This window comes from Solanum dulcamara, chromosome 10 (genome assembly GCF_947179165.1).
Source record: "Solanum dulcamara chromosome 10, daSolDulc1.2, whole genome shotgun sequence".
Lineage (NCBI taxonomy): Eukaryota > Viridiplantae > Streptophyta > Magnoliopsida > Solanales > Solanaceae > Solanum > Solanum dulcamara.
The window spans coordinates 7922771-7994859 of record NC_077246.1 but is presented as its reverse complement, the minus strand read 5'-3'; the positions used below and the strand labels follow the sequence as shown (position 1 = coordinate 7994859).

The following is a 72089-nucleotide window of genomic DNA, read 5'->3' as shown; positions in this document are numbered from 1 at the left end:
GCATTGAATTGAAGAGTTTTTCCATAAATCCTCCTATTTTGATCTCTAGGGTTTATGATGTAAATTATGAGTATTTTGAATTATACTTCCAAAGGATATTATCTATATGAATTATGTATGGGATGATATAAAGTTTATGATCATGCATGTTTTCAAGTAAATTACATGATTTTCAAAGTCAATTGATTATGCAATTGAGTTTTACTCTAAGTTCAAGGTATGAATTTCATGCAAGTTATGAAGTAAGGTAACTTAGGGCCTTATGTGGTTACCTAAGGCCTAAAAGGTGACTTAGGGCCCTATGTGGTGACCTAAGGCCTAAAAGGTGACTTAGGGTCCTATGTGGTGACCTAATGCCTAAAAGGTTACTTAGGGTCCTATGTGGTGACCTAAGGCCTAATGATATGAGTTATGCAAATATGATTGTAATGATGAAAGGACAATTCTCACATTACAAGTATGTTATGAAAATGAGCTACTCTATGATTTCAAACCTATAATAATGACTATGATATATGTAATTATGATTTCTATGCTATGCATGTATTCCATGGGATTTGACTTAGCACCGAGTGGACATGAGGTGGGGGACCTACAAAAAGCCTTAGTAGTAGCCTTAGTCCCATAAACTACTTGCCACCATATGTTGCCTTCATGGCTTAGCTATTGGATCCATATATAGCGTATGTATGACTCTTCTAGCGGGGTAGAGTACACCTTGGCAAGTAGTGTAACACCCTCCAAAATTTTTCCCTAAGATTCAGACCTTTCTTATATTTGGGTAGGGTCGAACTCTATTATCGTGAAGTATATGCTTATATTAAGATGAGTCCCTGTGTAATTGAAGAGTGTTGGAGGTGATGTGGGGTCACAAAGGACCCCTAGGACCAAGCTAAGTCCAAAAGGTTCGTTGTGGCTAAGTTTTAGGATGAGTTCATTTAAGGGGTCGACTTCTAATGACCCTATCTTTTGAAAGACGACAATCTGGTGGCCCACGACCTACCAAATTAAAGTATGTCGAGTCTTCTTTCCAATGCCACCAAGAATGTAATTTTTGGAGTTCGGAGTCAAAATATATGACGATCCTAAGACGAACTAGCATGACAGGAATTTTAGGCCTGTGTTGCAACTGCTGGGAATCTGGGCTTGGCGCCGCAGTGGTGCGATGCGCCACTATCGCGCCAAGAACATGCCTCAGTAGTTTGGTCCCTGGCGTTGTGCGCCACTACGAGATGTGCAGGGTTTTCAAGCCTATTTTCTAGAACCCAGAAAATATGGCCTTCGCGCTGTAAGGGCGCGATGCGCCACTATCGCGCCAAGAACATGCCTCAGTAGTTTGGCCCTTGGCGCGGCGCGCCACTAACATATGTGCAGGTTTTAGGCCTAATCAACCTGGCGCTGCAATGGCGCGATGCGCCACTATCGCGCCAGGAGCATTTTTAGCCTATTTTCTGAATTTTTAGAGAAAGGGCAATTTGGGAATTGTCCCAAATTATATATACTCGAGCCTTGGGCATTTTGGGACCATTTTAGCCTCTCCCTCTCTCTTTAAAAAGCCCTAGAAATCTCTCTCTCTTCTTCTTCTTCTTCTTCTCTATTTCGAACAAGTAATTGTTCCAAGAGCTTCAAGACTCCAAGTTTCCATTGAAGACCCAACAACAAAGTTTTCTTCAAGTCTTCACTAAGGTATGTAAGGCTACTCAAAATATGGGTTGAGTCCACCCATGTGCCCTACACTCTCTTTGAGGTTAAATGTTCATAAGAAGGGAGTTTCTTGATACGCCTATGTCCAAAGGAGTCTTGTCATCCATTAATGTGATTCTTGTTGTGTTGATGTTGTTGAGCTAAGAAATTTCTAAAATCTTCTTGTTAGCATGAGTTGATGAAGATGAGTTGTTGAACATGTTTTATTGATTTTTTTTCTTAACTATCTGAATTATGACAAAAATGCTAATTTTCTTAAACATTTATTTATCTTGAATTGTTGATTTAAAACCTTAGAGTTGTGGTGAGTCCCAAAAGATTTGTAAAATGAATGGAGGAACGATTGGATAGATTTGTATATTGTTATAAATGCATATTTAATCTACTCTTGAAAAATATGATTGGGATTGATCGGATGGTATGATTGGGAGAGGTTTGATTGTGATAGAGTTGATGAGTTGACAAGGTTATAATAAGACTTGTCGATATGATTTGATTGGATGGAGTTTTATGAGCATTGAGTCTTGGAAGGAGTATCAAGCACCAAATTGGGCAAGAGTATAGTCCGTACTCGAACCCAATAACTACGTCGCCAAATGTGGGAGGGGATTGAACCATTAAAGTTGGATGCTTCCCCAAAATTATTATCCTGACATTATAGGACTTGGTTGGATTGGATCCATGATTGGTTGATTCGTTCATACCCTGGCAAAGTATGAACAGACATGGCAACAACGTCGGTTTGTTATACTTTCACTGGCTCATAAGTGATGGTTGTCGGATAAGAGAAACTGCCACATAGGTCTTGGTAGTACTCTGAGTCGGATGGAGTTAAGTCGTATGTGATTTGGTCCCATCTAAACTATATTTTTGCTTAGACTTAGGATGCTTGTTGAGTTGTACCTCTTTCTGAGTTGAGCTTCCCGAGTTGATTTGGTTCTTTTTGATGTTGTTTCATTTGGCCATTTTACATACTCGTACATTCCATGTACTCACACCATTTGGCTTGCATCATTTCATGATGCAGAGACAGGTACTAGATATTATCAACCGGCGCACCGTTGAAGATCCACACACTCCCAGTTAGTTGCTGAGTTCTCCTAGTTTCTTGAGGATGTTGAGTTTCTTATATAGTTTTGTGTTGTTTTTTTTATTTTGATTGTTGGTAGCCATGGGCTTGTCATGGGAACCTCCTAGATGGTTGATAGAGGCTTCATAGACTGGAGTGTAGAAATGTTGGATTGTTCTTTTGAGTAGTTCTTCTATATCTGTTTGTTGATTTGATAGTTATTTGGCCTTTGGCCCTAAATTATGAATAGTACTTCATTGAATGAGTCTTCCGCTGAGAGAATGTATTTGAATGAATGTGTGACTGGACTAGGTGGTTCGCTTGGAAGCCAAAAATGGATTTCGAGTTCCAGCCACGCCTAGGGTACCCTCTCGGGGCGTGACAAGTAGATTCCCCTTTTCTTCATTATATGGGGAGACAACGAGATTCCATGTTATAGCTCGCATTGTCTTATTGTCGGTTATGGTTCCTATCCCACATATGTATGATCTCCTAAGTATGTTATGATTTTTAATTTGTTCTTTTAAAATGCTTTGGTCAATATGATTTTGTCATGACTTTAGTTATTCCATCTTATCATGTGTTTTACTTGACCTTTGCATTCAATGACTTACGTTGCATGTCATGCTCTCATACTTAGTACATTCCAACGTACTAATGCATACTTTTTCCTACATTGTCTCATAATGTAGGGGTTGAGTTTGAAGATCATACTCATCTACATGGCTAGTTAAGCATCCCTATTCAGCGGCGTTGTGGTGAGTCCTCATTTATGGGGACTACTTGTTAAGTTAGTTACTATTTTCAAAGACTTTTGTTATGTTTCATATTGAGAGAGAGCTAGGGACATGTCTTAGCCCCCGCCCATATTCATGAGTAAAGGCATATAGTTGGACAAATATTTCAAGTCTATGTCGTCATGTGACATTCTTTATTTACTATTCATGATTTAGACTCTCTTATGATGTTTCCGCTTTTTACTTTACCTTATGAATGCTTATGATATGTACAAGAGGCTTGAAGAGGGAGTTGTTAAGGTCGAGAAGGTTATCACAAATGATAACGCTGCAGACATGCTGACCAAGATAGTCACGCTTGCCAAGTTTGCACACTGCAAGGACTTGGCGGGAGTATGCATCAACTGACGCAAACTCTGGGAGAACAACTGCTAGGTGGAGCTAGTGTGTTCAACAAAGGTTTGATTATTCTTGTTTCTTACAACGGGATTGCCTAGTAAGATTAGGCCTTTGGCCGGAGTTGTTCATATGCATGCTCAGAATGCAAACCATGGTGGAGATTGAAAGAGTTGAGGTTGAAGATAGAATCAAAAGTTGCTGAAAGAAAGTTGAAAATGGAGAAACTTGCCAAGGTAGAGATTTGTTAAAATTGAAAAGATTCTAGATAGTCTTAATGTAGCAACTTGGTAGGTAAAAGTTATGTGAAAGCTTGGTAAACTTGGTTGGTGAAAGTTTGGTAAACTTTGACAACTTGACAAAATGTGATGTCATGGATGACATCAAGAGCAAGAATTTATTCCTATAAATAGGTAGCACTTGATTCAGTTGAAATACACCACAAAAACATTTCTATCTTCCTTGTTCTTTATATTTTCACGTTTCCTCTAACAAACAATAATATGCGAATGTAGAACCATCATGCACTAGGAGGTAATTCACTCTTTTGGAAATTGATTCTCTTTTGAACGCCCTTCAACAATATGAATAAAAGCTCGGCGATAAATCTGAACTAAGAAAACAGATTCTGAGACTGAGATTTTTATACATATTCAATGTAGTGATGTCGTTCTTTTTTCCTTCTGAATAAGTTAAATGGTAATGAGCCCGTTTGGATGAGCTTAAAAAAAGTAACTTTTATGTATGAAGTGCTTTTAGAGCTTTGAAGTGCTGAAAATTATTTTTATAAATAAGCAGTTGAGTGTTTGGATAAAAGTACTTATGCTGAAAATAAGTGTTTGAATTTTAGGGTTAAAAGAATAAAAAGGGTAGTTTGGGAATTTAGTAAAAATATAAGGGATATAAAAGTAATTTCCATGCAAACAAAATGGCTTTAAGCACTTAGAAAAGAAAAATTAGAAATCCTAACTTTTCATTTTTGACTGACTTTAAGAATTTTATGGCTTAAAGTTAGCATTAGGCAAATACGTCCAAAAGCTAAAAAGGGGCTTTAAGTTGGTTTTGACCAACTTAAAGCCCATCCAAATGGGCTCAATATCATCTTACCCCATAAAGAAAAATGCAAAGGGCATCCTCACTTTCACCAGAACCTCCTTCCATGTGCGGACCTGTTTCTGAGATGAGCTCAATAGAATCAGGTATACCTCCATTCATCTGGATAATGTCTTCAACCAAAACTTCATTTCTCTCGTCAAATGGTGCTTGGATGGATGAAGTTTCCATTATTCCATCTTGTGATCATGGATTTATCTTGCGAATTTCATATTTCGGGTAATGTCCTTCTCAACACGAAAATTAACACCATGGCAGACAATTAAACAACATCCAATTAGCTTTTCAACAGGATGATATGCAAATGATTTGTAAGCAAAATCATTTTGCTAGGACTTAGGAGGGAGAACTAGTAAAAGACCTGCAAGAATTGTATCTACTGTTGCATCTAAATAAGGGTGAACTCTCAATTCTGCCTTGGAGATTATCTCAACCCCACAGCTAAAAGATGATGGACCTTTCCTCTCCAGTACAGATTTCTGAACGCCTTTCCTGCTTGCCTCTTCATCACCAAGAGTTACACTCTGACAAGAAATAAATTAAATAAATTATGAAATCTATGTTATAAACCACAAAAAAAAAAAATAGCTAGTCGTCAAATGGTGCACGAGTGTAGAGAGTCACTCCATGCTTTAATGGTATTATTGCATTTTGGAACAGTAGAGTTAGACCTGATATCATCTTTTAAGAACTTCTCCACTTATAGACATCAATGTCAAGACACCTCCATGACTAAATATTTAGGCAATTAAGAAGATTCCCAAGTTTTATTGATGTTGAATGTGATACTGAAATAAGCTATTAACATCATTATAGGAAGGTAGGTTCCCTTGAGCATTACTTATTTTAATCTTCAGTTTATCGCTTATTTTTTTTTTCAACCTCTGTCCCTCCATGCTCATCTCATGTTGCAATTACGTAGGAAATATAGAGAATGCATTGGTTCCCTTTAATTACATTATTTTTGTATTTCACCCTTTATTGCAGTGATACTAGTTTTGCATACTTCTTGTGAGATGTGAAAGGAAAAAAGAGAAGAAGAAGTCACATCTGGTACACCTAGGAAAGGTGGGATGTCCCTTTCTTTGGAAATAGACGTCCTATTACCTAGAAATGTGAAGAGACAAGAGATGTTTCATTGGGAAATCACAAAGTTACCATACTTACCCATTTGTAGTATGACAGCATTGCTCAACATTTACTAACCATCAACTCCAATGGTATAACTGTAACATTTACTGACTATTGAAAAAGTTCTGCAAAACAAGAGCTACCTGGACTCCTCCATCCAGCATCTCTAAAGCACGGTTCATGACTAAATTCTCTATTGTTACACCATGAGCAGTTGCAACTAACTGAATTCGTCGTTGTGCAATGGTGCTTGCAGCCATTGCCTCAAGCTTAGTACCGATCTCATCTATTACAATCACTTGTGGAATTTGATTTTCCACTGCTTCTATCAGCATCTACAAAAATATAAAGTAAATACCATTCCTCATTGATCGATGATCAATTGGATTATGTTTGGAGCCACTCGTAAGGGAAGGACAGGTCCACCCAAAACCAACAACAGGTATATCCTCAGGAAAGCGATTCATCTAAAATGTGTAGTCTCAATTTTGCTTTCATAAATGTGGGTAAGATACAAGCACCTTTTCAAAACAGTAATTTTATTTTCATCTTGCTAACAGAATGGAAGTCAACCTCCTACCTTGTGTCGCATCCCCCGAGCATTACCTATTCCTGCGTGAGGTATATCACCATCCCCACCAATTTCATTAAAGGTGTCAACAATCATTACTCACTTCCCATAATCATTTACAAGCATCCTGTCTATGTCCCTAGGACATAAACAAGGAATCCTTTATACTCGTCTGCAATAAATAAAATAGATGCACAAGACATACAGAATAATTGCAAGCGATATATATATATATATATAATATTAATAATTAGAATTATATAGATCTAGATCCCAGTATGGGAGTGATACACAATTAAGGAGTTAGAGTAAGATTTAGCCTTCCGAAAAGTAGGTAATTCTGTTAGGAAGCTACAGTGAAAGAAGTTAGTAAGGCAGTTAAAACTGATTTCTGTTAGATTAGTGAATCAATAGGTTTACAATTCAGTCATTCTTTTTTCTTGAACTTGGTAACTTTGAATTATATCACAGTAGAACATGGGTAGTCCTAAACCTTATATACAGATGAACTCCAAACTCCATTGTTCTAAGTCTATATTGAGTCTAAAACATCAGTTATAGAGACAGTTTCATTTGAGTATAATTGATTACGCCAAAAACATAACAACAAAATGCAGTTAAGTTTAACTCTCTGTATACTATTATCTATACTCTCAAAACACCTAGAATTCCCCTCTTTCCAGGTTGCCCACCAACTTTTTAGAGCTTCAGTAATTCTCCTAGGCATCGTCCAGGATATACCTTTTAAGACTCAAGAATACCCTCCATATCTGTTGAGTAAATTTGCAGTGTAGAAAATGATGGTTAATTCTCAAGACGCAGAGGAGTATTATCAAAGTACTGGTCTACAGGTCGTTTCAGGTATGAGTATTACTTGAAAATGTGAAAAAAGCTGCAATTTTAGACGCGGACAGCTTGACAGGCAAAGTATCCAAGCTTGGTCGTGCACTAAAACAATCACGGGATTTCCTAGAAATGAAGAACATAGATGATGAAAATAGTTTTCACCAGACCTTGAAGAGTTTTGTGCAGAATGCTGAGCTTGACATCATGTGGTTATTCGAGGAAGAAAAAAGAATTATGGCCTTAGTTAAAAGCACGAGAGATTATTTCCACGAAAATGTAGGAAAAAGATGAAGGTTTACGATTGTTTGTTACTATTCGAGTTGTTTTCTGATAATATTAGATAAGGTATGCATAGAGGTGAAAAATACTCAGAGAAAGCTAAACGGTATGCCAAAGAAGGAGAATTTGGCAAGTAAAACTTCAGAGTCCACCAATCCTCCTTCCCTTGAACTCCGACACAAGCTTTTTCCAGCTATCACAGATAGAAGAATTGATGATTCTAGCTCAGATGATGATGCTTCGTAAGATAAGGTGAAATTGGCTGTGTGTTTCTTCATTTACTTGAAACAATCCACTGATCAAATTATGATATGATAATTGGGAAGTTGAATTGGTGAAAAATTCATAATCATAGCACACAAGTCTAGACGCACCCGAGGGTGTAGCCTAGAAGTCAATGAAGTATTTCCTAATCCTCGGAGACTAGAGTTCAAATCCGAAACACTAGGTAATCGTTTCCCCGTAAGATCGTCTTGGTGGGCAGAGTTATCAGGTACTTGTTTTAGTAGGGCGATGGTTGGGAACAAGTCGAATAATCAATATGCCTACGAGCTGACCCGAACGACACATCCCTAGGAATCGAAATCTTTTGATTTTTTATTGTACTGAGCCATTAGTACCAGAGTGCGTTGTATATAAAATTATATGTTAAAGCTAAATCTTGTGTATATGCCTGTTAAATTTTTTTCGTTATCGTTGGCGCAGGGATCCGAGTCATTTTAGAGCTCAAGTATGGTAAATAGGAAAATGTGATTCTCAATTTGAGGCAGAGGAGGTGGTTGGAGTTGCTCAAAGACGACGATATATCTATTACATGGCTCTATTTCACATATTTTTCTTTATTGAAGCTCCACTTGTACTTAAAAGAGTAGTTAGGAAAATTCTCATTCATTTTTTTTCCTCTAGTTTAGTTGATAATTCTTTTTTTAAATAAAAAAATGTAATTGAACAAAGTAGCCTTGTTGATTATTATCTTTTATCTATGGTGTTTCCAAATTAAAATGGTAGCTTTGTTATTGTCACGATCCAACCCACAGGGCTCTGCGGGCACCTACTCTAACACCTAAGTAAGAGAACCCTCAATCTCATAAACGGAAATAACATGTGGAAGTTTAACAAAATACCAATAATAGCCCTAAGAGTCAGGAATACACCATAATTGAATTATCAAAACTCTAAAGTTTATTACAAGAAACATTCTAACACCCCCAAGGATACTAGTTTAAATAGGTACAAGAGCTTCTAAAGATATAATATACAATAAAATAATAACACAGCTCTCACCATAAGGAAGGAAGGGTAGAAACTGTTGGATAATCATCTTCATCGTCACCTAAAACACATCACTAACCCTGCAACCACTGTCACAACCCGAAATCAAGGTGTGATGACACTTATCCATTCCCACCGGATAAGTCATCCTAAATCTAATAAATGTTGAAATAAAAGCGGAAATAATTTAAAATGGATAATAATAATAAGGTAAAAGTGGAAATCTTAGTCAAATACAAAATCCCCCATTGACTGGTTGTCACATGTACAAGCCTCTAAATACAACGATAAGAAATAAGTACAAGTCTTAAATCTTTGTCTCTCGAATAGAACAAAGTAAAAGTAAAGAGGAACAAGAAAGATCGTCGGCATCATCAACTACCTCTCAAGTCTCCTCTAGTAAGCCTCGGATGAATGAAAGAAAACTGGATCACTATCCGGGCTCAGAACCTACACAAGTATAGTTAGCAAGGAGTGAGTACCAACAACGCAGTACCTAGCAAGTAAACAACTAAGGCTAAGCAAAGCTAATAGAATACACGTACTCGTGTCACACTATCTAACCCTCAGACTACAACCTATACAAAAAACAGCCCAGTCTAACAGTTCTAACAACATAGTAATCATATATCTCAACAATAGTATAACTCAAGTTTCAATTGAATCACAACAATCAATAATACATATCAGGAGAATATTACGGTAAAACAGCCCACAATGGCAAAAGATGTATGATGTAATGAAATGTCACATATAGTGATGTATGTCTGTCCTAAATGATACATATCCGCTCACTAGTATGCCAAAGCCCATGGGGGCCATACATGGACCATGTATCTGTCAGAATCATTTTCCATTGGCATAATCATCTCTCGCCGAAACTATTTTCCATCGGCATAATCATCAAATTAAATTTCATCTCAAAGTATCGAAACCAAAGCAAATAGGCAATGTCCATGTAAACCACAATGAAGAAATGATATATAATTAATAAGTAACAACTCATATAACGACAATTATATTCAAGTGTTCACAATAAGCCAATGATCAATTCATATCGAACACAACATGTTACAGAATCTTATTTGCCATTTATTACCCCCATTCTTTGTTATCAATCTCAATTGAATACCAAATAGTTTCCAAACCACTTTCTATTACTTTTCAACACATAAATCACAAATACATGATCCAATAAGCTTAAGCATAGGTTTAGAAATACACTTGCCTCGATTCAACCCCGAACTACTCTAGAATCTGAGCTTTACCCTTATGCTGATATTCCGAATCAAGATAATCTATTCAAATAAATAACCCCAATAAAAACACGAGTCTAATGATACCCAAATCAACATTTTTGAAAACCGGGCTGAATATGACCCAAAAAAATCGATTTTGAAAAAAAATAGAAAATTCAGAAATTTTTATATGAAAACTATCCTTGAGATATTTAGTAACTAATGTTGAAAACCAAATTGAATTTGGACTTAAAATCAACTCAGAATCACCAACACATTAAAATTTTTGTTTCTTGAAAACCCCCAAGATTTGAGTTCAAAATTCATGATTTCGAAATGAAAAATCACATTAAAATTACTCGATATTGAGAGATTAAAGTCGAAAACACTTACCCACACAAAGATTCTCGAATAGCCCCTTCAAAATTGCCTAAGCCGAGCTTCTAGGGTTCAAAAATGATGAAAATGGGATAAAATCCATCCCTTTGGGAAATTTCAGGTCTGCTAGTCATTACACTTCGCGATCGCGACACCCCTCATTGCGATCGCGAAGAGGAAAGTTGGTCAACTCATTAAAGCTGACCATCACGATTGTGTAAAGTCCCACGTGATCACAACGAACCAGGCTGAACACCTACACAATCACTAGATAGGATCTTGCGGTCGCGAAGAGTTATTTTGCCTGCACCATCAATATATCAATACAAAAAATACATGGGTCGGACCCTCACGATTAGTTCAAATCCCATGAACACAAACCTTATATGCTACCATACTAATTTCGACATTTCTGACTCAATGCAACTATTGAAATTTGAATTTTAGGTTTCATTGACTTGAAACTCGAAAAGTCACAACTAAACTAACTAACGCTCCTAAAATACCAAAATGAGCTCAGGGCCTTCAAAAATTGAACCAAAGACACTCCTAGATCTAGAACTATCCCCTGAATCCAACGGAGTCATCGAAATTCCATTCTGAGCAACGAAACTCTAAAAATTGACCAAAGTCAAACCGTAGCCTAAAATTCCACAAATCATCATTATAACTCCAAAACTAATTCAGTAAACTCTCCTAGACCAATTTCCACATTCCGGAGCTGTAGGAATTAATGGAATTCCATTCCAAGGCTCGTAGCTCCGGTTGGTCCCAAATATCACTTTTGAACACTTAAAGTTTATGAAAACTCAAAATTTCCAAAACTCAACTTTTTCATAGAATCTTCCAAAAACCATCACTTGATACTAATTAGAAACAACTCGAGGCAACTATAGGGAGAGGTAAAACGGTCTTTTTTGTTAAAAATTCCAAAAATGACCTTCAAGATCATTATAACCACACTATGCCAAATGACATAGTAAGAGTAGTATCAGTACAAAAAACACGTACTAGTAGGCATCATTGGTCAACCCAATACCCACCGCATAATATAAGGAAATCAACAAGAAGAAAACATACTCTTAAGGAAATACACTGCCAACCCTCATGCACAAGCTCTTACCATTTTCATTAACCTCATTAAAGTCGTTCAAGCCTAACCCTCATCCCTTCTAGTTGGTTCGCTACCAACTCTAATAAAAATCAAGGCCTAGCTCTTCTATCACATACAGAGTTTCCAAACTACGGGTCACCACTAACTCTATCAAACTAGTGTACTACCATTAAATTTCACACCAACACCTGACCTAGAATAATTAGCATCTCACTTGGAATAAGGAAAATTTAGGTGGACTAAGGATCACCTTCTAGACGCATTAGCCCACCATGGAGGGATATATCCCACTATAGAGGCCTCGCGACAGTGGCATTCCTCTCTCTAGGGTGGCCTACCTAGTAAAAGAATCTCTGAATTCTCTCCCAATCCTTCCATTTTTATATGTACCAACAGAATACCATCAATATCTGACTCTAAGTCACTGATCTTACTAAACCACACATCAAATTATAACTACTTGTTTACGCATGGCCTCATACCTACGATATAGACGCATCTAGTTACCATAACATAATTCAAACATGCATATATTGAAGCACATTACCAATTTAACATTTCAAAAACAATATATAGTTTCACGGTGTAAATCTCTAATACAATAGTCAATATGGTAATACTTGGACCTTCGGACCTTTCATATCAATTATTACACATGATGAGCATGCTTAATTATAATCGGGTCAGTTTCTCTATCATCACCCATACTATCAAAATCAATTCACAAATGATAACCACACAATGGTTCTCTCAGAAACCCATACCCAAACTACATATGTGTCGGAAAGTGAAACCCGATCCAATATATGTATCAAAATGTGACACTCGATCCTATATATATGTCGAAACATATCACCCGATCCAATATATTTGTTAGAACATGATACCAAATCCAATATCATAATCACAACAACAATCACAGTCCACAACGAATAGTTCACATACTTGCACAATCAAGTAACAGGTTCATTGCATGCAATTGTTCACAAATAGTCATTCAATTGGTTTCATTCTATCTTTCCTTCATTAACAATTTTTCATCAAGCCTTCTTTATTCAAGGCATCACTTTTCGTAGAGCAAGCTCAAAATTATGGATTTCACTATATTGGGATTGTAGACCAAACACAATAACATATTAATCACCCGACCACAACAATTAAATGCATGGTAAATATCACAACATTACTTAATCACTATTAAAAGTCTCTCTATGATATAGACTAAACAATAACCTACAACCACAGTTAATCAAATAGGTTCATGGGATGAGTTTATCAAAACTAAGTCATCCACATTCAACTTTTATTTCATGATTTGTATTACTCAAGTAATTCACAGAGAATAATCAGCTATATACATCAATAGCCCATAATCCCCAAGTCTCAGGATTCCATTATGACCTAGCTATTGTCTAAACTTAATCTCACAAGAGTCATTGGCCTTCTAAATAGTTTCACCAAGGTTAACATTCAAAGATAGGAACTTTATCACTAGTCACATAATAATCATGATCCATAACATACATTCCCACTCTAAACAATAATTAACAATCATTTAACCATCCAAACTCCGTACACGAAGGCGTAGCTATGAAATCTTCCATCAATCTACATTATATGAATCAATGGGAACGAACTTATAACTACTTAATTAAAAGAACCTAGCCTACCTAGGCACCAAGCAATTGTAGAAGGATCATTGACTTCTGAAAGGAGAACTATGGTGATGGGCCTGTAATTCGTGGATTATAGCCTTCTTTGCACTATGAATCTCTTCTTCCCTTCTCTCTAAGCTTAGAGTAGCATTTTGGGAGTTTATAGGGTAACCCTCATCTATTTTGGCACCTAAAGGAAGAAGGAGATAATAAAAATATGTACTTTTTTCATTCTGGCTCATAAAATCCTGCTCTGGCAGCCCAGCATGGATAGTGCTCAATAAAATGGGCATAACTGTTAACTCCAAATTCTAAATGAGGAAAATTTTATGGCTTTGGAAAGAAAACTCATACACCTTTAATGTAATAGGTAATGAGCCACCTAATTCATTATAGACTGAGAGATATGGTTGTTTGAAGTTAACCCTAATTTAAACTCAAGTCCGAAACTAAATCAAACATACACTTTCAACTTAACTTTATGTTAGGGGCATTGTATGACCTTAATTCACAACTAATGCACTAGCATACCAAGGATTTAATCCTAGACTTATGACGAATAAGATTAGTATAACTTTACTACATATAGTTTTAGTAACGACAGGCTAGGTCATTACAATAGATACCAATTTACCCCTCGTTCGTCTCTGAACGATAACACAAAGGAGACAACACGAGATGATCTAAGAGTTTTTTGAAACCAATGATGAGACACCATTACATCTTAAGGAAAAATCACATCCCACACTAATACCTTTGCGTTAAACACTACACCCGAAGTTCTACAAACCCGAATTCCATTCCAAAAGTTTCTATGGGTTACTATGACCCTCACATATCATGATGCAACTTTAATTTTTCTCAAACACTACACCTCGAGACATCAAATATATCTAAACCACACAACATATAAATTTCATTGGGATGATCCTAGCCAGGATTTTTGTCAACTCTCATAATAGGGAGAACCTTACCAGGGCATTTACACCCTAACCAATGCTATAAAAAGCACATCATGCCCACTCAAACAGAAGTAACCCCAAAGTATCTCACGAATCAAACACAAGAATCAATACACCATAATTAAGTATGCAAAGATACTCATTCACAATCAATAATCAAGCATTAGTCACATTCGCCAACAATGACCTCGACATCATACTCTCACCGGAAATGACCTTGGCTACACACTCTCACAAACGATGACTTCGGCATCAAACTCTTATTGAAATGTGACACCCGATCCAATATATGTCGAAACATGACACCCAATTCTATATATGTGTTAGAACATGACACCTGATCTAATATATGTGTTGGAACATGACAGTTGATCCAATATCACAATCACAGTCCATAATGAATAGTTTACATACTTTCACTATCAAGTAACAGGTTCATTGCATGCAATTATTCACAAATAGTCATTCAATTAGTTCCATTCTATCTTTTCCTTCATTAACAATATTTCATCAAGCCTTCTTTATTCAAGGCATCACCTTTCGTAGATCAAGTTCAAGATTCTAAATTTCATGGTCTTGGGATTATAGACCAAACATAACAATATTTCAATCACCCAACCACAATAATTAAATGCATTGGTAAACATCACAACATTACTCAATCACTATTAAAAGTCTCTTTATGATATAGACTAAATCATAACCTACAAGCATAGGTAATTAAATAGGTTTATGGCATGAGATTTATCAATACTAAGTCATTCACATTCACCCTTTATTTCATGGTTCGCATTACTCAAGTAATTCACAGGGAACAATAAGAATGAACACACACAATTATTTATTTAAACACATACCTTTATATACATCAATAGCCCATAATCCCAAGTCTCAAGATTCAGTTATGAGTCAGCTATTGTCTACACTTAATCTCACAAGAGTCATTGGCCTTCCAAATGAGACACATTTTGTGGCATTGGAAAAAAGATGCATAGACCTTTAATTTGATAGCCGTAGGCCACCTAATGCATCATAGACTGAGAGCTATGGGCATTTGAAGTTAACCCTAATTTAAACTCAAGTTTGAAACTAAATCAAAAAAGACATTTTCAACTTAACTTTGTGCTAGGGGCATTGTATGACCTTAATTCACAACTAATGCACTCGCATACCAAGGAATTGATCCTAGTCTTATGACGAATGAGATTCATATACCTTTACCGCATATATTTTTAGTAACGACTGGCTAGGTCATTACAATTATTCATCATAATTCTCCACTATGTCATTTTATAGCAAATGCTTTATCCGTTAACATACAGAGGTTGTTTACGAATGATTCTCAGTTCAAATAACATAATATTAAAATAACGTTTTTTAAAAAAATACAAAAGTAATCTGACGTAGAAAATGATAGAGAAATCATTACGTCGCATTCAAAAATAAGAGATTCCAAAAGACTAGTAACATAATTCAAAATTTAGTGAATAATAAACGCAGATCTATGTTACACCACTTGTGGTCGTTTGAAAATACAAAGTAAGAAGATGTAGGAAATGATAGAAAAATCATTACATAACATTAAAAAATAAGAGAATCCAAAAGGTTAATGACACAATTAGAAATTCAGTGAATAATAGACTCGATCTTAGTTACACCACTTGTGCTCTTTTGATTTAAAACAAGGATATCTCAGAATTATAATCCTAGGATTAAATTGCTTTCCCATGAACATTGATAGAGACATTGGTCCTTCATTCATTTCTTCAATATTTGTATACACAACCAAACATAAACATAAATCCTAACTACCTACAACGGAAAATAAACAAATCAGCTTCGGGCATTAATTAACAAAAATAAATTTCAATATAATATCATTATTTAATTTTTTACATTTACAAATGTTAGACAAAAAAATTCGTATTTTGTTTTTTTGTGTTATATATACTAAACTACCGTACATGTTTTGGGTATCTAGGATATACTACATGATCCATGTCCGCAAGAAGAAGTTGGAGCATAGAATGTGGTAGATGATATAGTATTACCAGGTCTTCATCTTGTTGCATTCTTCCCATTTTTTCAAGGTGATCCTTGCAAATATTTCCTAGCCTTAGAGTATGCACCATGGAGATCCTAAGTTCGAATAGGAGACATCGGCACCCATTTATCATGTCGTAATCTAGGTGATTGTCGATGACATCTCTCTTATTCAGCAGTATCAAGGCATCACTCGTGTCAGTCTTGATGATGATCCTCTTCAAGTTGTAGTTCTTCACTAGGGCCAGTTCACTGTGTATGGCCCACGGCTCTGCCATGAGGCACGAGTTGCTACCACAATTCATAATAATTTGATAAAAATAAATCATGCACTTACAAGAATAAGTATTAAAATCCAGAATCTTGAATTGAATTGCAAAACCAAAATCAATGAAAAAAAGTATGATATAAAATCCCACGATTTCAAGAATTAAAGCAAAAGTATTCGCGCTTACTTATCAAACTCCAAAACATGCATAATTCAATAAATAAAACCTTGAAACGTATTTATAGACATCTAAAACCTAAATAAACCAAACCTAGGAAAAGTAGGAAAATGTAGGATGCGACAACATCTACGACTCGTGACCTATGGATTGTCACTTGTCCTACGGCTTGTGGATTCCTCTCATGGATTGAAAGTGTATAATCAAATTTTAGGATATCTTCTACGAATGGGACCTATAGGTCGTAAGTCCATCTACGGGTCGTCTTGTTGAGTCATGGACTAAGTCTTCTCTTTTAAACTCTCTGAATCTCATGGACAAACCACTATGTAAGGCTCGTATGACTTTTCTACGGCTCGTAGTATGCCTTCATAGTCTGGTATTATTCAAAACTTCATTCAAACATCCTACGACTATTTCTCTATGGCTTGTAAAAGTTCCTGCTACTTGTAGCTTTTCTTCGTAGCTCAGACTGTAACACCCCAATTCTTTTTTCGCCGAGACTCGAACCATTCTTCATGTGCATGTAGGATCAAACTCGGTGACTTCTAGTTGTATATATGAGTTAAGATCAATTTTTTAGTATTTTAAGTGTATTAGATGTTTTTTAGGGTCATAAGGGATCTCTAACATCAAGTCGAGTCCAAAGAATTTCTATCGGCTAAGTTTTCGTATAAGTTCGTATAAAGGTCAACTTCAAACGACCATATCTCCTAGAATATAATGAATTAGGTTGCCTATGACCTTTCAAATTGAAGGCATTTAAGTCTTATTTCTTACTCCATAAAGATTTTATTTTTTGGAGTTCATAGTAAAAGGTTATGCCCAGTCGACGATAGAGGTGCGCAATAAGTCCGCAACGCGGACCTGTCACGGACTTGGCTAGTTTTTCCAAATTTTAGTAAGGGAAACTTGGACCATTCCCTATTATATATTTAAGATCTTGGAAGAATTTTTAGGGCTAAATTCTGCCCCCATATCAGTTTCTAAGGAGTTTTCTCTCCAAGAACATTGAGAGCAAGAATTGGAGAAGAGAAGAAGAGTTAGGATTCAAGATCTTCAAGCCATGTCCTTGGTTTTTGGTGAGATAATCTCCATTCCAGGTTTGTAAGTCTAACCTAAAATATGGATTGAGTTCTTCTATATGCCCCATAGATGTGTTATAGGGAAATTGTGAAAGACTTGAACCTTCTATGAATGTTTTCTTGAATTTTTCCTAAACTATAGAATATTTTTACATACTATTAATTGATTGATGATTTTCATGACTTGAATTCTTGAATAATTACTTTTCATATTTTATTTCATAAACCATAGCTACATATTGACTAAAAATGATTATGTTTATGTATTGATTGGAATGAAAAGAAGGAATTGGGATAGCTATGAATGTGAATGGCATAAATAGGAATGAAACCTTGATAGAGCTAGAATGTCCTTTGTGTCTCTATAAATTGAACATAGAATTAAATAAGGATTTTGGAGCAAGATGTTTGATGATGATGTAAATGATGTTTAGTTTTAAAAAGGTAAAATGATTGATCAAGAGGTAATGTTGATGATGATGTTTTGAGATAAAATAGATTGGAGTCTAATGTGACTACATGATATGATTTGCATAATTTAATTTGATTGGAGTCATATGAGGATCTTGAGTATAAATGATTTTTTAAGAAGGAGTTTTAAAAATGATTTGTGAACATTTTTGAATAAATTATTTATGCACTATTTTGAGTTTAAAGAATGATTATTTTTATCTTTGATTTAGAAAGAGTTTAAGCATCATTTGAGTTTGAGAAGTCTATTAATTATCATTTTGAGCATGAGTATTTTGAATATAAATGAGTTGGAGCATTTTTACATTAAAATGTCTATTTTGAGTTGAATTGAGGAGTAAAAATTATGTTTTAAATACATTTAATATTTACTGCATGATTTAGTTGAAAACATGTATTAAATAAAAACATTAACAATTGGTGATTTGGAGTCCTCATGAGTCATGAATGAGTCTTGAAAGGATTGCATAATTGAATGAAGTGATGATTGAAATTGATTGAGTTTTGAAAGAAGGTCCAATGAGACCAGATTGATTGAGTTTTGAAACGGGTCTAATGAGACTAAATGAGTTTATTTGAACTAAGTCCAAAAGAGACTAAATTAGTATTTTGAGTATTTTACTCACCTGATAGATATGAGCATATTGAGTCTTGGGAGGAGTATTGAGCACCGAATTAGGTAAGAGTATAGTTCCTACTCGAATCCCATAAATTACGTAGCCAACATAGAAAGGGATTGAACCGTTAAAGTCGGATGTTTCCTATTTCATTGTCCTGACATGATAGGACTTGATTGATTATTGGATCCATGATTGGTTGATTCACTCATACCTTGGCAAAGTGTGGACGGATGTGACAACAACATTGGCTTGTTGTACATCACTAGCTCATAGGTGATGTTTGTTTGCTAGAGAAACTCCTAAATTGAGTGGGTTGTGCATAATATGATTGGTTTGATTGTGATTGTAGATGATTGAGTAGAATTGTAAAACATTGCTAAATCCTAATTTGCATATCTATTGAGTTGAGTCCTTTGACTTAATTATTAAGTTGATTGTATATGATTGGATTGGATCGAATTGTAAATGATTGGATTGAATTGGATTGTACATGATTGGATTGGATTGGATGGTATGTGATTGGATTGTATACGATTGGATTGGATTGGATTGTATATGATTGGATTGGATCGGATTGTATATGATTGGATTGGATCGAATTATAAATTATTGGATTGAATTGGATTGTACATGATTGGATTGGATTGTATATGACTGGACTCTGTCTACACTGTATTCTTACTTTAGACTTATGACACCTTGATTGAGTCTCTCTTATCTTTCTAACTTTAGATATTTGAACTGGTATTATTTTATCTTGACATATGTTCTATTCTGCCATATTACATACTCATACATTCAACGTACTGACGTCCATTTGGGCCTGCATCATTTCATGATGCAGAGATAGGTTTAATAGATCATCAATAGGCACACCATTGAGAATCTGTTCACACTCAGCTTATTGGTGAGTCCTCCCCTACATTTGGAGGATACCACTTATGTTATTTTTGCGTTGAGTTTAGTTTTTTCATTTTGATTTGAAGTAGCCATGAGCCTGTCATTGGCACTAATTAGATGGTAGTGATAAAGGCTTCATAGACTAGATAATCATGGGTTGATCGAGTATTTTATTTTCTTGAATTGTTCTTGTCAGACTATTTAATGACACAGATTAGAGCTTGATGTAACACCCCAGAATTTGTTTCCGCAAAGACTCGAATATTTCTCCACATATGTGTAGGCTCGAACCAAAGGATTTGTAATTATATATATGATTTAGGATTAATTCCTAAGTATTTGAAGTGTGTTAGATGTGTTTAGGGGTCATAAGGGATCTCTAACACCAAACCGAGTCCAAAGAATTCCAATCAATTAAGTTTTCGGATGAGTTAGTCTAAGGGTCAACTTTAAACAACTATATCCCCTAGGATATAATGAACTGGGTAGTCCATAACCTACCAAATTAAAGGTATTTGAGTCGTCTTTCCAATGCCACAAAGATTGCAATTTTTGGAGTTTGGAGTTAAAAGTTATGACCCTTTTTCTACAGACTAGTACGGTAGGAATTTCAGGCCTGGACTCTAAACCCAGAAAATTTAGGCTTGGCGCTGCAAGGGCGCGATGCACCACTATAGCGCCAGAAAATAGCCTCAGTAGTTTGGTCCTTGGCGCGATGCACCACTATTAGATGTGCAGGGTTTTAAGCCTATTTTGGCTTGGCGCTGCAGTGGCGCGATGCGCCACTATAGCGCCAGCAGGATTTTGCCCAGTTTTTCAGATTTTTGAGAAAGCGCACATTGGACTTTTTCCCTAACTATATATACTCTATCCTTGAATGATTTGGACCATATTTTCAGCCTTGTGCCTCTCTCTAAAAAGCCCTAATCTCCATTCTGTTCTCTTCCAAACATCTCCAACAAGAAATCCTCTCAAAAGCTCAAGTATTCAAGATCTTCAAGTCAAGTCTATGTTTCCGGTGAGATAATCTTCAAACAAGGTATGTAAGGCTAACCTAAAATATGGATTGAGTTCTTCCATATGCCCATAGATGTGTTGGATAGAAGTTGTGAAAGATTTGAACCTTCTATGAAAGTTCTTCTTGAAATTTTCTAAACTATAGAATATTACTAAAATGTGTTAATGATGTTCTTGAGTTGACTTTGTTGAGAGTATGGATTCATGTATTCATTCACATGAACCCAAGATGAGATTTCTTTTTGGTCATAATTTATCTTGAGGATGAGATTGATGATTTTTATGTATAATAAAAATAATATTATTTTTATAGTGAAATGAGGTATTCTTTTATTTGAGTTTGATAAAATTGATTTTGAGTTATATGAGAATTGGAATAGTTATGAATGTGAATGGCATAAAAAGAAATGAAACATTGGTAGAGCTAGAATGTCACTTTTGTTTCTATAAATTGAATATAGAATTAAATAAGGATTTTGGATAAAGATGTTTGGTAATGATGTGAATGATGATGTTGATAATGATGTGAATGATGATGTTTGATAATGCTGTGAATGGTGATGTTTTGATGATGGTGTGAGTGATGATGTGAATGGTGGTTATTTAACATATGTAGAATGATTGATGAAAATGTTATGTTGATGAGGATATTGTGTGATGAAGTAGATTGGAGTATAATGTGATCATGTGATATGTGATTTGCGTAATTTGATTTGATTGGAGTCTTATGAACATTTTGAAAATAAATAATCTTTTGAGAAGAAGTTTTAAATAAATGATTTGTGAACATTCTTGCATAAACTATTTATACACTATTTTTGAGTTTAAAGAATGATTATTTTTATCTATGATTTAAAAAGAGTTTAAGCATGGGTTGAGTTTGAGAAGTCTTTTAATTATTTTTTAACATGAGTATAAATGAAGTGAGCATTTTTTTTTACTTTAAAATGTCGATCTTTGAGATTGAGTTGAGACTGTATCAATTTTAAAGAGAAGAGTTTGATGATTTGAGATGAGTCGATTTGAAAGAAGGTCCAATGAGGCCAGATTTGATTTGAGTTTTGAAACACGTCCAATGAGACTAAATGAGTCAATTTGAAAGAGTCCAATAAGACTAAATGAGTATTTTACTCACTTGATAGATATGAGCATATTGAGTCTTGGGAGGAGTATCGAGCACTGAATTGGGTAAGAGTATAGTCCATACTCAAACCAATAAACTACGTCGCCAAACGTAGGAGAGGATTGAACCGTTAAATTCAGATGCTTCCTAAATTATTGTCCTGATATAATAGGACTTGATTGGTTATGGATCCATGATTATTGATTCGTTCTTACCCTGGCAAGGTATGAATAGACGTGGCAACAATGTCGGCTTGTTGTACTATCACTCGCTCATATGGTGATAGTTTTTGGTTAGAGAAACTCTTAATTGAATGGATTGTGCTTGATATGATTGGTTTGATTGTGATTGTAGATGATTGAGTTGAATTGTAAAACATTGCATAATTTTAATTTGCATATCTATTGAATTGAGTTAATTGCATATGATTGGATTGGATTGGGTATGTGATTGGATTGGATTAGATAATATGTTATTGATTTAGAGTTGATGATATGTGATTGGATTGGATTAGATAATATGTGATTGAATTAGAGTTGATGGTATATGATTGGATTGGATCGGATTGTACATGATTAGATGGGATCGAATTGTAAATGATTTGATTGAACTGTATTGTACATGATTCGATTGGATTATATGGTATATGATTGGTATTTGTCTAAAAATATATTCTTACTTTAGACTTATGACACTTTGAATGAGTCTCTCTTATCTTTCTGATTTGAGATATTTGAACCAACGTTATTCTTCCTTGAGGTATGTTTTATTCTGCCATATTACATACTCGTACATTCTATGTACTGACGTCTATTTGGACCTGCATTGTTTCATGATGCAGAGAAAGGTTTAAGAGATCATCAATAGGAGCACCATTGAGGATCTATACACACTCAGCGTATTAGTGAGTCCTCTTCTACATTCGGAGGACACCGCTTATGTTATTCTTGCGTCGAGTTAGCCTTTTTCATTTTTATTTGAGGTAGCCATAAACATGTCATTGGTACCAATTTGATAGTAGTGATAGAGGCTTCAAAGAATAGATAGTGATGGGTCGATTGAGTATTTTCTTTCCTTGAATTATTCTTGTCAAACTAGTTTTAACGACATAGATTGGAGTTCGATTTGTTGGCCTATGGCCTTTATTCTTTGAGTTAGATTGATGATTCGAGTTGCCCACTAAATTATTTCTTTATTTTAAACTTTCTGCTAGTTGATTGATATTGAATAGATGTATGATTGGACCAAGTGGTTTTCTTGGGGATCAGTAATGGTCTTCGAGTGCCGGTCACGTCTAAGGTACCCTCTCGGGGCATGACAAACATAGTATCAGAGCACAGAGTTCAAGAGTCCTAGGGAGTCTATGAAGCCGTATCTAGTTGAGTCTTGCTTATGGGTGTGTTGTGCACCATACTTATAATCAGGAGGCTATGAGACATTAAGAATTGTTTCACTTCTTTCACATTCCGAGTTCGTGCGATAGAGTTTAACTCTATGAATGTTCCCTTCTAATTTGTGTGTTGCTCAAATCCATTTGACTACCCCTCATACTCAAGGTGGTTGGAATAGTAAAATTGAGATTCCTGTTGATGAGTTAAGATAAAGTCTTGAGGAAGTGAAGAGATTGCACAAGGCTTGAGAGGAGTCGATTAATATGTTTAACTCTATTAATTTGGAAGAATGTACTCTCATTCATATGGATCATGCATTGAGCCAAAGCGAGATGTATCCCAGAATCTTATCTCTAAATCTTCATTTGAATGTTATGTTTGAGGGGGAAGTTGTATATCTAAATGATAAGTCTCACCATCCAAGGAAATGTGATTTGAGGTATGGTGAGCTACGGTTGGTAGAATGATTATAGAGGTAGGAAGAGGGAGTTAGAGGAGTGGAACTGAAGTAGTAAGAATGGTGGTTGATTGAGGCCTACAACTAGAGTGGAGTATCTATAAGGTGAGTAATGAGGTGTAATGAATGATTGTGATAGTGCTAGTTTTAAGATTTTATTTAGTAGGCTTGACATGACGTATGCGAGAGATTAAGATATTAACTTGCGAGGAGTGTATGTTATGAATAGAGGGGGTATGTGACCCTCAGATGTAAATAATGAATTGAGGCTAAGTCATTGGTAAGAAGAGGCTTAATATGTGTATATGAAATAGTATAGAGTTGTATGAGGCTCTAATTTTATGAGTTACTTTGGGTGACTAGTTAGTATCATTTAGTTGATGCCTTTGAGCTAAGGGGGAGATAATAGGGTAATGAACCAAAGTAAGTCTTAAGCTTTCGATAGTGATGAGTTGACCAGGATGATAGTAGACGGAGTTGAGTGAGAGTAGATGGGGAAGAGTGAGTGTTTCTTGATTGTGATGGTTTGTTATAATTGTCTAGTTGAGGATAGATGTATGGAAGAGGAGCGAGATAAGACCTTGTGATGTGCAATAGATAGGTAAGAGTATGTTAGTATGTCTCTGGGTAAGAGCTCATACAATAATGGAGGTAGAAGTGTTAAGGTAAGCCTGGAAATTCTTAGGTGCGGTTGAGGTTGTTAGAGTGATAGACGGTTTGTACCTCCACTCATACCTGGAGTAGTGCCCCTCTGATTACCCCTAGCTGGTGGTGCGGTGGTAGAATACTAGGCCCTGTTGCCCCATGTTGGACACTCCCTCTGAAAATGCCCCACCTGGTCACATTTATAACAACCCTTATCCCCCTCTTTGCACTCTCCTAAGTGAAGCTTACCACACTTGCCGCATGGTGACTTCCCTTTCGAACCTCGACCCACGCTAGCCTGATATTAAGAACCTTGGGATCTAAAAATCTGGTGACTCTGTCCCTGCCGATCATACCTGTTATGCGGCATAGGTGCACTTGTGGTGGACGAGACATAGTTGGAAGACCTCTTCTGGAAGAAGGACCCGTAGCCCTTGTTTTGCCTCTGTTCATTCTCATGTCCAGCTGATTTTGCCTTCTTGCTCAGATGCTCCTCCCTGTCTTTCCTCTTCTCATCCTCCACATGTTGAGCATACACTATTAATCTTGAAATATCCATGTCGGAGATCAATAATGACGCTTTGCACTCTTTCTTCACATGTCTTCCCAATTCGGAGACAAATTTTCTCATCTTCGACCTCATATATGGGATCATCTCTGGAGCATATCTGGATAGCTGGATAAAATTTAGGTTGTACTCTTTAACGGTCATACCCTCTTCTTTCAGATTCACAAACTCTTCCACTTTTGCTTCCCTCAATTCTTTGGGAAAGAAGTTGTCAAGAAAGGCTCCCTCAAATTCATCCCAAATAGCGGGCTCAGCATCTTCACCTCTACTTTGTTCCTACTGGTTATACCAGATGTTTGACACATCCTTGAGCTGATAAGACACCAACTCAACTCCCTCGACCTCCTTAGCATGCATAGCTTTTAGGATCTTCCACATATTATCAATGAAATTCTAGGGGTCTTCATCAACTTTAGAACCTGTGAATACCGGCGGATTCATTCTCAGGAAGTCTCTAATCCTCGTGGAAGCAGACGACTCTCGAGAACTAGAGCTAAGAGCTGGCGAACTCTGGTTACCATTGCGGGCAGTCACTAATTGAGTGAGCATGGAAATAGATCCTCGAAAATCTGCCTCCGAAGTTGGTGCAGGCGGAGTAGTAGACACTTGAGGTGCCTCAGCATACCTTACAGGTCAGCCCCTATTCCTCGATGGGTGCATTTCTGACTGTAGAATCTCTGTATTATTGGCATTTCTCTGGCTGGCACTATGTTTAGGAGGCATTGCCTGTAACGTATAAATGCAGGAATTAGAAAGGAAGTCTTATAGAGTTTAACTCTATCGCACGAGTTCAGAGTATGAAAGAAGTGACATAATTCTTAATGTCTTATAGCCTTCTGATTATAAGTGTGGTGCGCAATACACCCATAAGCAAGACTCTACTAGATACGGCTTCATAGACTCCCTAGGACTCTTGAACTCTGTGCTCTGATACCATGTTTGTCACACCCCGAGAGGGTACCCTGGACGTGACCGGCACTCGAAAGTCATTTTTGGCCTTCAAGCAAACCACCTGGTCCAGTCACACTTTCATTCATTCATATTCTATCAGCGAAAGACTCAATCATAAGAATACTATTCATAATTTAGGTCCAAAGGCTAAACAAATACTCAATCAATAACTAGCTAGAATAAAACTAGTCAAAATGAACAATTCAACACTTCCACACTCTAGTTTATGAAGCCTCTATCAACAATCCAGGAGGTGCCAATGACAAGTACATGGCTACCAACAATTAAAATAAAGGAACAAAACAAAGCTATAAAGATAATCTCGATATCCTCTGGAAACTGGGAGGACTCACCAACTAGCTTGAAATGAGAAGATCTTCAACGGTGTGTTGGTTGATGATATCTAATACCTATCTCTACATCATAAAATGATGTAGGCCAATTGGCATCAGTACATGGAATATACGAGTATGTAAAATGGCCAAATGAAACAAACATCAAGGAAGAATCAAATCAACTCAAAATCTCAACTCAAGATAAAGAAAAACTCGATCGAGTATCCTTAGTCTATCCAAGAATATGGTTTAGACGGGACCAATCACATACAATTCAACCTAATCTGACTTAGAGTAGTATCAAGACCTATATGGGAGTTTCTCTTATCCGACAACCATCACTTATGAGCCAGTGATAGTACAACAGGCTGACGTTGTTGCCACGTCTGTTCATACCTTTCTAGGGTATGAAAGAATCAACCAATCATGGATCCATATCCAACCAAGTCCTATCATTTCGGGACAATAATTTGGAAAGCATCCAACTTTAACGGTTCAATCCCCTCCTACGTTTGGCGACGTAGTTATTGGATTTGACTTATTACTTACTGTTACCCAATTCAGTGCTCGATACTCCTCCGAAGACTCAATGCTCATAAAACTCCATCCAATCAACTCAACCAAATCATATCGACAAGTCTCATTTGGAACCTTGTCAAATCATCAATTCTATCACAATCGAACCTCTTCCAATCATACTATCCGATCAATCTCAATCGTATCTTTCAAGAGTAGTTTAAATATGCATTTATACATTATAAAATCCTATACAATCATTCCTCTATTCATTTAGTAAATCTTTCCGGGACTCATCATGACTCCAAGGTTCTAATTAGACAATTTAAGAAAATTAACATATTTAAGAAAGTTAACATATTTAAAATAATCAACACATTCAAGAAAATCAATATAGTATGTTTAACAACTCATATCAATCAACTCATAACATGAAGAATTTAGCAATTTCTTGACTCAACAACATCAACATAACAAAAATTAAGTTAATAGATGAAAAGACTCATTTGGACATAAGCCTATCAAGAAACTCCATTCTTATAAACATTTAACCTCAAAGAAGGTGTAGGGAACATGGGTGGACTCAACCCATGCTTTGAGTATCCTTACATACCTTGGTGAAGATTTTAAAGGAACCTTCATGTTAGGTCTTCAATGGAAAGCTTGAATCCTTGAAATTTTTGAAGGCAATTCCTTGTTGGAGATGGATTGAGAGACAAGAGAGTAGAGTCTAGGGCTTTTAGAGAGAGGCACAAAGCTGAAAATTATGGTCCAAATCATTCAAGGATAGAGTATATATAATTAGGAAAAAGTCCAATTTGCCCTTCCTCAAAAATCTAGAAAATTGGGCTAAAACCCTCTTGGCGCTATAGTGGCGCACCGTGCCACTGCAGCACCAAGTCAAATATAGGCTTAAAACCCTGCACATCTAATAGTGGCGCATCGCGCCAAGGACCAAACTTTTGAGGCTTTTTCCTGGCGCTATAGTGGCGCATCGCGCCACTGCGGCGCCAAGCCTAAATTTTTTAGGTTCTGGAAAATAGGCTTAAAAACCCTGCACATCTACTAGTGGCGCATCGTGCCAAGGACCAAACTACTGAGGCTTGTTCCTGGCACTATAGTGGCGCATCGCGCCACTGCGGCGCCAAGTCCAGGTTTTCCTCAGTTATGGTCCAGACCTGAAATTCCTGCAGCACTAGTCCGTCATAAGATAGTCATAACTTTGGACTCTGAACTCCAAAAAAATAAGATCTTGGTGGCGTTGGAAATAAGACTCAAATACCTTTAATTTAATAGGTCATGGGCCACCCAGTTCTTTATATTCAAAAAGATAAGGTCGTTGGAAGTCGACCCTTATGCAAACTCATTCGAAAACTTAGCCAAGACGAGTTCTTTGGACTTGGCTTGGTTTTAGGGATCCCTTATGACCCTAAATCACATCCGACACTCTAATTTCTTAGGAATTGATCCTAACTCATGCATGCACTTTACAATCGTCTAGTACGATTCTATACATACACGAAGAACGGTCCAAATCATAGTGAAAAGTTTTGGGGGTGTTACATGCGGTTTGTCTGAATTGATTATTCCTCATTACTTGTGTGAGAATGATGTTTGTATTGGTTTTGAAACACTTTGATGAGAGGTGTATAATTGTGAGACCAAGGTCATTTCTAATGAGAGATATGATATGACCGAGGTCATTTCCGATTAGAGATTGATAGGCCGAGGTCATTTCTGGCGGGATTATATTGCTAAGGTCATTTTCTGCTAGATTATATTCTCGAGGTCATTTTTGGTAGGATTATATTGCCAAAGCCATTTTTGCCAGGATTATATTGCTGTGAGATTACATTGTCGAGGTCATTTCTGGCGTGATTATATGGCCGAGCTTATTTTCGGAGAGGTTATGAGACCGAGGTCCTTTTCAGTCAAAGTAAGAGACCAAGTTCATTTTTGGTTGGAGTTTATTATGCCAAGGTCTTTGCTGGCAATTGCACACATCCATGATCATTGAGTGTGCATATACATATTCTTCATATCTGTGTTAACATTTTGATGAATATTTGTGACTTGTGAGTATTTTTATGGTACATATTGTGATATTGAGCTGTGGTCTAAACCTTATTGTACTGTTTAGTATGAACTAATAGGTTGGGATGATTTTTATGGAGGTTGTAGTCTGTAGGTTCGGTAGGGTTGGAAAAGCAGTTCGTGATGCCTATTAGATTTACCTAGTTTTTCTAGTTAGCTTACTGGATACCATGTTGTTTGGTACTCACCCTTGCTTCTTCACTTGTGTAGGTTATGAGCCTGGATCATCGTCTCTTTCTGATTATTTGAGGCTTCCAAGATTTTTGGGAGAGGTAGGCATTGACATTCAGCATACTCTCAGATTTCCCATACTTTTATCCTTTACTCTACTTGAGGGTTGAAGACATATTGAGACTTGTATTTCATTTCAGTTTTGTTTTCTGTCTTATACATGTGACAACCAATATTTGGGGGTATTTAAGTTGAAAGACTTCTGATTTTGTTTATTATTTACTTATTCAGACTGTTTTTGCTTTATTTATCAAAATGTTGGGTTTTAGGCTGACTTGTCCGATGGGAAAGGACATGTGCCATCACACCTAGATTTGGGTTGTGATAGGATGATTCCACTCTATCAAATTATTGAAGAACACAACAAAACAAAGAGAACGATATCCATATTACTATATTCAAAAATGAAATTAAAATTGGGTCAAAGTTTGACATTAGGAACCACGTACGAAATTGAAATACCAACTCCGTCAAAAGGTCCAAATAACTCAAGGAAGTTGTTCCAAAAAATGGACATATTTCGAGCACCGAAAGAGCTCAAAACGATCTCACCAATTTCAAGCCCTAGAATAGTCAAAAATGCAAGGAACAACGAAATTATGCGAAACTTACGAGCTTTTTAGGATGAGAAAAGGTCCTGAAATGTCCTCACAAGAATATCCAACTCACTGAAACAAGAATCATCGCAAAAATACCAAGAGGAGCTCTCAAAAATAAAAAATTACTAAGTCCCAAAATGGTACTTAACTGCTAGAAACGGGCATTCAATTTTACTGAAGTTAGTGAAATTGATCTTCGTGATTGCAGGACCCACGTCCACAATCACGAGGCCTGACCAAAATTCCCTTCGCGATTGCGGCACCCATCTCCACAATTGTGATGCCCAAGAACCTAGCCCTTCATGATCGCGACCCAAGGTTTTAGAACAAGAAATACCAAAGTTTTCTGCACTAGTAGTTCAGTTAGTGCTGAACATTGGGGAATTGAATTTCCTCCGACGGGGAGTCCGGAGCTAACCAAGATGACAAAATTTTCATTCCATTTCATTTACTCGAAATGTTGACCGAAATCAAACTTGGCCAAGACTTAAAGTTAAGACTCCAAAACCTCACAAACTCAAAACGAAGACTCCAAAACCCAAACCAACCTTCCTTCCAGACCAAAATAGACCTTTCGGAACTGATGGAACCGTCAGAATCATCATCTGACATTAGAATCTCCGAATGTTGACTAAATTAAACTCTTTCAAGCCTTAAGCCTTATAAATTTCCAACCTCAAAACTCAACCGAATACCTTGGGGAGCGTGCCACCCATCCTAACATCACATAAGAGCTATGAAGAAGCTACGGGAAGGGGTAAAACTGTATATATATATATATATATATATATATATATATATATATATATATATATATATGAAAAAGCACAAAAATGACCTTAGAGGTCATTACAGTTATAAAAGGGTAAATTTGGAATTATATAGAATTTTTACTATATAATCTAGTTTGGTTAAAAATACATCAAAATAAGGGAGGTATGTGTAATAGCTCAAACCACGAGGAAACTAAGTGTTATGAAGGCAAATTTGGAGGGAGGTCTTTGAATTATTCCTTGTGATTTTTATTGATGTAAGCAAAAGGTTAACATAACGTAACTGTCACGACCCAACCCCGTAGGCCACAACTGGGGTCTGACTTGGACCCTCTTATGCGTATTTATCAACTACACTTAAGTTGAACCGTGTGTGATGTGATACTATATACAAAAACCTCAATAGTTTAAAACTTTTTCATGTACATATAGCCTCTTTCATTTGTTTCATATCATGAAAGGGCATGCGAGCCGACAAGGCTACTATAACAAAACCATTCACAACATATCGAATAGGCAACATCGAAACTAACTCATAAACAACCCACATATACACATGTCTACAGACCTCTAAGAATAGTAACAATAACATATGGCGGGACAAGACCTCCGCCATACCCCTGAATGTACAAATATATACATTAAGTGACCAGCATCAAAATTTAGGCTCCAGAACAGTGAAGAACTTCCGACACAGCTGAGAGGACCTCCTACGCTGATGGATCTCCAGAATAAACATCTGTACCTGCGGGCATAAAACGCAGCCCCCCGAGAAAAGGGGGTCAGTACGATATATGTACTGAGTATGTAAAGCATAACACATCGTAACTGAGATCATAACTGAAATAGGGATGCAGGGGACAAGTATAATAACTAAATGAATTACTGTACCTGCACCTTAGGACACGTAAATCATACACATTATCATATGTTGTGCCCGGCCCTCTAGTGAACTCGGTGTTATAATCACTTCTTCATAATCACATATCATCATATCATAATGCATTTCATTTAATCATATCATCGTATACGGTATCATACCAATGTATACGGTATCATCTTATTATGTATATCATCGTATCACACCCGGTTCACTGCGGGGCTCAGGGTCACAATATATTGCTTTAATCTCATATGCATGCCTACATAAAGTATCCGGCCCTTTAGTGAGGGACTCGGTGAATGGAGTGGTGTACGTCTATAGCGTACCATCATAATATACATATGTACCCAGCCCTCTAAGGAGGGACTCGGTGTTCCTTCCTTATTTCACCACATATACTATCATATTACTGCCGGCCCGGGACTCGGTGAATAATCATATCGTCATAACATATAACATATATCATACCTCACGTACGGCATCGTCTCTTCGTGCATGGAACTATATACATCCGGCCCGGGACACGGTGAAAGAAGCAGTAACACTGTGCACGATAACATATCCCGGCCTATCGTGGGACTCGAGGAAGGATGGGTTACAGTATGCACGAGTAGAGTAGTGAGAAACCATATGCAACTAAGTCATTATCTAAGACTCGATGAAACAGTCAAGTGAACCGTCACCTGAAGACTGGGGAGTAATTATCCGAGGTATCCCTTTAGATGTCATTAGGGCTTATATCGGTTGGGGCTTCAGGGATCACAAACATGCATCAAATAATGCCACATAATTTATGCAATCAGAAATATAGTCTATGCAATCAGAAACACAATTTATCTAGTCAAAGACTCAACTCATGCAATCAACGGCATTTATCATTTCAGAGGCTCTAAAAAGAGGAGCTGGTACCTCTACTTTCTATTCATTATATAGCAGGCTCGAGAATAGTAGTTTGACTACTTTCAGACTCTTGATGTTCAGGAGTGACTACAAGTCACGAGTTACAATCAGAGCTCATAAATGGAATTGCCTCTAAACCTATACCATATACCATTTAACTCAAAATTAAGCCATTCCAAAGGAAATAAGAAATAGGCTTTACATATACTAATTTTCATCACATAGAAGACTAAAAGGCAATGACTCAGCTATTACAGAAGTTCTAATATCAAGAAATAAACAAGTGTCTTGACTCATACTCAGGGCTTTACGAATGGATTGAATCCCAAATATCATGTACATATCATTCATAACTTATATCTAAGACATGCCAAAAGAAAAGAAGAATAGTTCTACATATCTATTCCAAAAACACGCCAAAGGAAAGCTTCACATACCTTGTATGGACTTCTCTTAATCACGTCCACATCATTGCCCTCGAAACCTATTTAACATGGAAGTAATGTAAGTATTAACAACCTTGGACTTTTCAGCAACTTAGACTATCCATGAGTATTCATAACATTCATCCCTTCGCTCGCCTTCTCGACTAGTTCCTTAACTAGTTAGGATGTTAACGAAAATCGGACAGCACCTCCCCTATAATGTGCCCTATCCGAAATCCCAAACATGTCCTTAGAACCTGAAGCCAACCAACAATGCAACCAGCAGCCCATACATATACATATTATGACACAATTACTCAATATGAACCCCCAATAATTCACTCGAAACTAAGATACCAAAACTAGAGTTTTAATCTTTCTTTCGTGAATTCTTTAATTGCAAAGCGGAGGGTCATGTGGCTGCAACCAGCAGCTACCACACCTCATTTAGATAACTTTTAGACCCTGAAACACTCCACAACACAACCAGCAGCAGCCCCTACGCGTACAACACCTTATTTCGACAACAACTTAACAATAGCGATTCCAAATTCGTTTATTCCGAATGCTGAACTTTTAGAACCTTTTCCCCAACTTCCAGCAGACTATAAGGTGTTTAATACACAATAATTTGACGTCATAAACTTCAAATTAGAGGGGAAGCACTTACCTTTCCCGAAATTGACTAAAACTTGCCGAAATCGCGCCTCGGAATTTTATTTACGTGCTGAATCGTTGTGGCAGCTTGCTGTCTGATTTTTGCTGCACAAAATCCTAATTTTATACTACTAATACTTCCATATCATTGTATTATACGCTAATTAATTAATTTACGGAACGAAAATGGGACTTACCTTATTATTTTCCCAAGCCGTCGCAATTTTCTCTCCTTAGCTTTAGGGTTCTTTGTTCACGTTTCTTGCTGGAAATTTAATGAATAAGCTGAAGTTTGAAGACCCAATACTGAAGTATATCCATAATATACATACATATATGTGGTCCCAAGGGGTGACACGTGTCAGCCCCTAAGGATGACACGTGTCAAGCCATGATTGGCCACCGTGTCATGCTGCCAATTAGGGGCTGCCACGTGGCAGCGGGGTCCACCTCCCCCAAGCAGCTGCATCACCTACTTGACCCTAAGTAGGTGCATCACCTGCTTGCTTGAGGTGCTGCCACGTGTCGCTTCTCCATTGGCTGCCACACGTCGTCTTTTTCCCTTCCTCGTGGGTTCGTAATTTCGTCTCACTTTAAGAGCCTATGTAATCCGTACCACGTAAGCTTGATATATCCTTAAGCAACTTAAGTGTATAAGACTCTTAACTTAGTGTATTACGTAAGTAAATTGAGTCCTATGACTCATTTCTTAGCCTCCAACTCTTTCCGGATTCTTATGACTCTATCTCCAACCTCCCTTCTCGCGAGGTATCACAATCTTCTTTTCTTAGAGTTGTTTGATAGTGTCGTAGCTTATCCGTCTCACATGATAGTTTCTAAGGAACTTAAGAAGACGTTCCGAGCTCAAGAGTGCGGGGTGTAATAGTAACTTATTGTCACGATCCGAATCTGGGTGTGATGGCACTCATCTCAATCCACCGAGATAAGTCAGCCTAATACCCAATGAAAAGTAGATGCGGAAGAAAAAGAAAAGAATTAAAATTTAACTTAAGCGAAAACACGTAAAAGAAACTCAACATCCCCCAAGATTGGTTGTCACGTGTACAAGCCACTAATTTATTATCGAAGTACGAAAAGAAGTACTGTCACAATGTCTTTGTCTCTAGAATAGGACTAAAACATAAGAAAAGAGCAAGAGGTGTCCGCTAGATAGATGTAACAGCTACCTCGACACTCGGAATGATAGCCTCGGATGTAGTAGAAAATGCTAGAAGATCAAGCAGGTCCGGTCTCACAACCTACACAAGTGTGGAAGCAAGGGGTGAGTACCAAACAACACGGTACTCAGCAAGTGGATAACTAACACTAAGCAAAACTTAATAGATACAAGTACTCCTGTCCTCCCAACCGAACCTCCTTAACTACAACCTGCATAAAATCAGGCCAACTCTACACTTGTACAATAACAACAGTAATACAGTCCACAAATACTCATCAATAGTCTCGTCAAAAAATCATACCAAGTCAAGTTCAGCACACATAGAGAAATATGGGGGTAAACACAAATCCACAAATATCAGAAAGGTGCAATGCAGTGCAATGAAATGATGGATGCCTGTCCTATAGGTACACATCCACTGAATCACAGTCCGGAATCCATGGGGGACATTTCTGTCCATGTAACCTGCCACGGAACGTGTGGCCCGTCCCCTTAATATATATATATCTTGCCACGGAGCGTGTGGCCCAACCCTTTTATTTCATAATACCTGCCACGGAGCGTGTGGCCCGACCCCTTTATTTCATATTACCTGCCACGGAGCGTGTGGCCCGACCCCTTTGTTTCATATCATTTTCAGTCTCAACACAATATGTCAGAACCAATGCAATCAATTCATGTTCATATAATTCACGATAATAACATGACAACAACAATAATTTTTCCTATCTCACATCAACATAGTAATTTCACATTCCAAGATAAACCCATAATCACAACATATCAATTCCACCAATATATGTCATTAAATCACCATTTTATACCTCTCATCTCCATCTTTAAGGCCAATTATACAATCAATAACCAGTCTAATTTTCATTACTCTCCAGTACACCTAACATGGAAATACAAGCATCTATAAGCTTAAACTGAGGTTTAGAAATTCACTTGCCTCAAATAGTCAAGCAATTACTCCGAGACCTGAGCCTCCCCTTTTCGCTGGATTTCCAAATCAATGTAATCTAATCAAATGAATAATCATCATAAGATTTCGAAATTAACAACATTCATGTCACTATATGTCTAGCCTAGACCCAAAACTTACCCAAATCTATAATCAAATCCTAAACATCAAGTCTAGGGTTAGGTCTCAATTCCTCCAAACATCATAAACCTAATAGTATTCAAATAATACAATACACTTAATATTTAATTTGATATACCAATATATCAAAACTTGAATAATAATATGATCGCTACAAGAAAAGGAATCCAAAATTAGCCCAAATTGTATGAAACCAGTATGTCTTAATCTGCATGACTAAGCAAAACCTTATCAAATTTTGTATACAACCAAATGATTATGACCAAATCTTTCTTATTAAGATAGCTTGCCGTCTTAGTAATTAGGTTTTGCCTTAATGATTTGTACAATGGTTCTTTAATTAGTACTAATTGTTTTGGTGGTAAACAGTACCACTTAACTTAGTTAAAAAAAAGAAAGAAACAGCGCCAACGTTTTCAACTAAAACATACGTCTTTCACCTAACTACGTAAAGCCAAGAACATATATATACTAATTTGCAGAACAGCAATTAACCATTACCTGAAGCAGTTTTTGGTTTCTCTTCGCGAGCGCCCTAGATAAGTTTTTCTCCTATTCTCTTTTTTTTTTCTAACCAATTATGAATTAAAAGTAAAACCCTACTACTTATTTTAATAAATAAAGTGATATAAGATATTAACTAAACTAACACTTTAGTCCATCAATTAGATTAGTTACCTAAAGTTACCCCTCAACTAATTAACCAAAGTTACCTAAAGGTCCAAAATTTTCAACTTAAATATACGAAAAGGGTCTTTTATGAAAAAAAAAAGAAGGGCTAGTTTTTTTTTTGAAATTACCTAACGGGTCGTTACATTATCCACCACTAAAAATCATGTTCGTCCTCGAACATAAAGTAAAGGAATATACCTGAAGATTCAAAAAGATGGGGATATTTAGCACGCATATCAGCCTCTATCTCCCAAGTCGCCTCTCCGACTGAACGGTGCTTCCATTGTACCTTCACTGAAGCTATCTCCTTGGTTCTAAGCTTACGAACCTGCCTATCTAGAATGGCTATAGGCTCCTCCTCAAATGTCAAGTCTGGACCCAACTCCACTGAATCGAGTGATAACACATGGGAGTCATCCGGAACATACTTTCGAAGCATGGAAACATGAAACACATTATGCACAGCCGATAAGCTAGGTGGCAAGGCCAATCTATAAGCCACCTCTCCAACTCGTGCCAAAATCTCAAATGGGCCAATGAATCGAGGGCTGAGCTTGCCCTTCCTCCCGAACCGCATCACGCCCTTCATGGGAGACACTCGAAGCCAAACATGATCACCCACCATGAACTCCAATGGTCGAACTCTCCGATCTGCATAACTCTTCTGCCTACTCTGGGCTGTCAAGAGTCTACCCTGAATTCTACGAACTTGCTCCATAGCATCTCTAAGCAAGTCTATGTCTAAGGAGTCCATCTCAACTAAGTCAAACCAGCCAATTGGAGACCGACACCGCCTACCATACAAAGCCTCAAATGGAGCCATCTGAATACTGGAGTGATAACTGTTATTGTAGGCAAACTCCGCTATGGGCAAGTGCTGATCCCATCTAGCACCAAAATCAATAACACAAGCTCGGAGCATGTCCTCCAACACTTGAATTGTCCGCTCGGACTGACCATCAGTTTGTGGGTGAAAAGCAGTACTCATATCAAGTCTAGTGCCCAAACCATGTTGTAATGCTTGCCAAAAGTGCGAGGTGAATACTGAACCTCGATCCGAAATAATGGATACTGGGACACCATGAAGTCGAACGATATGGCTAATATACAACTGGGCTAGCTTATCCGCTGTGTACCTCACCTTAACCGGAATAAAATGGGCGGACTTGGTTAGTCTGTCAACCACCACCCATATAGAGTCGTAGCCACCAACGGTGGGAGGTAAACCCACAACGAAGTCCATGGTGATCATTTCCCACTTCCAAGTGGGAATAGGCATCCTCTGACTCACACCCCCAGGCCACTGGTGCTCACACTTTACCTGCTGGCAAGTCAAACACTTGGATACGAACTCTGCGATGTCCTTCTTCATCCCACACCACTAATAGTGCTGGCACAGATCATGATACATCTTGGCCGCCCCGGGATGGATGGAATACCTTGAACAATGAGCCTCTTTCAAAATAAGTCTAGTCAGGTCACCCACCTTAGGCACAAAAATTCTGTCGTCAATCCTCAATACTCTTTCCGAATCAAGTATCGCCTCCTTAGCTTCACCTCTTAATACCTTGTCTCAAATGATACATAACTTCTCATCCTCAAATTGTCTCTCCCGAATTTGGTCAACCAAGGAAGAACGTGCCTCCATAAAGGCAAGAACACCACCATCCTCTAAAATCTGCAACCGGATAAGGCTATTAGCTAGCCTCTGAACATCTCTAGCTAATGGTCGCTCCTCAACTCGGATCGCGGCAAGACTCCCCATACTAGAGGACTTCCTACTCAAGGCATCCGCCACCACATTGGCTTTTCCTGGGTGGTACAAAATAGTCACGTCGTAGTCCTTCAGTAACTTGAGCCATCTACGTTGCCTCAAGTTCAGATCCCTCTGACTGAATATATACTGAAGACTCCTATGATCAGTGAAGACCTCGCAATGCACACCGTATAGGTAATGACGCCATAACTTAAGCACAAAAACCACAGCCGCTAACTCTAAATCATGAGTAGGATAGTTTTTCTCATGGGCCTTCAACTGTCTTGAGGCATAGGCAACCACTTTCCCCTTCTGCATCAACACACCGCCTAAACCAACACCAGAAGCATCACAGTAAACAGTAAACCCCACACCTTCCTCGGGTAGAGTCAAAATAGGAGCTGAAGTCAATAAAGTCTTGAGCTTTTGGAAGCTCGCTTCACATTTATCGGACCAATGAAAATACACGTCCTTCTGAGTCAATCTAGTCAGTGGAGCTGCAATAGTGGAGAAGCCCTGCACAAACCGCCTGTAATAACCGGCTAATCCCACAAAACTACGAATCTCAGTAGGAGAAGTAGGCCTTGTCAAACCTCTAACTGCCTCAATCTTTGCTGGATCCACTCTAATCCCCTATTTGGACACCACGTGTCCTAAAAATGTAACAGAATCAAGCCAAAATTCACACTTGGAGAACTTTGCATACAACTTTTCTTCCCTCAATTTCTGAAGTACCAACCTCAAATGGCGGACATGATCTGCCTCAGTCTTAGAATACACTAGGATGTCATCAATGAATACTATCACAAAAGAATCTAAGTACGGGCGAAACACTCCATTCATCAACTCCATGAATGCTGCGGGGGCATTCGTCAACCCAAATGACATCACCAAAAACTCGTAGTGACCATAACGAGTCTGAAAAGCTGTCTTAGGAATATCTGATGCCCTAATCTTCAACTGATGATAACCGGACCTTAAGTCTATTTTGGAAAACAATGCCGCTCCCTGTAGCTGATCAAATAAATCATCAATGCGGGGAAGAGGATATTTATTTTTAATAGTTACCTTGTTCAACTGCCTGTAATCGATACACATCCTCATAGTCCCATCCTTCTTTTTTACAAACAGAACCGGTGCACCCCAAGGAGACACACTAGGGCGAATAAACCCCTTACTCAACAAGTCTTGCAACTGATCCTTCAACTCCTTCAATTCAACTGGAGCCATGCGATATGGAGGAATAGAAATGGGTTTAGTGCCAGGCTCTAAGTCAATAGCAAAATCAATATCCCTATCCGGAGGAATACCAGGAAGATCAGTAGGAAATACATCAGAAAACTCCTTAACCACTGGAACAGTATCTATAGGAGGTGACTCAATACTGGTATCCCGAATAAAGGCCAAATAAGACATATACCCTCTATCAATCAACCTCTGAGCACGAATATATGTGATAACCTTACCGGGATAGGAGCCACTAGTACCCTTCCACTCAATCTGCGGGGCACCAGGTATCGCTAAGGTAACAGTTTTAGCATAACAATCGAGAATAGCACGATGGGGAGAAAGCCAATCCATACCCAATATCACATCAAAATCTACCATCCCTAGAATAATCATATCTACCCAAGTATCATACCCGGCCAAGGAAACAAGACATGATCGATATACTCGATCCACCACTAAGGGTTCACCCACGGGTGTAGAAACATGAACGGGCACGGACATATGATCACATGTCAAATCAAAGTCAGATGCAAAATAGGCAGACACATAGGAAAATGTAGACCCTGGGTCAAATAATACAGATGCAGGTCGATGGCAGACTGGGACAATACCTGTGATAACTGCGTCGGAAGCCTCAGCCTCAGGTCTCCCTGGAAAAGCATAACACTGAGCTCCTCTACCACCTCTGGCCTGCCCAACGCCTTTACCTCCTCCCTGAGGGATTATAGCACCACCCGCACCCCTATCAGGAGTGCCACCATCTCTACTAGTCTGGGCTCTACCTCGACCTCTGACCGGCGGCGCTGGTCCTCTAACTGAAACTGAAGAACTAGGATGGGTTCCTCCTCGACCCTGGGATGTACACTGCCATGAAAGATGATCCGGATCACCACAAGTATAACATGCTCTCCCATGCGAAAACCTCTGCGATGAACCTGAAGAACTTGTATAACTACCCCGGCTAACCGACCTTTGCTGTGACCCCTGGTAACTCTGACCTGTACTATAGGACCCACGAGGTGTCTGACCATCCTCAGAAATAGGCATAGATGCATGAACTGGTCCTCTACGCTGGAAGGAACCACCTCCTCTATAGGACCCTCTACCTCCAGATAAGGTACCTGAAAACTGACCAGAAGCACGGGCCCTCTTGGGATCCCCAAACTCTTCTCTCTCCATCAACTCCGCCTCCTTGGCAGCACCCACAATGAACTGGAATGAAGCGCCCTCACGGGCGGGTCAAAAAACTGCTATACGAATGGTATAGTTCAGTCCTCGAACAAACCTGCGAATCCGCTCTGTCTCATCAGGAAGGACAGCCATGGCATGTCTAGACAGCTGGTAGAAATGAGTCTCATATTCAGCAACTATAAGTCCCTCCTGCCTCAAATTCTCAAACCGTAATCGGCTCTCTTCCTTCACACTCCAGGGGACGAAACGGTCATAAAAGGCACTAGCAAACTCATCCCAAGTCATCTGGGGTGACCCAACTGGCCTGGAACTCGTATACACTCTCCACCACTCTCTGGCTGGTCTACGTAACTGTAGTGTAGTATAACGAACTCCATGAGTCTCAGCTAACCCTACCGCCTCCAACAACTCTCGGCACATGGTCAAGAACTCGTGTGCATCCTCAGTCTTTCCACCCTGAAACTGTGGGGGGTCCATTTTTCGGAACCTCTCATATCGGCGTTGCTCGTCGTCAGTCAATATGAGCACAGGTGCATCCTGGGCTCCTCCTACCTATACTCCATCCTCATCCGCTCTAGGGCCCGTAGGTGGCTGGTCCACCGGACCCCAAATAATTGGAATCTGATGCTGCCGTGGGGTCTGAGCTCCTGCTCTAGTCTGATAACCCTCAGGTGTACCATTCATCTTCACACTCTGATTAAATCCTTATAGCGCATCCAATACTCGTATCAAAGTGGCCTGAAGCAATGGTGCAGTAGCAGACTCTTGAGGGACCTGTTCCTCTCCACCATCAATCTGTGGCTCAAGAGAAGCCTTTCTAGCACGACCTCTAGCTGGCACCGCCCCTCGGGCATGACCTATGCCTACCGCCACACCCCGACCACGGCCTCTAGTTCGGCCTCTATCCCTACCCCTAGTTGGGGTTCCAACATCAACCTCGGGAAGTGCCTCTCTTCCTCTACCTCTAGCCGTAATTCTGGTCCTAGCCATCTGTCAGAAAGGACACGCAAAAATTCAGTACCAACACAACACGCACGATACAAAGTGAAAGAACAAAGGGAAAATTTCCTAAAAGTCCTCATAGTCTCTCGAAGATAAGTACAGACGTCTCCGTACCGATCCGCAAGACTCTACTTAAACTTGGCTTGTATACACATGAGACCTATGAACCTGGGGCTCTGATACCATCTTTGTCACGACCCGAATCCGGGTGTGATGGCACTCATCTCAATCCACCGAGATAAGTCAGCCTAATACCCAATGAAAAGTAGATGCGGAAGAAAAAGAAAAGAATTAAAATTTAACTTAAGCGAAAACACGTAAAAGAAACTCAACATCCCCCAAGATTGGTTGTCACGTGTACAAGCCACTAATTTATTATCGAAGTACGAAAAGAAATACAGTCACAATGTCTTTGTCTCTAGAATAGGACTAAAACATAAGAAAAGAGAAAGAGGTGTCCGCTAGATAGATGTAACAGCTACCTCGACACTCGGAATGATAGCCTCGGATGTAGTAGAAAATGCTAGAAGATCAAGCAGGTCCGGTCTCACAACCTACACAAGTGTGGAAGCAAGGGGTGAGTACCAAACAACACGGTACTCAGCAAGTGGATAACTAACACTAAGCAAAACTTAATAGATACAAGTACTCCTGTCCTCCCAACCGAACCTCCTTAACTACAACCTGCATAAAATCAGGCCAACTCTACACTTGTACAATAACAACAGTAATACAGTCCACAAATACTCATCAATAGTCTCGTCAATGAATCATACAAAGTCAAGTTCAGCACACATAGAGAAATATGGGGGCAAACACAAATCCACAAATATCAGAAAGGTGCAATGCAGTGCAATGAAATGATGGATGCCTGTCCTATCGGTACACATCCACTGAATCACAGTCCGGAATCCATGGGGGACATTTCTGTCCATGTAACCTGCCACGGAACGTTTGGCCCGTCCCCTTAATATATATATATCTTGCCACGGAGCGTGTGGCCCAACCCTTTTATTTCATAATACCTGCCACGGAGCGTGTGGCCCGACCCCTTTATTTCATATTACCTGCCACGGAGCGTGTGGACCGACCCCTTTGTTTCATATCATTTTCAGTCTCAACACAATATGTCAGAACCAATGCAATCAATTCATGTTCATATAATTCACGATAATAACATGACAACAACAATAATTTTTCCTATCTCACATCAACATAGTAATTTCACATTCCAAGATAAACCCATAATCACAACATATCAATTCCACCAATATATGTCATTAAATCACCATTTTATACCTCTCATCTCCATCTTTAAGGCCAATTATACAATCAATAACCAGTCTAATTTTCATTACTCTCCAGTACACCTAACATGGAAATACAAGAATCTATAAGCTTAAACTGAGGTTTAGAAATTCACTTGCCTCAAATAGTCAAGCAATTACTCCGAGACCTGAGCCTCCCCTTTTCGCTGGATTTCCAAATCAATGTAATCTAATCAAATGAATAATCATCATAAGATTTCGAAATTAACAACATTCATGTCACTATATGTCTAGCCTAGACCCAAAACTTACCCAAATCTATAATCAAATCCTAAACATCAAGTCTAGGATTAGGTCTCAATTCCTCCAAACATCATAAACCTAATAGTATTCAAATAATACAATACACTTAATATTTAATTTGATATACCAATATATCAAAACTTGAATAATAATATGATCGCTACAAGAAAAGGAATCCAAAATTAACCCAAATTGTATGAAACCAGTATGTCTTAATCTGCATGACTAAGCAAAACCTTATCAAATTTTGTATACAACCAAATGATTATGACCAAATCTTTCTTATTAAGATAGCTTGCCGTCTTAGTAATTAGGTTTTGCCTTAATGATTTGTACAATGGTTCTTTAATTAGTACTAATTGTTTTGGTGGTAAACAGTACCACTTAACTTAGTTAAAAAAAAGAAAGAAACAGCGCCAACGTTTTCAACTAAAACATACGTCTTTCACCTAACTACGTAAAGCCAAGAACATATATATACTAATTTGCAGAACAGCAATTAACCATTACCTGAAGCAGTTTTTGGTTTCTCTTCGCGAGCGCCCTAGATAAGTTTTTCTCCTATTCTCTTTTTTTTTTCTAACCAATTATGAATTAAAAGTAAAACCCTACTACTTATTTTAATAAATAAAGTGATATAAGATATTAACTAAACTAACACTTTAGTCCATCAATTAGATTAGTTACCTAAAGTTACCCCTCAACTAATTAACCAAAGTTACCTAAAGGTCCAAAATTTTCAACTTAAATATACGAAAAGGGTCTTTTATGAAAAAAAAAAGAAGGGCTAGTTTTTTTTTTTGAAATTACCTAACGGGTCGTTACATTATCCACCACTAAAAATCATGTTCGTCCTCGAACATAAAGTAAAGGAATATACCTGAAGATTCAAAAAGATGGGGATATTTGGCACGCATATCAGCCTCTATCTCCCAAGTCGCCTCTCCGACTGAACGGTGCTTCCATTGTACCTTCACTGAAGCTATCTCCTTGGTTCTAAGCTTACGAACCTGCCTATCTAGAATGGCTATAGGCTCCTCCTCAAATGTCAAGTCTGGACCCAACTCCACTGAATCGAGTGATAACACATGGGAGTCATCCGGAACATACTTTCGAAGCATGGAAACATGAAACACATTATGCACAGCCGATAAGCTAGGTGGCAAGGCCAATCTATAAGCCACCTCTCCAACTCGTGCCAAAATCTCAAATGGGCCAATGAATAGAGGGCTGAGCTTGCCCTTCCTCCCGAACCGCATCACGCCCTTCATGGGAGACACTCGAAGCCAAACATGATCACCCACCATGAACTCCAATGGTCGAACTCTCCGATCTGCATAACTCTTTTGCCTACTCTGGGCTGTCAAGAGTCTACCCTGAATTCTACGAACTTGCTCCATAGCATCTCTAAGCAAGTCTATGTCTAAGGAGTCCATCTCAACTAAGTCAAACCAGCCAATTGGAGACCGACACCGCCTACCATACAAAGCCTCAAATGGAGCCATCTGAATACTGGAGTGATAACTGTTATTGTAGGCAAACTCCGCTATGGGCAAGTGCTGATCCCATCTAGCACCAAAATCAATAACAAAAGCTCGGAGCATGTCCTCCAACACTTGAATTGTCCGCTCGGACTGACCATCGGTTTGTGGGTGAAAAGCAGTACTCATATCAAGTCTAGTGCCAAACCATGTTGTAATTAACCAAAGTTACCTAAAGGTCCAAAATTTTCAACTTAAATATACAAAAAGGGTCTTTTATGAAAAAAAAAAAGAAGGGCTAGTTTTTTTTTTGAAATTACCTAACGGGTCGTTACACTTATAAGTTGTTTTTATATGTTTTTCTATATTTAAAATAAATAAAATAATCACATATGTCATTTTTTAGGATCATGTCTTTTAAAATCAGGATATTCCAGAAGTATAATTTTGAAATCGTGATTACTAGGCTTATAAATCAGGATCAATTCACCTTCTTAATGGATTAATTATACTTAACTAATATTTTCAATTGAAATGTAAAAAGAAATACATTGAAAAAATTGAGGAGGAAAACGAGAAGAAATTGACCAATTTAACTTGTTTACGCGCCAATGTAGAGTGCAATACACAAATTTAAATGCCAGCATTAGATGTTCATAAGATACATATATGTCAAGTAATAGTGTTTATATGTTCACTAAATAAGTTTAAGTATCTAATTTACATATTGTGACAAGTTAGAGGGACTATTTTGGTATTTAGATAAAATTATTATATTGTCAACTATAAAAATGTTTATAAGACAGTCTGATGAAAAATAATTCTCCAAGTGTTGAAGGTAGTTATCCAATGGAAGACCCTTTTGGTGATATGCCAGAAGAAATTTGTGTGTTACTGATAGATCAGGACAAAGATTTTATTACTGATCAAATGATTGATTTGCTACAATCTCACAAATATAAAGGTGACATCCCTAGAATGTATACCCTTTGTTTCTTTGATATACTGAATTCCATATGATTTCTTTTTTATTATATAGAAATTTAATTGATATAATGTTCATTTTCTTATTTGTGATTTTAACATCGTCTCTTTTTAAATTTTATTTATCTTGTAAATCTTGAATTTCTGTTTTCTTTGTTATGATAACAATATTTGTATACTTGTTTATGCTATTTTACAAATTAATAATTGTGTTTTATGTGGTTATAAAGAATCAAATTAGGTTCTCTACTGTTACAAGCATATCACACACTTGATTAACTTTCTTCATAAAGATGTATATGATTTTTCAAAGGGGATAGATTGTTCTATGTTAATTTTGTGTTGTTCTAATTTTATCAGATTTTTTTCCCCATAAGAGACATAATTTTACATTAATTTTTATTATTTAATCAACTTACATGTGTTTTACTCTTCATCGTTTTGTAGAGAAAAAAAAAGAAAAAATTGTTCTTTGTCAACTGGCCTAGAGTGACATGGAGTTAGTGGAGAAAAATTAATTAAATTCCTCAAAAATAATTTTTGAAAGTGTAGATCTTTAATTTTTACAAATCTATCATTCATTGTAGAAAAAGATAAATTCACTTGGATGGTGGAGGCGCAAAACTAGGGCAAGGGAGGAAAGAGAAAAACACAAGAGAAAGACATAATAAGAGATGATCTGGCTATCATTAATAGTTTAGATAATCTTTTATGTCTTTTATTGGATGTAAGAAAAAATTGGGTACCTCTGATTTTCATGACAAAAACATATATCTTTCTATTTTTTTCCTTTTATTATACAAAAAAAATTTGGAAGACTTGATTTTCGTGAAGAAAAAAATTGTGGTTTTTTCTTATTTGTTATTTTCTTTTGGTTTCTCAATTACTTTCTTAGTATCTATTGATTGTTCCTATTCAAGATGTGCTAAATTTTTTTGAATTAAATTTCTTTTTTAGATTTTTTTTCTTTTTTAGATTTTTTTTAGGTACCATGTAGTACACATACATAGAACAAAATACTTTGTAGGAATTAAATTTAATTTTGCACTTCTTGATTAGCTTAAAGAACATATAGAGCAAAATCTGATCGAAAAAGGAAGTTTATAATCCTTTTTCTTCTTTTAGAAACACTTGAAACTCAAAATCAATGCCTAAATGATGGATTAGGATTTCAGTTTATTAGATAGTAAAGATAAAAATGCACCCTCATTGCAATTCATTAAGTACTATTATAATAGGTATTATACTATTATAATAGGTAATACTTCCTCCGACCCATTTTATATGATGTAGTTTCTTTTGACACGAAATTTAAGAAAGAAAAATATTTCGAAACTTGTGGTCCAACATAAATGATAGATATTTGTGTGACTATAACTCATTTCATTAAGGGTAAATTGACATTTTAAAGTCAAATTGTTATTAAATAAAAATATGTCATTCTTTTTAAACTGACTAAAGAGAAAAGTGAATCATATAAATTGGTCAATATTCTATAACAATTTATGATTCTTTTGTTGGCTTATTATCTTTTAGTCGTTAATACTTTTGTTGTCATGCACAACTAAGATTCTTGAATTCAATTAAATGATACTATAACCACATATATGAGACATGTAATAACACAGATTTCATATATAACTTTCTATTAATATCTTCATATTTAATTGAATTAGTTATCTTATCGATGTCAAAAACATAAAATATCACTGCTAGGACAATAGATAAGTAATATGAGAATATTAGAGTTTATTGGTAACTCATTTTTTATAATTTGTTAAATCTTCTAAACTCTCGTTACATAGTTATGAAATAAAAATTACCTCATAGTTTGTTATCCTATTATTTCTCACTTTATAGTATCTTATTTATATTTGGTGTTTATTTATTTTGACAAGTTATTGAATAAATTGGAATAGATTTTTTTTATTAAAAAAATTCTATAGAATCTTCTCTATTCTATATTAATCCAATTATTTACTCTAAAATAATACTCCATATATCTTTTCGTGTGAACCTATCTAATGAAGATTGCACATGTCATGTACAACGTAAGTTGATTAATATATGTTATTTCATAAACTAAAGTGTAACAATATAACATGATAGTTCATGATTAAATTTGAATATGAAATAAACATATCTAAATGATTTCATGCTTTTTACTGATTTCAAAGTGCATGGATATATACAGTTACGACAGTCATGGCTCTTAAGGCAATGTCAATGCTCTCCAAAGGAAAGAAGAATATTGATGCGATGATAATCAATGTCAATTCACCGGATGCACATTGTTTTGAACTCTTGGTCCAAGCTGCGGCCTTGAATATAGTCTCACTCTGTAAGTATTTATAACTCTATCTTTCACTTACTGTTATAGTGTGTGAAGTCAGTTATTTTAATTAATACACTATAAAAAATAATTATTTAATTAATACACTATTAAAAATAATTAACTATAAAATTTATCGTTAATGTCACCACCCGAAATACGAGTGTGATGGCACTTGCCATTTCTCACCGAACAAGTCAGCCCAACCCACTAAATGCGGAAATAAAAGAGGAAATAGTCTAAAAATAAGCAATTTATATGAAAAAGCGAAAAATCTTACTTCATGACAAAATCCCCCACGGACTGATTGTCATATGTACAATCCTTCTAGTACAAGATACTAAAATAATTACAAGTCTCAACCTTTGTATCTCAAATAGATCAAAGTAAAAGATAAAGAGGAATAGGAAAGATGGCCGGCATCAACAGCTACCTCTCGAATTTCCTCAGTAAGCCACGGATGGAAAATGAGAGAATGGATCACTGTTAGGGCTCAGAGCCTACACAAGTGTAGATAGCAAGGGTGAGTACTACCGACACGGTACCCAACAAGTGAACAACTAAGACTAAGCTAAGCTAATAGGACAAACATACTCCTGTCATACCATCCAACCCCTAGAATACAACCTGCAAGGAAATCAACTCAGTCTAACAGTTCTAACAGCACAGTACAAGTGTACATATAAGTCTCCACAACAGTACAACTCAAGTATCAAATAGGGTCTCATCAGTGAATAATACAGATCAAGGAGATATCAGGGGTAAAACAATCCAAAATGGCCAAAGATGTATGATGCAATAAAATGCAAGTATTCACAATAAGTCAAGTATCAACTCATATCGAACAAAACAAGCATAAATCCTCTCATTTGCCATATTTTACCCCTTACTTCAATATCAAACAATTTAAACATCAATTAAGCTCAACTAATCCTCAAAATCATTTTCCATCACTTCCAAGAACGTAAAAACACGAATACATAATTCTATAAACATAGACATAGGTTTAGAAATTCAGTTGCCTCGATTTCAATCTCAAACTACACCAAAATTTTAGATTTACCCTTACATCGATATTTCGAATTAAGATAATCTATTTAAATAAGCAATCCCAATAAGAATACGAGCCTAACGATACCCAATTCAATATTGTAACACCAGGCCCAAAATTGACCCGAAAAACTCAAAACACCCGATTTAAAAAATGAAAGAAAAATCTGGAAATTTTTACATAAAAACGATCATTGAAGCATTTGGAAACTATTAGTTAAAATAAAATTGAATTTGGACTTAAAACCACTAAGAATCATCAAAACATTAAAATTTTGATCTCTTGAAAACCCCAAATCCGAGCTAAAATCAGTAGATAATTGATGGAAAATGATGAAATCATGATAAGAGGACTTACCCAGCCAATATCCCTCGAAAATCCCTTTCAAAATCGCCTAGGCCGAGCTTCTAGGGTTCAACAATGGAGGAAATGGGATAAATCCCGATTTTTGGGAAATTTCAAGTCTGCCCAAGCATTTCCCTTTGCGATCGCAACACCCCTCCTTGAGATCGCGAAGAGGAATTCCGATCAATTCATTAATTGACCATCGTGCTCGTGGAGAGGGACACTCGATCGCGATGACTGATCAAGCTCACACTTCGCGATTGCGACTAAGCCTACGCGATCGTGAAGAACAACATTACAGGCACCAGATATTAGTAGAGCACAGCTAAATCACTAAGTCTTAATCTCGGAATCAACCCTCGAGATTCGTTCGTAATCCCGAGCACACAAAATTTATATGCTACAATACGAATTTCAATGTTCTAGACTCAATGGAACCATCGAAATTCGAATTTGAGGTCTTCTTGACCTGAAACTCAAAATGTTGCAACTAAACTAACTTAGGCCTCCAAATACCAAAATGGGATCGAGACCTCTAAAAATTCAACTAACACATCTTCTAGATCAAAAAACATCCCTCAAATCCAACGAAGTCATCAAAATTCCATTCCGACCGTCGAAACTTCAAAAGTTGACCAAAGTCAAACCTTGGCCTAAAATTCATCAAATTGCCAACTCAAGACCTCAATTCTTCGTTACAGCCCCAATTCTAATTTTGTAAACTCTCCCAGACCAATTTCCGCATTATGGAGCTGTTGGAATCGATGAAATTCCATTCTGAGACTCGTTGCTCCGGCTGACCTAAAATGTCACTTTTAAACTCTTAAAGCTTATGAAAACTCAAAATTCTCAAAACCCATTTTTTCATAGAATTTTTTCTCAAACTCAATACTCAACAAAAATCAAAAATGACTTAGGGCAACTAGGAGGAGGGGAAAAATGGTTATTTCACAAAAAATTTCAAAAATGACCTTCAAGGCCATTACAGTTAATCTATTATCAAATAGTCTATGACTAAACAAAATTTATATAATCTAATGTTAAATAAGATTAGCGTTCATGTCACGCCCCGGGAGGGTACCCTAGACGTAACCAGCACTCAGAAACCATTTCTGGCTCCCAAGCGAACCACATAGCCTGATCACACATCCGTTCATTCATTCATTCAGCGGAAAGTTTTAAAAAAATAAAGAATAATTTAGCGGGCAACTCAAATCACCCATCCAACTCAAAGAATAAAGGTCATGGGCCAACAGATCAACTAAAATATTTGTCATTAAAAATAGTTTGAAAAGAATAATTTAAGGAAAGAAATACTCAATCGACCCTTCACTATCTAGTCTATGAAGCCTCTATCACTACTATCTAATTGGTGCCAATGACATGTTCATGGCTACCTCAAATCAAAATAAAAAGGGCTAACTCGATGAAAGAATGATATAAGCGGTGTCCTCCGGATGAAGGGAAGGACTCACCAATACGCTGAGTGTGTATAGATCCTCAATGGTACTTCTATTGACGATCTCTTAAACATGTCTCTACATCATGAAACGATGCAGGTCCAAATGAACGTCAGTACATGGAATGTACGAGTATGTAATATGGCAGAATGAAACATACCTCAAGGAAGAATATCATCGATCCAAATATCTCACATCAGAAAGATAAGAGAGACTCAAATAAGGCATCATAAGTCTAAAGTAAGAATACCTTTTTAGAAAAAGACCAATCACACATCATACAATCCAATCCAATCATACACAATACAGTTCAATCAAATCGTATATCATCTGATTTAATCTTATCGTATACAATCAGTTCAATCCGGTCATATACGATCCGATCCAATCCAATCATATAACCTTCCATCGTATACTATCCAATCACATATCATATAATCCAATCCATCACACATTACCTAATCCGATCATATAAAATCAATTCAACAATCAACTCAACAATCAACTCAAAGGACTCAACTCAATAGCTATGCAAATTAAATTATGCAATGTTTTACAATTCAACTCAATCATCTACAATCACATTCAAACCAATCATATCAAGCACAATCCATTCAATTGGGAGTTTCTCTAACCGACAACCATCACCATATGAGCGAGTGATAGTACAATAAGCCGACGTTGTTGCCACGTCCGTTCATACCTTGCCAGGGTATGAATGAATCAACCATTCATGGATCCAATCCAACCAAGTCCTATAATGTCAGGACAATAAAATAGGAAACATCCGACTTTAACGATTCAATCCCATGGGAAGAATCCGACTTTAACGGTTCCATCCCATCCTACGTTTGGCGAAGTAGTTTATTGGTTCGAGTATGGACTATACTCTTACCCAATTCGGTGCTCGATACTCCTCTCAAGACTCAATATGCTCATATCTATCAAGTGAGTAAGATACTCAAAATACTCATTTAGCCTCTTAGGACTTAGTTTCAAATCGACCCATTTAGTCTCATTGGACTCTTTTCAAATCGACTCATCTCAATCATCAAACTCTTCTCTTCAAATTTGATACCATCTCAACTTAAAGGATGTAGAAAATATTATGTACATTTGAAATATAATTCCAACTCCTCAACTCAACTCAAAATATATACTTTAATGTAAAAATACTCAACTCATTTATACTCAAAATACTTGTGTTCAAAAATAATTAAAATACTTCTCAAACTCAACTCATGCTTAAATCTCTTTTTGAATCATAGATGAAAATAATTACTCTTTAAACTCAAAATAGTGTATGAATAGTTTATGCAAAAATGTTTCCAAAATCATTTATTTTCAAAATGTTCATAAGATTCCAACCACATCAAATTAGGTAAATCACATATCACATAATCATATTAGACTCCAATCCACTTCATCACACAACATCCTCATCAACATAATCTCTTCATTCACATCATCGTCGAATACCATTGTTCACATCATCATCAAACATCATCATCACATCACTATCATCATCAAACATTATCATCACATCATTGTCAAATATCATCATCACATCAATCGTCAAACATCTACTCCAAAATCCTTAATTTAGTCCTATGTTTAATTTATGGAAGCAAAAAGACATTCTTAACTATCCAATTCATTCTTTTCATTCCAATCAATACATATATACACAAAACCATCCACCTCAACCTCAAGACAATTATGACAAAGAAATCTCATCTCGGGTTCATGTGAATGAAACATGAATCCATACTCTCAACAAACTCAACTCAAGAATATCGTTAATACCTATAAATCTATATACCAAGATCTATTTGTAGTCAATAATTATGAAAGATAAATATTTAGTAACTCAAGTCATTAAAAATATCAATCAACCAATAGTATCTAAAAACATTCTATAGTTTAGGAAAACTTTCAAAAAAACCTTCTTAGAAGGTTCAACTCTTTCACAACTCCTATCCAACACATCTATGGGCATATGGAAGAACTCAATCCATATTTTAGGTTAGCCTTACATACCTTGTGAATACTTTAAAGAGACCTAGTTGCTGGGTCTTCAATGGGAGACTTGAATCCTTGAAGCTCTTGGAACAAATCCTTGTTGGAAATAGAGAAGAAGAAGAAGAAGATGAAGAAGAAGAGAGAGGGATTTTCTAGGGCATTTTAGAGAGAGGGTGAGGGATTGAAAATGGTCCCAAAATATGCTAAGGATAATACATATATAATTTGGGATAATTCCCAAATTGCCCTTTCTCCAAAATTCTGAAAATAGGCTGAAAATGCTCCTAGCACGATAGTGGCGCGTCGCGCCATTGCAGCGCCAGGTCGATTAGGGCTAAAACCTACACACCCATTAGTGGCGCACTACACTAAGGACCAAACTACTTAGGCATGTTCTTGGCGCGATAGTGGCGCATCGCGCCCTTACAGCGCCAAGCCCAAGTTTTCTGGGTTCTGGAAAATAGGCTTGAAAAACCCTGCTACCCAATAGTGGCACATCGCGCCAGAGACCAAATGTCACGCCCGGGAGGGTGCCCTAGATGTGATCGGCACTTGAAAGCCATTTCTGACCTTCAAGCGAACCACCTAACTCAACCATTCCATCATTCAGTCATATACGCTCAAAGGAAGGCTCAATTATAACATGCTATTTACAATATGGGGGCCGAAGGCCAAACATGTTTAACTCAACAAAATAAGTATAATAGGACTCCTCAAAATAACAGTCCAACCTCTCTACACTCTAGTCTATGAAGCCTCTATCAAAGTCTGGAAGTTGCCAATGACAATCCCATGGCTACCAACAATCAAGATAAAGGAAACTACAACAACAAAACTATACAAGGAATCAACATCCTCCGGAAACTAGGAGGACTCACCAACTAGCTCGGAGTGTATGTGGATCTTCAACGAAGTGCCAGTTGATGATCTCTAGTACCTATCGCTGCATCATAAAACGATGCAGGCCAAATGGCGTCAGTACATGGAATGTACGAGTATGTAAAATGGCCGGAGGAAACAAACATCAAGAAAGCATCGATATCAACTCAGAAGCTCAACTCATATATATATATACATAACAACTCACTCAAGTGCCCTAAGTCTAACAAGAAGTGTTTTAGACCGGACCAAATCTTATGCCACTCAACTCAACTGACTCAGAGTACTATCAAGACCTAAATGGGAGTTTCTCTTATCCGACAACCATCACTTATGAGCCAGTGACAGTACAACAATCAGACGTCGTTGCCACGTCCGTCCATACCTTGCCAAGGCATGAACGCCTCCCTAATCATGGATACCATCGATTAGTCAAGTCCTATTATTTCAGGATAATAAAATGGGAAACATCCGACTTTAATGGTTGATCCCATGGGAAGCATCCGACTTTAACGATTCCATCCCTACCTACGTTGGCGGAGTAGTTTCTGGGGTTCGAGTATGGACTATACTCTTACCCGCTTCGGTGCTAGATACTCCTCCCATGACTCCATGCTCATAAGACTCCCTCCAATCATCTCAAACAAGCCCTCACGGCTAGTTTCATGTGGGACATTGCCAACTCATCAACTCTATTCTTATTTCAACTCAATTAAGTCATAATGGCAAGTTCCATTTAGGACCTCGTCCACTCGTCAATTCTATCCTCCAATTAACTCAATCAAGCCTCATTTAGATAAGAATTCATGACATCTCCTCAAGACTCATCACAACTCTATGGCTTTAGCTCAACAATTCAAGTAGAATAACACATTTAAGGAATTGACCTATGCAACATAATCACATGGCTAAAGAGATCAACAAAACATAATAACAAGTCATCTCCATCAACTCATACTAACATGAAGGTCTTAGGAACTTCTTAGCTCAACAACATCAACACATATAGCATCAAATAAATAGGGGACAAAACTCATTCAAACATAAACCATACCAAGAAACTCCATTTTCATGGACATCTAACCTCAAAACAAGAGTAGGGCACATGGGTGGACTCAACCCATGTTTTGGATAGCCTTACATACCTTAGTGAAGACTTGAAGAAAACCTTGATGTTGGGTCTTCAATGGGGAACTCAAATCTTGAAGCTTTTGGAACTCTCCTTGTTGAAAATGGAGAAGAAGAAGAAGAAGAGAGAGAGATAGAGGAACTCCTAAGGCTTTTTAGAGAGAGAGAGAGTGAGGGATTGAAAATGATCGCAAAATATGCTAAGGCTGATACATATATTATTTGGGGGAATTCCCAAATTACTCCTTCTCAAAAGTTCTGAAAAATAGGAAAAAAAGCTCCTGGCGTGATAGTGGCGCATCGCGCCATTGCAGCGCCAGGCTGATTATGCCTAAAACCTGCACATCTCGTAGTGGCGCGCCGCTCCAAGGACTAAACTACTGAGGCACATTCTTGGTGCGATAGTGGCACATCGCACCCTTACTACGCCAAGGCCAGTATTTTCTTGGTTATGGAAATTGGCTTGAAAAACCCTACACACCTTTTAGTGGCGCACCGCGCTAGAGACCAAACTACTGAGCCATGTTTCTAGCGCCATAGTGGCGCGTCGCGCCACTGCGGCGCCAAGCCCAGTTTTCCAGTAATTGCAACCCAGGCCTGAAAATCTGTGCTGTGCTAGTTCATCTTAGGATCGTCATATATTTTGACTCCGAACTTCAAAAATTACATTCTTGGTGGCGTTGGAAATAAGACTCGATGACCTTTAATTTGGTAGGTAGTGGTCCATCCAGCTCATCATATTTCAAACGATATAGTCGTTAGAAGTTGACCCTTATACAAACTCCTTCGACAACTTACCCAAGACGAATTCTTTTGGACTTAGCTTGGTTATAAGGATCCCTTATGACCCCACATCATCTCTACCACTCTTTAATTACTTAGGAACTCATCCTAACTCATGCACACGGTTCACAATAATTGGATTTGACCCTACACGAATAGAAGAAAGGTCTGAATCTTAGGGAAAAATTTTGGGGGGTGTTAAAGTTCATTTTTATTTTATAGTGACATAAATTATCCACTGCTAATATTATTTTAATTTTCAAATAGCAGTTATTTTGTAACTTTATTGTTATTATAAGGAACAAAATTCAGTTAACATACTTGAAATTAACTAGTCATATAATGTTTCGATCAATATGGCATGGATATCCTTTATGATTTTATTGTTACAGTGGGTAAAATTAGCTTTTTTAATCAATACACGACAACAACAAAATATTCCTATATATAGTCCATTTGTAGCTATGATAATCCGTTGTTAAATAGAACTAGTGACGGATTGTTGTTATTTATGCCACAAAAGTTATCGTTGTTAATCATTTTTTATAGTGATATAATAAATGATTATTTTTTAACATTACTATTGTCACAATAGATAAAATTCAGTGAACATGTGTGAAATTAATTATTTGCATAATGCATAACATATATTCTAATTGCTAGCTTCTCGATATAATTATGCAGTTGTATGTGATGAACACAATGAAGTCTTAGCAAAAAAGGCTTTTGACAATGGAGCTTACCTTTACATCAAAAAGCCACTTGATGAAGTAATTGTGAAACACTTGTGGCAATTTGTATTGAGGGAAAAAATACAAAGAGAGAAACTGATAAAAGGACAAGCAGGAAAGGAGAATATGCCTATTACTACTGAGGAACGGAGCAATAATATTCATAAGACTGAAAAAGATGGAAAATACAAGTTGAAAAGGAAAAGAGACACAAAAAGTACAAAAGAGATTAATGAAGGAGAAAGTCAAAGCAGTGCTATTAATAAGACGGTTACGCATAAGAGCTGCATAGTATGGAATGATGATCTCCATTTCAAATTCACGGAAGCTATAGAACAACTTGGTGAAGGAAGTATGTTTATCTCACTATTAATTAATTTTGTCTACAATTCATTTCTATATACATAACGATATGAATAGTGAGAATTCATACTTATAGCGTTAACTTGTTTAGAATTAATGAATAGTGATTATTGTATTTAGATGTACCTCGGCTTAATCTAGAAATATTAAAGTAGTGATTAAATTAAAGTTACTTTCTAATGAAACATGCAGGATGTTACCCGACAGATATTCTTAAAGTGATGAACGTGCCCGGTCTTACCAAAAAACAAGTTTCTAGCCATCTTCAGGTACATGCTTAAAGAAAGTGATAAATTATGTATATATCATATATTTATATTTGTTTGGTAAAGGGAAAATTATTTTGCAAGAAAATATTTTTTTTAAGTTATTCGTAGTACTTAGTTACTAGAAAATATTTTTCTTAGAATGATTTCATCAAACACTTTTGACATCTATATTTTTTAACAACAATCTTAATTTTAATTCTATATCAAAATCATTTATCAGAACAAAAATTTAATTTTACATCAATTCCACCGTAAATGTTTGGAAATTATTCTCATCTTTAGTCCTCAATTTTTTTTTTATCAAAACACACGCTAAGTAAAGAGGATTAGTAATAGTCTTTTATTAAATGTTTAGTGATAGGAGTTATTTGTTGCTAATTTTATTTTTCTTGTAATGATTATTTAATGAAATAGTATTATTGTCAATCTTTAATTCAAAAGATTTTTTATCGTTCATCGGTTATCAATACTTAAATAACAATGAGTTGAGACAATAATTATATCCATAGTACAACTCTCCTTTGATTTTTTTCTTCTTTCAGAAATGGCGTAGGAATTCGAGACCTCAGAAAGAGCGAAGATATATTCATCGAGGATCCTCAAGTGGTTCTCAACAAAAAAATAGCTATAACACATCATTAGAAAGAAAGAAAAGAAATAGTTGTAAAAGTTTTGGAAGAATGCCTCGTCTTCAAACAAATATTCCAAATCAAATCCATAAAGGCCCAGAGTTTCCACCGATACTTAATACCAATAACATTTATGCAAGTTCAACTCAACAACAGTTTCATCACTCACAATTTCAGGTTCAACCCCACTACCTCAACCCATTTTTGTCGGTCCAAAACGCTGCTGGCAGTGGGATACAACAGCACAACCTGTTATTTGGAATGTTGGGTTCAGAAAACCCAAGTTTTGGGAGAACTAATTATAGATCTGGTCTGGCGTTTAATAGTGGGGATCATCATAATTACGGTATGGATCATCATACTCAAAATGATTGTAGCACAATGACTCCTGATGTAAATGTTGGAACAATGATAATAAATGGATTGGGTGCCACAAATGCTAATTTTCAGCAATATACTGGTGAACAAAACATGTTTGATCTGAATAGTATCATCAGGACTTCAGATGTGAATGATATTGAAGGAAGAGATTCAAATGCATTGGAAGATTGTGATGCGTATTTCAATTTCAATAATATGGATGATCTGCTCCAAAATCCTCAATCTCCAAGTGCTATCCCACCTAATGAACATGACAGTGAGTTTGTGCTTTTATCTCATTTCGTTTACTACTCTATTTATTTGAAATATTAATTTGAAAGAGTTGAATTATGAGATAGTCACTCAACTAGTATATTACCTTTAAAAGTTACATTCTACATATGCAGGTGACAACAACATCGAGTATCCAGCTTCCAAGAATAGCAAGCTTCCTGATGAATAATCCAACATGATGATAAGATGATTTGCAATTCCTTTACTTTCCAGGGCCACCAGCAGCAAGTCCAACAGCAAGCAACCAAGCTTTTATTTAAGTTTTACCAAAACAGAATGACAATATTTATATTTTAGCATTGAAACTATGACATTTCGATTTTCAGTATTTATGCCCATCCCTAAGGCTTACTATTAATCAACTTAGACATTCTATTTCTATATGTGGCTTTATAACAAAAAATCATCAAGTGTTGCTTTCTTATTTTCTTTATTATGAAAATCAATGACTAGTAACAAATGTAGGAAAACAGTAAATTGAAGTAATACTGCTATAAAAGAATAATCTTCCAAAAAAACGTATTATTGTAAAAATGGTTATTTATTTTATAAGTAAAGAATTTTTATTGGTAAAATATAACATAAATGCCTAATATCGGAAAAACTTAGCTTTTATAATGAAGTGTAGTTTTTTCCAGTAATCTAGTGAAGTGTAGTTACATCAACATAATGTTATAGAGATATTGATTGTACTTTCATTTGCTTTTAGGGAGAAAGCGTTTACAATAATATGATGGAAAATCTTTAGGATAGCTCAAATTCATTATTATTGAATTTGAATTATCACTGAATTATACACCAAGCTTGACTCTTTGCATTGTTACTTCAAAGCTTGAGTATCAAAAAAGTTTTGGGAAGGAATCCACTTAAGAGGTTGTTTAGTTAGTGGGATAAAGGATAACAATTTCGAAATAAAATGCAAGATTATTTTGTCTTGCGTTTGGTTGGTGGAATATGGAATAACAATCACATAGGATGTACTTAAATAGTGGAATTAGTTATCTCACATAGAAGGTGAAATAGCTATTCTCATAGAATATCATGGTCCTTTTTAATTCAAAGAATCCAATGCAATTAGCGAGGGTCATTATAGTTTAGTTCAGAAAGGAAAGGCATCCACCGTAGAAATCCTAAAAATGGGAAGTACCCTGCCTCTCCTAGACTTCTTTCTTGCTATGACTCCACTGATGAATCACATATGCCACTGTAACACACCAAAAATTTCTACGCTAAGACCCAAACCACTCTTTATATGCGTATAGGCCCAAATACAATTAATTTTAATTGTAATATAATTGTTATGACTGATTCTTTAGTGCTTGAAGTGCGTTTGAAGTGAATTAGGGTCACAATAGTCCCCTAGCACAAAGTTGAGTTGAAAACTTTCTCACCGATTGAGTTTCGATATATGATTTTACTTGGATCAACTTCAAACGTTCATATATCCTATAATATAATGACTTAGGTGTCCCATAACCTATCAAATTAAAGGTATTTCAGTCATATTTCCAACTCCATCAAGTTTGCATCAATCCGAGTTCAAAGTAAAAAGTTATTACCATTTACCAGAGATGCTAAAAGTTGTTAGTGGCTAACGAAAAAAGTGACGACCGTCAGACCTGTGATGGCCCGTCAGCCTTGGCCATCATGCTTAGGCATAATGGTTGATTTTTAAGCCAATTAAGGCGGTCTGGGTGATGGCCCATCACCAAGCGACGTTACGTCACCCAGATGACTGCAGAACGATGATTTTGGCCAATTTTTAGTTTCTAAGGGGGTATTTTAGTCCAAAACCCTTTGGAGGGTTATATAAATGGTCTTAAACGCAAAGAAAAATCAGATTTTTCATCATCTAACTATCTCTTTCACTCCCAAAATTTCTTCTCTCAAGAACATCAAGAAAACCAACCTTCTCCAATGTTCATCCATCATCCAAGGTAAGATTTGACCATGGAATTCCATAATTTCTTCATCTTAACACCAATTAATATCTTCTACCCATGAATTCTTAACACTAATTAATATCTTCTTGTAACACCCCCCAAAATTCTTCACTAAGATTCGGACCCTTCTTCATATACGTGTAGGATCGAACTCGACTATTGTGAAGTGTATGTAGGAGTTAGGATGAGTTCCTAAGTAATTGAAGAGCGTTAGAGGTGATGTGGGGTCATAAAGGATCCCTAAGACCAAGATAAGTCCAAAGAATTCATCTTGGCAAAGTTTTAAATGAGTCCGCATAAGGGGTCGACTTCTAACGACCATATCTTTCGAAATATGACGATCTTGTGGCCCATGACCTATTAAATTAAAGGTCTTCGAGTCTTCTTTCCAACACCGCCAAGATTTTAATTTTTGGATTTCGGAGTCAAAAATAATAACTATCCTAAGATAGACCAGTACTGCAGGAATTTCAGGCCTGGGTAGTAACTGTTGGAAACCTGGGCTTGGCGCCGCAGTGGCGCGACGTGCCACTATTGCGCCAGGAATAAGCCTCAGTAGTTTGGTCCCTGGCATGGCGTGCCACTACGAGATGTGCAGGGTTTTTAAGCCTATTTCTTTAAACCCAGAAAACTTAGGCTTGGCACTGTAAGGGCGCGACGCGCCACTATAGCGCCATAAAACAGCCTCAGTAGTTTGGTCCTTAGCGCGATGTGCCACTAGCAGATGTGCAGGTTTTAAGCCTATACTCGACTTGAGGCTGCAGTGGCGTGGCGCGCCACTATAGCGCCAGGGGAGTTTTAGCCGTTTTTCCAGATTTTTAGAGAAAGGGCAAGTTGGGCATTTCCCAAATTATATATACCCTGATTTGGTCACATTTTGGACCATTATTTCATCCCCTTCCTCTGTCTAAAAAGCCCTATAAATCCCTCTCTTCTCCTTCAAATCCATTTCCAACAAGGATTGCCTTCAAGAACTTCAAGAATTCAAGCCTTCCAATGAAGGCCTAACATTAAAGTTTCTTCAAAGTCTTCACCAAGGTATGTAAGGCTACTCAAAGCATGGGTTGATTCCACCCATATGCCCTACATCTTCTTTGAGATTGATTGTTCATAAGAATAAAGTTTATTGATAGAGTTAGGTCCAAATAGGTCCTTTTCATCTATTAACCTAATTTTTATTATGTTGATATTGTGGAGTCAAGAAAGTGATGTGCTACATGTTGGTATGAGTTGATTGAGATGAGAGGTCAAACATATATTGTTAATTTTCATAACTATGTTGATTATGATAAAGAATGTTAATTTTCTTAAATATGTTGCTTATCTTGAATTATTGATTTAAAACCTTGGAGTTGTGATGAGTCCCAAAAGATTTGTTAAATGAATAAAGGAACGATTGGATAGGTTTGTATGTTATTATAAATGCATATTTAATCTACTCTTGAAAGATATGATTGGGATTGATCGGATAGTATGATTGGGGAGAGGTTTGATTGTGATAGAGTTCATGAGTTGATAAGGTTTTAAATGAGACTTGTTGATATGATTTGACTGAGTTGATTGGATGGAGTTTTATGAGCATTGAGTCTTAGGAGGAGTATCGAGCACCGAATTGGGTAAGATTAAGTAATAACTCAAATCCAATAACTACGTCGCCAAACGTAGGAGGGGATGGAACCGTTAAAGTTGGATGCTTCCCCAAAATTATTGTCCTGACATTATAGGACTTGGTTGGATTGGATCCATGATTGGTTGATTTGTTTACACTCTGGCAAAGTATGAACGAATGTGGTAACAACGTCGGCTTGTTGTACTATCACTGGCTCATAAGTGATGGTTGTCGGATAAGAGAAACTCCCATATAGGTCTTGATAGTACTCTGAGTCGGATTGGGTAAATTATATGTGATTGGTCCCTTCTAAACTATATTCTTATTTAGACTTAGGACACTTGATTGAGTTGTTCTTCTTTCTGAGTTGAGATTCCGAGTTGGTTTGATTCTTTCTGATGTTGTTTCATTCGGCCATTTTCCATACTCGTATATTCCACATACTGACGTCATTTGGCCCGCATCATTTCATGATGCAGAGACAGGTACTAGAGATCGTCAATTGGTGCACCGTTGAAGATTGACTTACTTCCAGCTAGTTGGTGAGTCCTCTTTATTCCGAAGGATACCGAGATTTATCTGTGTAGTTGTGATTTGTTTTTCCCTTATTTTGATTTTTGGTATCCATGGACTTGTCATTGGCACCTTTGGATGGTTGATAGAGGCTTCATAGACTAGAGTGTGTAAATGTCGATTGTTTGTTTTTTTTACTAGTTATATTTTAGCTAGTTATGGATTTGATATTTGTTTGGCCTTTACCCTAGCTTATGGATAGTGTTCCTATGATAGAGCCTTCCGCTGATAGAATGTGATTGAATGAAAGTGTGACTGGACCAGGTGGTTCGCTTGAAGGCCAAAAATGGCTTTCGAGTGCCAGCCACATCTAGGATACCCTCCTAGGGCGTGACAAACATGGTATCAAAGCATAGAGTTCAAGAGTCCTAGGGAGTCTATGAAGCCGGGTCTAGTAGAGTCTTGCTTATGGGTGTGTTGTGCACCATACTTATAATCAAGAGGCTATGAGACATTAAGAATTGTTTTACTTCTTTCATACTCTGAATTCGTGCGATAGAGTTAAACTCTATGAAACTCCCTTTCTAATTCATGCGTTTATACATTGCAGACAATGCCTCCCAAATATACTGCCAGCTGGAGAAACACTGATAATGCAGAGATGCCACAGTTAGAGGTATGCCCATCGAGGGCTAGGGGCCGACCTGTGAGGTATGTGGAGGCACCTCAAGTGCCTACTACTCCGCCTGCACCAACTTCGAAAGCAGATTTTTGAGGAACGATTGCTATGCTTACTCAATTAGTGGCTACTCGAAATAGTAACCAGAGTTCGGCAACTCTTAGCTCTAGTTCCCAAGAGTCGTCTGCTGCCACCAGAATTAGAGACTTTCTGAGAATGAATCAGCCGACATTCACAGGGTCCAAGGTTGATGAAGACCTCCAAAATTTTATTGATGAGATGTGGAATATCCTGAAAGCTATGCATGCTACAAAGATCGAGGGGGTCTAGTTGGTGTCTTATCATCTCAAAGATATGGCAAACATTTGGTATAACCAATGGGAATAAGGTAGAGGTGAGGATTCTGAATCTGCTATATGGGATGAATTTGAGGGAGCCTTTCTTGACCACTTCTTTTCCAGAGAATTAAGGGAAGCGAAAGTGGAGGAGTTTGTGAATTTGAAACAAGAGGGTATGACCGTTTAAGAGTACAGTCTGAGGTTCATCCAACTATCCAAATATGCTCCAGAGATAATCCCAGATGCGAGGTCGAAGATGAGAAAATTCATCTCCGGATTGGGAAAACATGTGAAGAAGGAGTGAAAAGCGGTATTGTTGATCTCTGACATGGATACTTCCAAATTAATGGTGTATTCTTAATAGGTGGAGGATGAGAAGAAGAAAGACAAAGAGTAGCATCTGAGCAGGAAGGCAAAATCAGCGGGGCATGAGAATGAACAGAGGCAAAACAAGGGCAACAGGTCCTTCTTCTAGGAGAGGCCTTCCAACTATGCCTCATCTATCGCTAGTGTACCTATGCCGCAAAACGGGTATGATCGGCAGGGACAGAGTCACCAGAATTTCAGACCCCAACTATGCCTCATATATCGCTAGTTACCTATGTCGCAGAACAGGTATGATCGGCAGGGACAGAGTCACCAAAATTTTAGACCCCAGGGTTCTCAATCCTAGGCTAGCGTGGGTCAAGGTTTGAGGGGAAAACAACCATGCGGCAAGTATAGTAAGCTCCACTTGGGAGAGTGTAGAGAAGGGAATAAGGGTTGTTATAAATATGGCCAAGTGGGCCATTTTCAGAGGGAGTGTCCGACATGGGGCAACAGGGCCCACTATTCTACTACCACACCACCAGCTAGAGGTAATTAGAGGGGAACTACTTCAAGTATGAACGGAGGCACACACCGTGTATATGCAATGGGTAGTCGCCAAGATCAGGAGGACTCCCCAAATGTCGTGACAGGTATGATTAGAGTCTTTTCTCTTAACTGTTATGCTTTGATGGATCTGGGTGCCACACTATCTTTTGTGACTCCTTACGTGGAAAGTAAATTCAATGGAATTCCTAAATGTCTTTGTGAGCCTTTCTGCGTAGCTACTCCTGTCGGTGATTCTGTCTTAGCTGAGAAAGTCTATAGAGATTGTACTGTGTCAATCCATCATAGGGATACCTTGGCTGACTTAGTTGAGTTGGACATAGTTGACTTTAACGTGATCCTTGGCATGGACTGGCTTTATCTCTGTTATGCCTCTATTGATTGTAGGACTCAGATTATCAAATTCAAATTCCCAAATAAGGCTATCATAGAGTGGAAGGGTAGTCCTGTCGTGCCTAAGGGTAAGTTTATTTCATACCTTAGGTCTAGAAACTTAATCTCAAAAGGGTGTATTTACCACATTGTATGAGTGAAAGATGATAAGGTTTAGTCTCCATCCCCTGAGTCGGTTCTGATTGTCAATGAGTTTCTTGAAGTCTTTCCTGAAGACCTGCCCGGAGTCCCTCTTGATAAGGAGATTGACTTTGGGATTGATGTTCTTCCTGATACCCAGCCTATCTCTATCCCTCCATATAGAATAGCTCCGGCGGAGTTGAAAGAGTTGAAAGAACAGTTGAAAGACTTATTAGATAAGGGATTCATTAGGCTGAGTGTCTCACCATGGGGTGCTCCTGTCCTATTCGTGCAAACGAAAGTTGGGTCCCTTAGAATGTGTATTAATTACAGGCAGCTGAACAAGGTCACCATAAAGAACAAATACCCTCTCCCCAGAATAGATGACTTATTTGATCAACTTCAGGGTGCCACCTATTTTTCAAAGATAAACCTAAGATCGGTCTACCATCAGTTGAAGGTGAGGGAGTGTGATATCCCAAAGACAGTTTTTTGGACCCATTATGGCCACTTTGAATTCTTGGTTATGTCCTTTGGGTTGACTAATACCCATTATGGTTCTCATGAACCGAGTATTTAAACCATATCTTGATATGTTTGTGATTGTATTCATAGATGATATTTTGGTTTACTCCAAGAATAAGGAGGAGCACGCCTATCATCTTAGAGTCGTCTTGCAAACTTTGAAAGACCATGTATTGTATGCAAAGTTCTCTAAATGTGAATTTTGGCTTGCATCAGTGGCTTTTCTAGGCCACATTATATCTGGAAATGGTATTCAAGTTGATGCTCAAAAGATTGAGGCAATGAGAAATTAGCCCAGACCCACATCCCCGATAGAGATAAAAAGCTTCTTGGGTTTGGCTAGCTATTATCAAAGGTTAGTAGTGGGAGTCTCATCCATATCATCACCATTGACCAAGCTGACCCAAAAGAAGGCTAAGTTCTAATAGTTCGATGCGTGTGAGGAGAGTTTCCAGAAATTGAAGACCAAGCTAACCACTTCTCCTGTTCTAACTTTGCCCGATGGAACAAAGGGTTTTGTGATCTATTGTGATGCATCTAGAGTTGGTTTGGGTTGTGTGTTGATGCAGAAGGGAAAGGTGATAGCCTATTCTTCAAGACATCTTAAGATTCATGAGAAGAATTACCTAACTCATGACCTTGAGCTGGCAACTGTGGTATTTGCTCTTAAAATTTAGCGCCACTACTTGTATGGAGTGCATGTTGATATGTTCACCGATTATAAGAGTTTAAAATATGTCTTCGGCCAGAAGGAACTCAACCTGAGACAAAGGAGATGGCTCAAGCTACTCAAAGACTACGATATGAGCATCCTCTACCATCCAGGTAAAGATAATGTTGTTGCTGATGCTCTTAGTAGCTTGTTTATGGGTAGCACTGCCCATATAGAGGAGGGAAGGAAAGAATTGGCTAAAGAGGTGCACAGATTAGCCTGATTGGGAGTTCATCTTGAAGAGAATAATGAAGGTGGAGTTAATGTTTAGGATGGGTCTGCATCCTCACTCGTGGCAGAGGTAAAAGAAAAGCAAGACCAAGATCCCATCCTTCTCCAGTTGAAGGAAGTTATTCACAAGCAAGAGGTGATGGTTTTTACCAAAGGGGGAGATGGTGTATTGAGGTACCAAAATAGATTATGTGTACCAGACATCGATGATGTTCGAGAAAGGATTATGGCCAAAGCACAATGTTCCAGATACTCTATTCATCTTGGCTCTACAAAGATGTACCATGACTTGAGGGAAGTTTATTGGTGGAGTGGAATAAAGAGAGATATCGCGGAATTTGTTTCCAAGTGTCCGAATTGCCAATAGGTTAAAGTTGAGCATCAAAGGCCATATGGGTTAGCTCAAAATATAGAGATTCCGGAATAGAAGTAGGAGATGATCAACATGGACTTTATTACAGGTTTGCCGAGGTACCGAAAGCAACATGATTCGATTTGGGTGATTGTGGATAGAATGACAAAATCAGCTCACTTCTTGGCAGTTAAGACTACTGACACCACAGAAGATTATGCAAAATGATACATTCAGGAGATCATCAGATTGCATGGGGTCCCCTTGTCTATCATCTCAGACAAAGGAGCTCAGTTCACTTCCCAATTTTGGAAATCCTTTCAGAAGGGACTGGGTTCAAAGGTGAATCTTAGTACGACCTTTCATCCCCAGAAAGATGGCCAAGCAGAGCGCACCATCTAGACATTGGAGGATATATTGAGGGCATGTGTACTTGACTTCAAAGGAAATTGGGATGATCACTTACCTCTTGTAGAGTTTGCATATAATAATAGCTATCATACAATCATTCAAATGGCTCCTTATGAAGCTTTATATGGGAGGAGGTGTAGATCACTAATTGGGTGGTTTGAAGTTGGTAAAGCTGAGTTGATTGGGCCTGATCTTGTTCACCAAGCCATGGAGAAGGTGAGAGTTATTCAAGATAGGCTAAAGACAGCCCGAAGCTATCAAAAATCTTACACCGATGTGAGAAGGAGAGACTTAAAGTTTGAGGTAGATGATTGGGTGTACCTGAAAGTGTCACCCATGAAGGGCATCATGAGGTTTGGAAGGAAGAGAAAGCTTAGCCCTCGATACATTGGTCCTTACCAGATTGCGAGGCAGATTGGGAGTATCGCCTATGAGTTAGAGTTACCCTCAAAGCTAGCCTATATCCACCCGGTATTTCACTTCTCGATGTTGAAGAAGTGCTTGGGCAATCCCTCATTAGTAGTCCCCATTTATAGTATTAGAGTTAAGGATAGCTTGTCCTATAAAGAGATTCCGATCCAAATTCTTGATTGCCAAATTCGCAAATTGAGGAACAAAGAGATCACCTCAAACAAAGTCCTGTGGAGAAATCAAGTTGTTGAGGAAGACACATGGGAAGCGGAGGAAGATATGAAATCTAAATATCTGCATCTATTTGTGCCTACCGATGAGAATGTTGAAGGTAATGTCCATTTTCTTGACTTGAATTCATTTGTGCATTTTGAGTTTGGATAGTAATTTATTTGAGAATTTGATTATTTGAATGACTGAATTCTGATTGTGATTTGTACCCCGAGTTCATCCTTGGTTTAATCGTCATTCGAGGACAAATGATCCCAAGGGGGAGATAATGTAACACCCCCCAAAATTCTTCACTAAGATTCAGACCCTTCTTCATATATGCGTAGGATCGAACTCGACTATTGTGAAGTGTATGCAGGAGTTAGGATGAGTTCCTAAGTAATTGAAGAGTGTTAGAGGTGATCTGGGGTCATAAAGGAACCCTAAGACCAAGCTAAGTCCAAAGAATTTATCTTGGCTAAGTTTTAGAATAAGTCTGTATAAGGGGTCGACTTCTAATGACCAAATCTTTGGAAATATGATGATATGGTGGCCCATGACCTATTAAATTAATGGTCTTTGGGTCTTTTTTCCAACGCCGCCAAGATTGTAATTTTTGGAGTTCGGAGTCAAAAGTTATAACTATCCTAAGACGGACCAGTACTGCAGGAATTTCAGGCCTGGGTGGTAACTACTGGAAACCTAGGCTTGGTGCCGCAGTGGTGCGACATGCCACTATCGCGCCAGGAAGAAGCCTCAGTATTTTGGTCCTTGGCGCGGCGCGCCACTACAAGATGTGCAGGGTTTTTAAGCCTATTTCCCAAAACCCAGCAAACTTAGACTTGGCGCTGTAAGGGCGTGACGCGCCACTATAGCGCCATAAAACAACCTCAGAAGTTTGGTCCTTGGCGCGACGCGCCACTAGCAGATGTGCAGGTTTTAAGCCTATACTCTACTTGGCGCTGCAGTAGCGCAGCGCGCCACTATAGCGCCAGGGGAGTTTTAGCCATTTTTCCAGATTTTTGGAGAAAGGGAAAATTAGGCATTTCCCAAGTTATATATACCCTGATTTGGTCACGTTTTGGACCATTATTACAGCCCCTTCCTCTCTCTAAAAAGCCCTAGAAATCCCCTCTCTTCTCCTTCAAATCCATTTCCAACAAGAATTGCCTTCAAGAACTTCAAGAATTAAAGCCTTTCAATGAAGGCCTAACATCAAAGTTTCTTCAAAGTCTTCACCAAGGTATGTAAGGCTACTCAAAGCATGGGTTGAGTCCACCCATGTGCCCTACATCTTCTTTGAGATTGATAGTTCATAAGAATGAAGTTTATTGATAGAGTTAGGTCCAAATAGGTCATTTTTATCTATTAACCTAATTTTTATTATGTTGATATTGTGGAGTCAAGAAAGTGATGTGCTACATATTGGTATAAGTAGATTGAGATGACAGGTCAAACATATATTGTTAATTTTCATAACTATGTTGATTATGATAAAGAATGTTAATTTTCTTAAATATGTTGCTTATCTTGAATTGTTGATTTAAAACCTTGGAGTTGTGATGAGTCCCAAAAGATTTGTTAAATGAATAGAGAAATGATTGGATAGGTTTGTATGTTGTTATAAATGCATATTTAATCTACTCTTGATAGATATGATTGGGATTGATCGGATAGTATGATTGGGGAGAGGTTTGATTGTGATAGAGTTGATGAGTTGACAAGGTTTTAAATGTGACTTGTCGATATGATTTTACTGAGTTGATTAGATGGAGTTTTATGAGTATTGAGTCTTGGGAGGAGTATCGAGCACCGAATTGGGTAAGATTAAGTAATAACTCAAATCCAATAACTACGTCACCAAACGTAGGAGGGGATGGAACCATTAAAGTTGGATGATTCTCCAAAATTATTGTCCTAACATTATAGGACTTGGTTGGATTGGATCCATGATTGGTTGATTCGTTCACACTCTGGCAAAGTATGAATGAATGTGGTAACAATGTCGGTTTGTTGTACTGTCACTAGCTCATATGTGATGGTTGTCGGATAAGAGAAACTCCCATATAGGTCTTGATAGTACTAGGAGTCGGATTGGGTTGAATTGTATGTGATTGGTCCCGTCTAAACCATATTCTTGTTTAGACTTAGGACCCTTGATTGAGTTGTTCTTCTTTCTAAGTTGAGATTCCGAATTGGTTCGATTCTTTCTGATGTTGTTTTATTCAGACATTTTACATACTCGTACATTCCATGTACTGACGCTATTTGGCCTGCATCGTTTCATGATACAGAGACAGGTACTAGAGATCGTCAACTGGCGCACCGTTGAAGATTTACTTACTTCCAGCTAGTTGGTGAGTCCTCCCTATTTCGAAGGATACCGAGATTTATCTGTGTAGTTGTGATTTATTTTTCCCTTATTTTGATTTTTGGTATCCATGGACTTGTCATTGGCACTTTTGGATGGTTGATAGAGGCTTCATAGACTAGAGTGTGGAAATGTCAATTGTTCATTTTTTTGACTAGTTTTATTTTAGCTAGTTATGGATTTGATATTTGTTTGGCCTTTGGCCCTAGCTTATGGATAGTGTTCCTATGATATAGCCTTCCACTGATAGAATGAAAGTGTGACTGGACCAAGTGGTTTGCTTGAAGGCCAAAAATAGCTTTCGAGTGCCGACCACGTCGAGGGTACCCTCCCGGGGTGTGACACTTCTACCCATGGATCTATAGGTTTTCAAGGAGATCCACCTCTAAGGTTCAAGAAATATATTTTGTCATCTCTTCCTCTATAGATTTATTCTTTCTCAAGAATTAGGAGCGTATAAGGTATGTAAGGCTAACCTAAAATATGGATTGAGTTCTTCCATATTCCTCATAGATGTGTTGGATAGAAATTGTGAAAGACTTGAACCTTCCATGAATGTTTTCTTGAATTTTCCTAAACTCTAGAATATTTTTACATACTATTAATTGATTGATGATTTTCATGACTTGAATTCTTGAACAATTAGTTTCATATTTTATTTCATAAGTTATAGCTATATATTGACTGTAAAAATGATTATGTATATGTATTAATTGGAATGAAAAGCATGAATTGGGATAGCTATAAATGTGAATGGCAGAATGTCCTTTGGGTGAACATAAATTGAACCCAAATGTTTGAACATAACTGACTATTGTCATAAAAGTATATCTAGTTTTTCTTGAAAAATGTGATTGGGATTGATTAGATAGTATGATTGGTTAATAGGTTTGATTGTGATAGAATTGATAAATTTATAAGGGTCCAAATGAGACTTCTTTTAATGAATAGATTTAACTGATTGGATAGGGATTTATGAGCATGAGTCTTGGAGGAGTATTGAGCACCAATTTGGGTAAGAGTATAATTACAACTCAAATACCATGAACTACGTAGCCAGCGTAGGATAGAGGGTTAAACCTCTTAACTCCCATAACGATGGACTGTGGTTGATTGTGGATCTAATAATAGTGATTCATCCCTTACTCTGGCAAAGTATTCGATGGGTGTGGCAATGATACCGCTTTGTTGTACATCACCTGCTCATAGGTGATGGTTGTTGGTTAGAGAAACTCCCAATTAGTATATGATCTTGCATGATAAGATTGTTTGATAGAAATTGTAGATGGTTGAGTCGATTTGGAAAGTACTTGCTAAATTATAAAATCTTGCATATCCTTTGAGTTGATTGATGAGATTGAGGTAAGTATTGTTGACTATTTCACCTTCTTGCCATTTTACATACTCGTATATTTCATGTACTAACGCCTTTTGGCCTGCATCATTTCATGATGCAGATACAGGTTCTAGAGATCATCAATAGGTGCTCCGTTGAAGATCTACATCTTTTCTTAGAGTGTTGAGACCTCTTTTCTTTTTTGGAGGGATCATATTTATTTCATATTTACTATGAGTATCCTCTTTTGGGTAGCCATGTACTTGTCATTGGTGCCTTCTAAATAGTGATAGAGGCTTCATAGATAGATGGTGATGATGTTGAGTCGTTTGTTTGGTTTTCAAACTATCCTTTGAATTGAGATTGGTTTTAAAGTGCATTATGTTTATTTGAATTGTTGAGTTCTTTAGCCATCCGAATGTATTTTAAATTCATATTGAGTCTTCTGTTGAGAGAATGAATGATTGAATAAATATATGATTGGACCAAGTAATTCGCTTGGAGACTAGCAATGGTTTTTGAGTGCCAGTAACACATAGGGTACCCTCTCGGGGTGTGACAAATTTGGTATCAGAGTACAAAATTCAAGAGTCCTAGGAAGTCTATGAAGCCGTGTCTAGTAAAGTATTACTTATGGGAGTCTATGAAG

The 72089-nt window shown here is 37.4% G+C and overlaps 2 protein-coding genes across 2 annotated transcripts; one reads left to right on the top strand and one right to left on the bottom strand.

The window, feature by feature from the left end:
* Window positions 1-5348: 5348 nt before the first annotated feature.
* LOC129905008 (protein SEEDLING PLASTID DEVELOPMENT 1-like) lies at window positions 5349-6817 on the bottom strand. Its single transcript, XM_055980414.1, has 3 exons — window positions 6731-6817; window positions 6294-6485; window positions 5349-5543 (listed from the first exon to the last, which is right to left on the bottom strand). The coding sequence occupies exons 1-3, from the start codon at window positions 6815-6817 to the stop codon at window positions 5349-5351; spliced, it is 474 nt and encodes a 157-aa protein (XP_055836389.1).
* A 41155-nt stretch (window positions 6818-47972) lies between these two features.
* Window positions 47973-58582, top strand: LOC129905007 (two-component response regulator ARR18-like). The gene is made up of 5 exons (XM_055980413.1): window positions 47973-48108; window positions 56452-56850; window positions 57054-57130; window positions 57673-58396; window positions 58527-58582. Exons 1-5 carry the CDS (start codon window positions 47973-47975, stop codon window positions 58580-58582), a joined length of 1392 nt encoding a protein of 463 aa, XP_055836388.1.
* Window positions 58583-72089: the final 13507 nt, after the last annotated feature.

Coding starts and splice junctions, on each gene's coding strand:
- LOC129905007 (XM_055980413.1), top strand. CDS start 47,973: ATGGCTCTTAAGGCAATGTCAATGCTCTCCAAAGGAAAGAAGAATATT. Junction 56,851..57,053: donor AGAACAACTTGGTGAAGGAA/GTATGTTTATCT, acceptor TGAAACATGCAG/GATGTTACCCGACAGATATT. Junction 58,397..58,526: donor CCCACCTAATGAACATGACA/GTGAGTTTGTGC, acceptor CTACATATGCAG/GTGACAACAACATCGAGTAT.
- LOC129905008 (XM_055980414.1), bottom strand. CDS start 6,817: ATGATTGTTGACACCTTTAATGAAATTGGTGGGGATGGTGATATACCT. Junction 6,486..6,730: donor CTCGGGGGATGCGACACAAG/GTAGGAGGTTGA, acceptor ATATTTTTGTAG/ATGCTGATAGAAGCAGTGGA. Junction 5,544..6,293: donor TGCTGGATGGAGGAGTCCAG/GTAGCTCTTGTT, acceptor ATTTCTTGTCAG/AGTGTAACTCTTGGTGATGA.